We start from the raw sequence: 52,839 nt of genomic DNA on the forward strand, positions 1-52,839 counted from the left end.
GTAAAAATGTAATTCTTAATTTCTTTTGCCATAGATTTGTTCTTTTGGCGTCTCTATAAACAAGATAGGATAGTGACAATTGACTGTGTTTCATGTCTTTGCACATCAGTACTACTGAGTGTGTTTCATGTCTTCATACATTTCAAACATAATCTTATTGTGTTTTTTTAAATATATGCTCACAGCTTAGATGGACAATATGGAAGGACTCCAACTATATTATTTAATGTCCATATGTTATATATTCCTACTGAACGTCATGATTGCTTCATATGCAATAAAACGGAGCAATATACGAAATAGTATGGTCCAACACGAGATTGAGAGTTCAATGGTTTGTTTTGGTGTTTGAAGTTTATATATTTGGTTTCATTAGTTGTTATTTATGGTTTACGATTTCAGTTTCTAGTTTTTTTCTTTGTAATACATATTCTACATCATTTGCACCACCTTTGCTAATTGGTTCATATTCTAATTCATGTCATGAATTTTTTTATTTTTCCTTAAATGGTTTAGAATATTCATGTTTATTATTATCAAAGCTATTATCATACTTTATTGTCTTCAGCCTTTGCAAAGATGGAAATTGGAGAATCTCAACATAGGGGAAGGGGGCAAAACAAACATTATTGGACTATAGAAGAAGATAAGGCCCTAATTGAAACCTTAGTTGAGCTATCCACAGATGCTTTATGGCGGAGTGAGAATGGATTTTGAAATGAATACTTATTTCAGTTGGAGAGAATGATTAAGGCGAAAATTCCACATACTACACTGAAGGCCGCGCCAAACATTGAGTCTCGAGTGAAACTATTAAGGAGACAGACTACAGCTATTGCCGATCTTCTATGCATTAGTGGCTTCGTTTGGAACCACGAAAATAGCACAATTGCGTGTGAGAAAAACTCATATGACGAATATGTCAAGGTAATTATAATTAAATTTCATTAACTAATAAATGCCTTTATTTATTACTTTTGATGTTAACTTTCTTTATTATTGTAATGTAGAATCACAAAGAAGCTGCCGGCCTTTATGGGAAATCTTTTCCCTTTTTCAATGAACTTGCCCCTGTCTTCACAAAAGATCGAGCCCATGGTAATGCAAGGGGTGACTTTGGGGATGATGCAACTCAGTATATGCATGAAAACACTAGTTTTGAGGAGAATACGGAGCCCTCTCAAATTCCAAGCGATGATTTTTTTGCATTTGCGCAAGAACCTGTTGACCCATCATCACCCATGACTTCAGAAAATAATGTCTCGACGACATCTAAACGCCGAAAAAGAAAAGATGTTGCCAATGACCCAACTCTCGAGGTAATTTCTGAAAAAATAGCACAATTTATGGAGGTAGTTGGGCATGGACTAAAGGCGATAGCAGATTGCACGCTTCGGAATGCCGAAATTGTTGCTCTCATGGAAGCGTCCCGCAAAGAGGTTGATGAAAAGAAAAAAGAATTTGAAGAAAGGAAAAAATTACTTAATGAAGTCGTTTTCAACATTGATGGGTTATCGGAGCATGAAGCACTAGTTGTAATACAGTTTTTGCGAAGAGATGAAAATAAACTTGACATGTTTTGGGACTTGCCGGATGATAGGAAGCTACGTTTTTATCGTTTGATTTTAGCGAGGATGTCATTTCAGTCACCTAACATGTAAGCCTCATATGCATACATGTTGTTTTAGGTTTGGTGATTGTGTGGTTGTGGATTTTTGATTATGGACTTTGCTAGTACTTGACTTATGTGGAACTTATTGATAAGTGTCTAAATGTAGATGTTTTCATGCATATATCGTATTCACTTTGCATGTATTTTGTGAGGTTTGATGCCCGTTTTGCGCTTAATCGTCTATTATTTGCTTTGTAGGGCACAAGGAAGCCATGGAGAACAAGAAGATATCATTTGGGCGAAAAGAGAAGAAAACAGGAATTTCATACTACCCCCATACTACCCAGTATGGGGGCCGATGCATCTATGCAGATGGATTGTTTTGGAGTGTCTGCCCAGATTTCCATACTACCCAATATGGGGGCCGTATGCACCCCGTATGGATCGCTGAATCTAGGGTTTTTGGGTGCTATACTGACCCCCATACGACCCAGTATGCCCTCGGGGGTATAAATACCAACTTTTAGGGACGGAAAAAGGGGACTTTTTTGGTTGTCCCCTTTTCTTGGCCGACTTTTGGGAGAGCACTTGGGAGTTTTTGGGCGACCTTGGGGAGGAGAAGAAGGGCAAGGAAGCTAGAAGATCATCCAAGCCCAAGGTCCAAGATTCTCAAGGCAAGAAGGCAACATCATTCAAGGGGAGATCTATCACGATTTGAAGGAAGGAGACCCGCGGCTAGAGGAAGCGTCATTTGGCATTCCTTTGGCGGGGAAAGCGTCATTCGGCACATTCTTCACCTCCTCCTCCACCATTTCATCTAGGGAGTGTCATTTATGCTTTTGTTTCATGTTTTGCTTGTTGTGGGATGATGACACACTAGAGCCCCAAGGCCACCGGGTGTTGGTGAACCTTGGAGGGGGTTTTATCATGTATGTTGGATGATAACTTGTTAATTTCATGCTTGGATAATTTTGAGGTTTAATCCATTGTTTTCATGCTAAGTGCTACACTAAGGAGAAATCCGTAGCTCTTTTATGAGTGATGCATGTAGATGTGACTTGCTCGCATGTATTAGATCATGAATGGATTAGAAGGGGATACTTGTATCATCACGTCGAGAAATCGGGTGTTTGGTAGCCCTCCATGTAGGTTTAATCCGAAGAAGAGTAGGTTTAATCCTAAGTGAGATTTCCTCGTACTCAATGCAATCGTAGGAATGTAGATTTGGAAGAAATTTCTATCTATGTTCGTATGGGATTAGGGTTCAATCGCTGAGAAATTGGGGTTGTTCTAATCTTGGAATCTCATGGTCCATTTTACCCTTGCATCTTTAGATCATCATCCATGTTGTATGATAACCCCTCAAGGGGATCCTCATCCATAGGCCTTTGCATCTCATTGATTTTCTTGCTTGCTTATTGCTTATTCTCTCTAATTTGGTCATAATCTCGTTTTAGCTTTAATTACATTTAGTAGAGTAAAAATCCATCACTTGAGATCTTAGGCTAGATAATAGCTCGAGAAGGAGTAATAGGAGATCTTTAGCCCCATGGAATACGATCCTCGCGTCTTCACGCGAGGTATTACTTGGTAATCCCGTACACTTGCGGGGAAGCAATCACTTATGTTTATTGTTTGTAATCTAGTTGTATTATGACTACTTGGTGATGTATTGTTTTATGACTACTAGGTAATGGAGTGGAATTATGTTATTTTGGACCATGGTAAGTTGTTATTGTGATAATTGTTATTTCATATGTTTATTTTGTTTCTCCATTCACAGATGTACTAGTAAATGAGAAAATATTTACATTTGTAAATGAGAAAATATCCATCATGTCTATTACATATGTATTATTTAATTATAATAAGAATTTCATATGAGCAATAGTTGTGAAAATAAATTTGGTTAAAATGAAATATTACTTTTATCGATTGATAAACAATATTAAACATAATTTCAACAATAATAAATTTGTAAAATAATTAATTCTAATAATTATTTATTCTAAAAATATAAAAAGGAAATTATTTAATATTTATTTTAATGATAAAAAGAAATTATTTAATGATTAACAGAAATTAATTATTTTAAATAATTAATTATAAAAATTATAAATTATAAATATTTATTTATATGTACTTATTATATAAAAAGTTTTCATTACTTATATTGAGGGCATTAAAGTCATTTACATACAATTCTCTATCTTACTTTTTTCATTCCCAATATTTTATTCTTTCAAACCAAACAACTTTTTAATTCCCATTACTATTACCATTATCATTCCATTACCATTCCTATTCCGTGGATCCAAACAGACTCTGAGTTTCATTCCAATAGTACCCGTTCTTTCCATCTAGTGCCCACATAAAGTAAAAAACACATGGGTGGCTAAACGTGGGTAGTTGTTTTAGATCTCCACATCTTTTACATTCATATAATTAGTTGAATTATGTATTTTTTTTATTAATTACAATGCCCTGTACTTTATTCTCTATCAAGTAGTCATCATCGTCTAATTAAATTTCTTGATAACAATATTATTTGCAACAAATTTTAAATATTAGTGTAATGAAAATAGAAAAAAAATGATAAAATAAAAATTAGGTAGAATTATAAAGCCAACTCTTTTTTGTTGTTTCTCCAAAAAAAAAATACACAATGTGGTGCATTTTTAAAATATAATATTTTAAAAAATAAAAAATTTAAATTTAGTAGCAGTATATTAAAACTAAACTAAAAAATGCATAGTGGGTCAAGGTCGAGGAGTTTGCTTCTATAATCAAATGAGGTGTGAACTTTTGAAGTTTGATATACTCCTACTCCAAAAATACAATGATACCAAAACTTAGAATAAACTAAATTATTTTAGCTTTTGCTATTCACCATGACGCCCTTGATAGATGATTATCCTTTAACAATCGTTTTTGGCTGCCACATGAATTCTTTATTTTTAAGTAATTATTTTCTCTTTTGTTTTTTAAGGATTCGCATATCATTTTATCGGATCCATATATTTACATCATATATTTTATTTGTTTTTTTGTCCTATTTATATTAATTTTAATACTCTAATAAAATTATGGTTCATCCATCTTATCAAATAATAATAACAATAATTTTACTCAAATAATAACCATGTTATACTACAAGGTTTAATAGAAAGATAATTAATTATTAATTAGCATTGCAAGAAGGAGAGGATATGGTTTGAACTAAGAAAGAAATACAATCACAAGTTAATGGAGCGAACCATATCTATGTATAGGCTAGCGGCCCAAACCCATATACTATTTAACAATTCAGCCCAGCCCATTAACAACTAAGTGGACGGTAAGCTCACCGCGAGTGACCACCCAATTTAGTCGTAGTACTAGTACTAGCGCTCAACTCTGAAACACTTCATCTCTTCTCCCTGGATCTCACTCTCTAGGGTTTTTCTCCATCTCGTCTCCTTGAAGCTCCATCAATGGGAGCGATCAAGGCCGATCCATCCTCCAAAGCCCCGATCGCCTCCTCTCCCTACTCCTTCTTCCCCTTCCTTAAAGCCCTACGCTTGAAGACCAAGCAGCAGGAGCTCCTCCTCCGTGCCTCCGCGCTATGCCTCATCTACGTCCTCGCCTTCGCCATCCGCCTATTCTCAGTACTCCGCTACGAATCCATGATTCACGAATTCGATCCCTACTTCAATTACCGCACCACCCTCTTCCTCACTCGCAATGGCGCTCTCGAATTCTGGAATTGGTTTGATTCTGAGTCTTGGTACCCTCTCGGTCGGATCATTGGCGGCACACTTTTCCCTGGCCTCATGGTCACCGCCGCCGCGATCTATAAGACCCTGCATTTCCTCCGATTCGCTGTACATATCCGTGAGGTTTGCGTGCTTACTGCCCCCTTCTTCGCTTCCAACACTGCTATCGTTGCGTATTTCTTTGGCAAAGAGGTTTGGGACTCCGGCGCTGGGCTGGTTGCCGCTGCTTTGATCGCCATCTGCCCCGGTTACATCTCCCGCTCCGTCGCTGGGTCGTATGACAATGAGGGAGTCGCAATCTTTGCCCTTTTGTTGACTTTCTATCTGTTTGTGAAAGCTGTGAACACGGGATCGTTGGCCTGGGCGTTGGCATCGGCTTTTGGGTACTTCTATATGGTGTCAGCTTGGGGAGGCTATGTTTTCATTATCAATCTCCTGCCGCTCTATGCTCTGGTGCTTCTGGTGACGGGAAGGTATTCGATGAGACTCTATGTGGCGTATAATTGTATGTATGTGCTTGGGATGTTGCTGGCGATGCAGATCAGATTCGTTGGTTTCCAACATGTGCAGTCCGGGGAGCATATGGCTGCCATGGGCGTGTTTTTCTTGATGCAGGTTCGGTTTCAATCCCTGTTTTGTGCTTCATTGGTTTTGCTGATTTTTTTTTTTTTTAAGAGTATTATTTGCATTGCTGGATTAGACTTGTCAAAAAGGTGTGTTTTTTTAGCCTAAAATGGCGGCTTAAAGGTGCAATGTTTAGAAAGACGTGTTAAAACATTGTAATGTATGGGTGTTGGTCTGATTTGCCTCTCGTGCGGGAAGATCCACCACTGAAGTACCTGGTTTTCATTGCATTTAGATGTTTAAGTTGAACTTGTACTGATAATGTGAATTCTTGTTGTGCTATATGTTGTGGTTCTCATTTAAAACCTGTAAATCTAACATGGAGTCTTTTTTCAGGTGTTTTACTTTTTAGACTGGGTGAAATATTTACTGAATGATCCTAAACAATTTCATGCCTTTCTGAGAATTACTTTAACTTGTGCCATAAGTGTGGGTGCTCTCGCTCTTGGAGTTGGGACGGCATCTGGTTATATCTCTCCATGGACTGGCCGCTTTTATTCCTTGCTTGATCCAACTTATGCTAAGGACCACATACCCATCATTGCATCTGTTTCAGAGCATCAACCAACAGCGTGGTCATCTTTCATGTTTGATTTCCATATTCTCTTGTTTCTATTTCCAGCTGGCCTGTACTTCTGCTTTAAGCGATTGTCAGATGCAACAATATTTCTAGTCATGTATGGTCTTACTAGCATGTATTTTGCTGGTGTGATGGTTCGATTAATTCTTGTTGCTACACCTGCTGTTTGCCTCATCAGCGCTATTGCAATATCTGCGACCATAAAAAATCTCACATCTCTACTACGCACAAAGAGTAAGGCGTTACAGTCAAGTGTCAGTAAAGGAGCAGCTAGTCTGAAGGCATCAGCTAAGGTAAGGAATCACATTTTGCAGCATGTTGTTCGCATCGGTGTGGATTCTTTTAATTCTTTATTCATCTTTGACAATGCAAATTTGGGGTTTCGTTGGACATTGCATAATTGGCATTCAGTGATATTATTTAGGGACCCTTTTTTTATGATGGTCGGTTGCTTTCAATAGCTAATTCTTCTGTGCCTAAACTGGAAATATATATTATCCTAGATCCTGTGGACATTCTGCTGGCTAGCATGTTTGAATTATAATTCTTTATTTAGCTGAGATATTTCAAATGTTACTTTAAGTTTATTAAAAGCTGTAAACATCACTCTTGAAAAGCACTTAATGTTTTGCTTCAAATGCTCTTTTGACCTTTTCACTTAATTGAAGTTTTTGTTAAAAATACTCCAATAAAGTTATTTTATAAGTAGCCCAGCCAAGCGGGCATGTTCTCATTGCCTCATTTGTTTTCATTGTTTAATGGATGTTTGAAGTCCCATAATACTTTAGATAAGTATAAGCTTTGTACATGTAATTATGAGGTGGTTTTGTCAAGTCTATGGTTTATGATCTTTTTTCATTAGAGAAAGCTGGCAATAAATGGGCTGATTAATGCATGGAAGTGATTTTCTAGCTAATATGCCATTCTAGGAGACCATTCTCTTTATTGGCCATACCTGACCAATTTGGGCTGGATTTTCTTACCTTTTATGTTAGGTTGCTCAGGTTGGTGATTTTAGTACAGTATTTACAACGTTGTCCTCTTTATCGTTCAATGATTTAAATAATTTTGTTTATGTGATATCTATGCCTATCATTCTTAATCTGTTATTTATTTGATGAATATTAAGTCTGATTCAGGAAGGTTGTTAATTGGTGCTATTATTTTTTTGGGCGCGTATCATTCATGGGTTTTTATTAAAAGATATGCTTAAAATTTGTCTAATCTATGTGGATCTGACTTTAACCTGCTTTCCTGGCAGGCTTCATTTGACCAGGCTCTGCCCTTCCAAAAAAATGGAGCTATTGCTTTGCTCTTTGGCGCCTTTTATCTACTCAGTAGATATGCCATACATTGTACTTGGGTCACATCTGAGGCTTATTCATCTCCTTCTATAGTCTTAGCTGCACGAGGTGCTCATGGTGGCAGGGTAATTTTTGATGACTACCGTGAAGCATACTTCTGGCTTCGTCAAAATACCCCTCAGGATGCCAAAATCATGTCATGGTGGGACTATGGTTACCAAATTACTGCCATGGGAAATAGAACAGTGATTGTTGACAATAATACTTGGAACAATACACATATTGCCACTGTTGGCCGTGCCATGTCATCATATGAAGATGAGGCTTATGAGATAATGCAGTCACTTGATGTGGATTATGTCCTTGTTGTGTTTGGAGGTGTTACTGGTTATTCTTCTGATGATATCAATAAGTAAGAGTCTAGTTCTAATTTGCATGTGTTTCTTTATGCATTTGCAACCTCCCACATGTATTTTAATTGAATTTGTAAGCTATCATTGAGCCATTTTTTTCTCACACAACCTGTGTGTTCATGCCCCTGCTGATATTTGGTTCATTTTGGCAGATTTCTGTGGATGGTGCGTATTGGCGGTGGAGTTTTCCCAGTGATAAAGGAACCTGATTATCTTGTTAATGGTGAATATCGTGTTGATAAGGGGGCGGCACCAAAAATGTTGAATTGCCTTATGTAAGTATTGATTATTGGTGATTGTTGTGAACTTTGTGATAAAAAATTGCTTAGTACAGTTTTTTTATCCTGTCATCTTTGGCTAGATCAGTACATAGATAGGCAAAATAAATAAATAGAGTACTTGTACGTGCTATTTAGGTGATATTAAGGATGACAGATCTCTCATCTGTAGCATCTACTTGGTAGGTATCTATTTTTTTTCCAAGCTTGGTTTTGTTTTTTTAATAAAAAAATCTTGCCCCGTAGTCCATCATCATCTGTTATTATTTTTTCAATTACTAGACCTGCTGTCTGCTCTGTGATATTGTGAGCTGCTAGTATCTTATTATCACCTTCGTGAACAGGTACAAGCTTTCTTACTATCGCTTTGGTGAGCTGACAACAGAATATGGGAAGCCACCTGGGTAAGTTGGGTGATATTTATTATTTTGGTCATTTATATTTGGCAAATATAACTCAGCAAACTAACAAAGAGAATGCTATAAAGATGTTTCTGTTCTTTTTTATAAATATAACATATTACAGTGGCTTGCTAGTGCTCTCCTTCAGAGCCACCCCTATGGTTTTTACCATAACTGTGTCAGTTGAAGAATAGGTATCATCTAGTGAAAATAATCAATTGATTTTATTTGTTGTTTATCATTGGTGATTCTTTAACAACTTATTCTACTGTTTTATTCTTTTTTTCCTTTATGGTTTTTCCTCCCACCCTGACATGTCTTTTGTGGTTTCTTTTCTGATTGGAATATTAGATGCATTGAGCATGCATTTAAAATTTTTGCTTATCATGTAAATGAAGCAGGCTGACGTTACTCCTTTATCCCACTTTGACCAAGTTTACTTCTTAACAATATTATTTCATCAAAAGTTAAATGAAGCTTGTAGTCATGCTTGACCTTGACAAAATGTGTTTCCTGTTTTCATGTGGTTAGTAAAGATTTATGGAACAAATAATGGTGCCACGGTCCAATTCATTAAATTTTACTTGTATTTGTTGCTGGTTATGATGAATTCCATTCAAATGGAAAACATACCACTTGGAGGTATATTAATAAAGTGGAATATGATTATTGCCTGAATGCAATCAAGACGCCAAACTTCATGCGCAATTATTGTTTTGATTTCAAGTCATAATTGTATTGCAGATATGACCGTGCAAGAGGAGTCGAAATTGGTAATAAAGATGTGAAGCTTGAATACTTGGAGGAGGCCTTTACAACATCAAATTGGATTGTTCGTATCTACAAAGTTAAGCCTCCAAAGAACCGTTGGTGAACAATCGTTTAATAAGAGCCTGCATTTCTGGGGGACAGTATCTGAGAGATGTTGCGAGGCTAATTTGGTGCAAAATGCAATCACTTATATTTGATAAAGAGGAATCTGATAGTAGTTGTGGTCTTAGGTCAGGCTGGTTCAGTAATTAAACTTTAGTTGCTTGAGGACCGATTTTCCAGAGCGGCTGGCATGATCTTTTTGTTTAGAATGCTAGAATGCTATTGCATGGCTTATACCTAAGTTATGCTCTTTCTTGGGGTATGCTTTTAGTGCAAATTAGCGAAATTGTATCACTGTGACAGTTAAATACAAGCATGTTTCCTTCTTTCAAAATTGGCTCTCTATTGAAACTGTTTGATCTTTGGCAGGAAGTGTGCTTGTGGTTCCTGCAGGTGGCTGCGTCAGGTTTGTTACAGATTGCATTTTTAAACCTTGTTAAGATGAATGCTATTTTACAGGACACAAATAGTTTATTTGAATTTTTATATAGGATTTGTAATTTTGTTTTGGAAACTTATAGTTGTAAAATTTAATCTCATGATCTATGATTTTAGGAATATAATATTTAAAATGCCTTTAAAAATGACAATTATATACATAACTTAAAATAGTCGCCTAAGAACCACTCTTTACACTTATTCTCCCAAAGAGTATACCCTTTTTTCCTTATTCCAAATATTCCTCTCCACTGCGTTATGTAGTTGGCCATGGAATCCCTGCACATCTTATGGTGATTTAAAATGGCTGTTGATCTTGGAATGCAAATTACTTGCTAAGCTGAAAGCATTTGCCAAATTTGTCATTGTTTATACAGAGGTGTGAAGGTAATGCAGCTCCCAACTTTTTGATCCTTATAATTAGCTATATTGTTAGATACTGTAGATGTACTTGTGTAGTTGTTTTTCTTTTTCTTCTTTTATCTTCTAAACTCTTCCTTGTTTCTGAGAACTTCAGTCAATCCCATAATAGCCATTCCTATAACAAACCAAGTAATACCTGCCAATAGAATCTGTAGCTCAAAGCTGTTGACAACTTCCAAAGCCAAGTTACCACCAACATGTTCCTTTAGACCTGCATGTTTTGCTATTTCTCCCTGCTCAAATCCTACTTTGACCTCTGCCAATGCTGCCATGATGGTTGGAACAATTAGATTCACTGGACTTCTTCGTCTTTCCGGGATTGCAACTACTCTTTCCTGTTCATTTTCCTGCACTTTGTTTAGTGAGGGGTTCAGAGATTTTACTGTGTTTGAAACTTGTTGGTGATGGTGGAAGCACTAGAGTTGGGGTCCAGTATTCTTCATCATGTCTGAAATTCATTGTTGGAGCTTCTCCTGCTTTTTGCTTTGCTGCAAACTCTCTTAATTTCTCAGTGTTTGGCTGTGAGGTTTTTATTGAACTGATTGTCAGACTTAGAGAGGCATTGTTATTTGCGGGTGTCGCTGTTGTGGAGGGTGAATGCCAATACCGAAAGTTCAAGATTGATCTGATCCCTTGTGCAGCTGAATCTCTGGATTTTCTCTGACTTTCTGCAAACTGAATAAAAGATAAGGGAAAAAGAATTATATTTCTAGATTCAATTTGAGGAAAATGATAACAAAATTCAGTTAGTCCTTATATTAAAACATGGATATGAATTTGAATGGTCCGCTAAGAACTCAATGTGCACCGGAGATTTCAGTAAAATGAAATACCAAAATACACACACACACAAAAGGTTGATATTAAAATCCAACTGATATAAATTTTCAAGTGGATAAACATACACACATCATACATGATCAATATCAAAATCCAACAGATGTAAGCTAGCGGGCAAAAGGAGGTCTATTATGCCAAACATGCCATGTAGATGCAATCTGAATATACTGCTTAGAATTCAACATGATTGTCTTGCAGATTCAATAGTGATATCGCAATTTAATAATTATAAGTTAGATGACTTAGATGGTAATACCACATGAATGACATCAAAATCAAGCATATATAAGTTAGTTGGTAGTAATGTATAAATAAAATTTGAAAACTCTGCTCAGAATTGGACACCATTTCCTTGCAGGTTCAGTGCATGACAACAAAATCCAACAGACATAAGTTAGCAGGTAGACAGAAGTCTTTTATGCCAAACATTAAATGGAATCAAAATGCTCAAAATTATACTTAATTTCGTGGAGATTGCTACCTGAGACTCTTTTGAAGCTTTTTCATTCATTTCATTGAACCTCTTCTGAAACTTTTTCATATCCACAAAGATATTGGAGACAGAAGCTCCTACCGAATTACCAGCTGTCAGCCTTACTGGCCCTCTTGGCTGCTTAGACATGAGAAACTCAAGCACTGCAAGGTCTGATCTTTCAACCATCCTAGTGAACCACAGAATAAAATATGGAAGAAAAATCATATGAGCTACTTTGGCTAATAAGCTCACTCAACAAACTACATGTTTGTACTGAACAAACGACATATGTTTGTTTCCCATGTTGTATGAAAATGAAATATCAGTATACATGAGTATTTTCGGGGTACAATTTTATTGGCAATCTGTTCTTACAAAGTGGTAAAAATTAATCCAAATTTTCAATTTTTTTTCTCGGTTTTACTATTTTCTTTTTCAATTTTCTAACAAACTTTTATTATACCAATTTGTTCCCAACTAATAATTTTATTTCAATTTTACGCCACATCCATACAATGCTAAGTAATCAAGCAATCATATAATTATTCCTTTCTAATTTATTTATTTATTTATTTTTGTTGGTAGTTGATCTACAAAAATGAAAATAACCAAATTTCACAAAGTTTAGGGGCATAAATAAACTATCTTGTAATCTTAAAAGAAAATGGGCTCATCCATAAGGATTGTACAAATTTTCATTGAGACTACACCTTAGGCTTTCTACAATTACAAGAATGCCATTGGCTCTAGAATTATCACTTATAACAATTCTTTTAATTTTTGTTTTACATACTACCCCTTACTAATATTATATTTACAAAAAGAGCCATATAGTTTTCTAAGCAATTTTTAAAGATTAAATGGGCACCAATTTTCATTTACTTTTACCTTCACAGTATATAAAATCACTTTAATTATAAAAATTAAAAATTAATATAATTATATCTGTCCTTATATTCTTCTACAGATAAACCCAAATATTTACAATATTGCTAAAGCCCTTATATTACTCACGAATGTTTTAAATTAACATATTTAGGTAAAGCAAAAATTATTCCAACATATAAATATTATAATTGTTTAAATGATCATTAAAAAATAATAATAGTTATAGTTTATTAAAATAATATTTGATACAAGTTAATCAATTAATTATTTTGTTTAATTTAACATCTAACACAAACACATATCTTTGAAAAAAAAACATATTTTTTGGCTTTAGCATTTTTAGCCCCATAATTTTCATATTTGATTTTATTAAGAATAGTATTGTTATAAACTTTTATTTTTTTTTTAATTATGTATATATATATATATATATATATATATCAAACCAAAAATGATTTTTTTAACAAAAAACCAAAAACTATTTTGAAAAAAAATAGCAAACAGATAGAAAACTTCTGAAACAAACACCAAAGGATTGAAAGCTAGGGTTTGAGAGAATTCTTATCATTTTTTTTAATAAAAACCAAAATTGATTTTGAAAAAATAGCAAACAACTAGAAAACTTCTAAAACAAACTCCTACGGATTGAAAGCTAGGGTTTGAGAGAATTCTTACTAAAAATGTAGTAAAAAAACCAAAAATGATTTTGATAAAATAGCAAACAACTAGAAAAGTTCTGAAACAAACTCCAACGGATTGAAAGCTAGGGTTTGAGAGAATTCTTACGAGATGCAATCCACTGGGCACGTCTGGATAGCTTCGAGAATCTTCTCCTCTGGATCACCCCACTGCGAGACCACTCGAGCTCGCCCGTAAGCAGCTTCAATGGCGAACGTTTTCCTTGCAGACAGCGCACACTTCAAGCATCCAACGCACTTCACTTCATCGACAAACACCGCTCGCTCTTCACTCTCCGATCCAAACCACGAAGAGTACATCGGACTGCCGGTGAACCCTCGGAACTCCAGCAGCTTCGATTGCTCCTGCAGCACGATCAAACCTTTGAAAATTGAAACCCTAATCACTACTTGTTTTCTATAATTTTCTCTTTGCGGCATTTGATCGAACAGGTGGTGTGCACGGATTGACCTGATCGTAAGCGAAGCGAGAGATGGGATCGGAGAGGAGGGAGTAGATCTCGTTGAGCACGATGGCCATGTCGTGGCCGGCGGGGCCAGCAATGTCCGGATGGCACCGCTTCTGTAGAGATCTATAGGCGCGCTTTATCTGGGATTGATCGGCGGTGGAATCAATGCCGAGAAGATCGTAGAGGTCGTACCCGGCGGTGGATGCGAAGGAAGAAGGAGAGGAGGGTTTGGAGGCGCATCGAATGGAAGACGAGGTGGTGTGGCGGGGTGGGCATGGCCGCCTCTTCGTGAGGGAATGCAGCTTGTTCCCGGGCTTAAGGGAGGAAGGTGGGGCGATGTTGACGAGGAGTGAAGAGGAGGAAGACATTGTTAGGGTTTCAGTGGTTGAGATCGAGAGAGAGAGAGAGAGAGATGAAGAAGATGGAGGATGGAATCCGGATATTTGTCAGGTCAGGGAGATATTTTTCGCTTTGATTTTTGCATGGCAAAGAGAAAAAGTACTGAAAATATCTTCCTTTTTAGATTTTTTTAAATTTTTTTTTATTTGACGGTTTTGACCTCAATACAAAAGATATTAGTGAATTGAGTTTAAATCATGCTGAATGTAATGATGGTAATAAATTTTTGATTGTGAATGTTGACTTGTAACATATGTTGTATTTTTTGAAAAAATTATAATTTTTAAATTTTATAGTTTTACGAGGTTGATTGAATTTTATAGAAATCGCTAAGGAAATGCCTCTAAATCATTTGAAATTATATATATATATATATATATATAATACTAAAATATATGGGCAACATATGTTGATAAATTAAAAATAATTATAGAAGTTTAAAAATTATCATTTTTAATAGTGAATTGATACTTTATTAGTTCGAGTGTCATTAGACTCATCACCTTGCGTAATTGTTTATTTTTAATTCTTAGTCTTCATATTTTTTTATAATTGTTTTCACTTTAACTCTAATTTTTATTATTTTAATTCAAAAAATATTATTTTATTTATTGAACTGATGCTATACAAGTCATGGTATGAGAATCTAATACTTTTAGAAGTATATAAAATTTTTAAATTATAATAAAATATTAGTTATTCCATCCAGGCATACATAATGAATTTTTTTATCCTCAACCATATCAACTCCCTTTTTCTTCTTTTGGTTCTCATCCACATCTTCTCTCATGGACATCCTTCCGTGTTGTTTACAAACGTCCGCCCATCGCTTTGTATTGTCTGTTCTACACTATTCATTTCTCTGCTCCTTCTTTGTGTTTTGCTTCTCTCTCTTTTATTTTAATTTTTTAAATTTTTTCTTTTTTTAATGGACGTTTGTAATTAATGTTTTACCTAATGTATTTATATTCCCAACTTTATTCAAACCAATACTTTTTTGTTTTTTATTTTTAATCACCAGTAGAATTTAAACCTGAAATACCAAAATTATATATATTTATATACATATATATGTATGTATATAAATATATATAAATTTTAAACCTTTCTTTTGAACAGGGAGAAGAATGAAACATCAAAGTGATGTAGGTGAGATCAAATTTTCAAAAGAGAACCTTGGATTTTATTTATCAAAATATTTTTATTTTTAAAATTAGAAAAGGACCATAAACTCAATTTTATTTGAAGGCGTGTCAAGGTTAACTATCAATTTCTCTAAAACATATTTGTATTCCACCAAAACTAATCGATCGCTAGAGGTTAAGATGGCATAAATGATAGGTTGTACAACTGCTCTCCTTTCCCCTGCCAATATCAAGAACATGGCCTAGACGTTAGGACTAGGAAAAGCTTGATCTTGACGATTAGGATGTGTTTGTTCTTTGGAAAGCTAGTTTCTTCTCACCAGGGCTAAACTAACTTTGTTTAACTTAGTCATATCTGGTGTTACCCACATATTGGATGTCCCATTTCAAACATCCACTTTGGGTTGTCAAATAAATTGATTAGATTAGAGGAGATTTCCTCTAGTCTAAACTAGACATTGAGAAGCCAAGATGTTGATTAGTTAACTGGAAGCATCTCTGTAAGTCACGAGACCAAGGTGATTGGGGCATCTTGGATTTGGAGCAGTTCAATCTCGCTCTCTTGGGGAAGTGGTGATGGAAACTAATGACAGATGATTATTGGTGTGGGTTCAAAGTCATCTGTAACAACTATAGAGACTACAACGTTGCCAGGTGTGTGCCCTTCAAGCCTCATAGGAGGAAGTCTTACTTTTGGAATGGAGCCCTCAACTATTGGCTCGCTTTTCAGGGTGTGCATTGATTGCACAATACGTGATAGGGCCACCAATTTTTTTTTTTTTTGCTTGACTAGTAGTTTTGAGGGACGTGTACCCATGAATATCAACCCACAGACTTTTAGGACCTCCCATCAACAGTGGAGAGCAGTAAAAGATCTTGCCCATTTGATGAACACAACCACCTTTTAACCTGGATCTGAAGGCACCATAATATGCAGACAGACTCAGCAATTACAACAGTGGTGAAGGAGACTCCAAAAGATGGTGCCTCACTTCTAATAGCAGATTCTCCGTCAAATAATTCTACAATTTCTTAAATGATCGAGGTTTGAGATGCTAGATATCTTGCCTTTTTTGGAGAAGTGCATGCCCACGTAGCATGGAAAAAAATTCTTACACTCGATAACTTAGCTAGGAGAAGATGTAACAAACTCCCACGAGTCTGTGACTATAACATGTATTATTTGTCATTTGGCATATGAAATGACATATCACATGTTTTTTGCATTGTCCCTTAATTATGCATGCTCGGGCCCATTTTGGTCATAAATGTGGCTATTTTGAACCAAAACCGTGGAACCGAACCAGAACTAAACTGGAAAAAATTGAACAAGAACCATCAAAACTGTAACCGTCCTAAAACCTGAACCTTCATACAAGGTTCAGTTCCGGTTTCAGAGTTTGAAAACCGTTCAACCAGCAGTTTAAATTGGAGGTTTAACTAAATTACTTATTGGTTAGACAACTTAGACACTTAGACTTGTTTGTGATCTGGCTAGGGTTCCATCCTTCCAGGTTATGTGAGGTATTTGCTTTATCTTCTACTCATGATGAAGAAGAGGAGCCTCCACTACCTCCATCCTCCTCGAAATTCACACAATAGGGTAACAAAATTTTAGAAAGGAGGAAGAGACCTAGAACATCCGGCTCCTATGCGGAGCTCGAAGTTTATTTAACAACAGTTTTTGAGTTTAGTGATGATACATGTCCAAATTTTTCAATTCTGGAATGGTAGAGTAGGCACACAAAGACTTTTCCTACTTTAGCCAAGATTGCTAAAGAACTCCTTGCAGTTCCCGCCTCAACTGTCGCAGTTGAACAAACATTTAATAATTGAGGTAACACTTTTAGATGAAAAACGATCAAGGTTAGGTCCAAAATCATTAGAAGCGCAAATTTGCCTTGATGATTGTGAAAGAGCTAGACTACGAAGTCAAGAGGACATTATACACTAATCATCATCAGGCGAGTGGGTAAATGATGGCTCTAGTTCAACAATAGAGACTTCTAGTTCAAACTCCTCTGAGTATGAAGCAAGCAATTAGCTATTATGAAAATATGAGAAATGTGTATAATAAAAATAAAAGAACTACGTGGGCTTTGATTCCTCTAGAGGATATATAGGCAACTTAATATAATTAAGTTCAAGCCTTTTTTTTTTTTATTTCTTCTCCTATTGTACTTTTATTGCAAAATATTTTTATGAATTTATACTTATATATTTTTTATAAAATATTGTATTAAATTAATTCTTGTATTTTTTTAATTTGTTCAATTTTAATTTGAAATATTGGATTATTTAGTTTAAAAAAAGACTAAAAAAAAAAGAACGAAACCGTATGAACCATTAAATGGGAGCCTTTAAACCGAACCAGAACCGAACCGCCAAGAACCTTATTTAGGCAGTTCGGTACCGATTCAAGGTTTCTTTGAACCAGAACTGGTGGTTCCTGAACCATGACCACGTCTTTTTGGTCAACTTCTCTAGCTACTTGCCTTGCCCTACGTATTAAATGAGTTGTAGCGTGATTGGAGAATGTCTATTAGGCCCCTCTATGCGGGAAATGGATCGGAGGACCTCCTAACTAGGGCCATTACATGAAATATTTAGCTTGAAAGAAACAAGCACATTTTTAATTCTAAGGCTTTCCTTGTGCATTCGATTATTGTCAAGATTGATCATATGCTCTTATTTTGGTCATCCGCAATTCTAGAGTGAAAGAGATCCAAGCTTGAAAATTCCATTGCTCTTATTCATTGCAGTTTTGATTTCATGGAATCTCGCTTTTAGACAGCCAATACGAGCCATATATACTGGCAATGAGGTTTCAGTCCAAGACATAGTATAGCACTACACCATGAAAATATCCACATTGGATGTTGTTCTCCAGGGTGTTGTGGGATTGTTGTTTCTTTTATTCCGATGTTAGTGTTTTATTTTTGTGTTTTGTGTTGATCCACCTCTAATGGATCAATTTTATCATCCAATCTTTTTGTTGTTCTCCTCCTCTTTTTTGTATTCGTATTCTCAATGCAAGTGGTTTATCCATCTTAATAATAATAAAAAAAAATCTACTCCGTGTGTTCCATTCCCCATCCCCTCTTTTTTTAAAAATAATGTATTTCATTTTTGTCTTATTATTAATGTGTTTCATCTTAAAAAATTTATATTTGAAGAAAAATATTTGTGAAAATTTATTGTTTGGCTACTTGATATTTTACAAATTGATTTATATAGCATTCCACAAAAATATATTATTTGGCTAATTAGTTTTTTATACAAATTAGTATATATACTGTAAAAAAATTATAGTTAAAAAATTATTTACAAAATTTATTTTTTAGTAATTTAGTTTTTTTATAAATTAGTATAATATATATATATATATATATAAGAAAGACATTGATCAAAATCTATTGTTTGTCTCATTTACTTCTTTTTCTTGCTCCTTAAAAAATATTTTGCCCCCTTTAAAAATTTTCTAGCACAGTCCTGGTCTCGACCATTAGAATAGAGATTCTTGGCAAAATTTTGGATAAATGAGTCACTAAAAGAATTCTTAAACTAAACACTATTATAGAGGGGAAAAGATATTATATTAAAAAATTTTTTTATTTGAGAGTGTTATTAAATTTTATGCATCAATTACATTACTTTAATGTTGTCAATCAATGATGCCTAATTGGAGGCAATATATAGACATATTATTATGTTATATAATGAATATATAAAGTTTTGTAATTATCTGAGATGAGATCTATCATTTCTATGGTAGAAGAGAAAATTTAAATAGTATTTTTTGTGTGTTGTATGAAAAGCTTGGATCTTTGTTTTTTTAATGTGTTTTGTTATATAAAAGCATATAATATTTTAAATGTAGTTTAAAATTGTTTTTTGTCCAACACAGTAAAGAGGTACGCATATAAGTATGGATGAATAGTAAAGAGGTACGCATATAAGTATGGATGAATAGTGTCATGGATGGTTTAATCTTACTTCACCTTTAATTATGAAATGCATAAACCACAACTTTTATTAAAAAAATAAAGATAATGAATAAAAAAATATATATACCCAATTGTGACATTGTGGACCAACAAAATAGATGTAGAAGAAACTTGTGACCTCAAGGCACAATTGTGTGGATCATTCGCCATCATTTCATTAAAGAAAGTGTTTTTGAGCCGTCTCTCTAATTTCCAAAGGTGTTGTTTTACCTTTATAAGTCAATATGTTATCTTTAGCATCTAACCTAACTTAAAAAGGGAAAAATCTCTTTGACTAGGTTTTGGTAAAACTCGATTACTATGAAGCAGGGGCAAGATCATGTATGAGGATTTTGATATTTGACCCAAATCTGACCTAAAAAATAAAATTACAATTAATACCATTATATTATTATATATACTTAGATATATAAAATATTTTAGAGTTTTTCTATTATTTTGAATAGAAAATTTTAATTTCTATGTTCATATTGTTTTGTTTGCCTTGAAACAAGAAGCGCAAATTTTATTAATATGATGATTTTATAATATAGTAATGTTATCTGATGCTCAAATTTTCTTTTAGCAGTATTATTGTAATTTTATAATGATGTTGTTTGTTTGGTGTTATAATTTTATAATATTATTATTTTGTTTTATTGAGAAAATATTATGTATTTGTTTTAAATTATTTTTTTATAATAGATTATGTTTTTTATCATATACAATATGGGGTCGGGATCTCTATGGGACTCTTTGTCGGATTTGGGGTGTAGGGTGGGTTTTGAAAACTCAGTAGATATCTAGGTGGGGGTCAGTATTGGGGTGGGGGAGCAAGATGGGGCTAGGGTAAGTAAAACTCTCATGACTCGACGCCCCCAATGCCAGCCCTTGTTACCAAAGTGATTCTATTTTCAAAAAATCAAATGACAATTGAGGAAGAGTAGTTCATAAATTCCAATCTTTTGAAAGATCACCCAAGTTGTGGTTGGTAGTTTTTATGGCCCTCACATACTAAATTGTCTAAAATTAAGATTTTATTATCTCAAGCAAATCGGATAAGGTCCCTAAAACATACCCCACCTACCAATCATCTAAGGCTACCATCATTAAGGTAACAATAAAATGAACTTCATCTCCATCTTTATTTTTTTTTTAAATAATTTTATTGAATATTAAATAATAACTAAAATTTGAGATCATATTATTCATTCACATTTATCTATTTTAAATGTAATAAATATATTTAATAATAATAATAATAATAATAATAATAAGTTTTTAGTCCCAACTATTTGAGTTAACTATATGAATCCTTCTTTTTCCATGTTGTAAAAAATTAGATAAAATAAACTCATATAAATCAACATTATAACAATATATATATATATATATATTTATTTATTTATTTTTTTAACAGGTGTGGTAAATATAATATTTTGCTAGACTATTAATGTTAATGGCACAAAAAATATATGTACTTCTTCATTCAAAACATCACTCCCATGCATTTTTAGCATGCTCATTTATTTATATAAAAAAATATAATTACATATAATGGAAGCTTTAACTAAACTAATGTGTTTATTTAGAAATAAATAAAACAGACTTAATTTAATTAAAGTTTGCGACGATATTTAAATCAAAGTTTGATTTTATAATCTAAAAGCAACTCAAACCATGCTAATCCTCCATATCCATTCATTTGTCTCGAGATCTGTTTTCCAAGATATTTACATCTATTTAATCTCACCGCTCATACTGCACCAATCATCGACCTTTCTCGTTTCGCGTGTGCTCAATCTCATCTCGACCGTTGGATAAACCAATCATGGGCACGTGTGAACTCGTCTCATCCAACGGCCAATAGAAGCCATCGATATAACCCGAACCGAACCGAACCGAACATCGCTAATAAACCGCGGGTTAAAAGCCCTCCGCCATTGAACCGATTTCACACCGCCAACCGGCAAAGCTCTCTTCTTGTCTCTCTCTTTCTCTAACCCATCTCTCTCTCTCTCTCGCTCTCTCGAGTTCGTCGGCCTCTGATTCCGCGATTGGGGCGCCGGCGGCTGCGCCGACGGATCGATCCTGGTACCGTAGGCATCGGTTAGCCGAGATCCTTCGCCGCCGCTCGACGGAGAGGAGACGGTCGGGTATCACCGCCGTCGAGGTTCGAAGGGCGGTTCTAGGGTTTGATGTCGATTGCCTTTGTTTAATTGTTGGTTTTGGATTGGAATTTTTTGGTGTGCGGGCTTGGATTAGGGTTTCTTGCATCGTGGGAGGATGCCGCCGGGGCGCAGGAAAAGTGGGCAACGAGCGAAGGTGGCGGGTGAGTTGAGCCTGGGCGATCTTGTGCTGGCCAAGGTGAAGGGGTTTCCGGCATGGCCTGCTAAGGTGCGTCCTTCTTTATTGGATTCCGGTTTTGAAGTTGTTTGTGGGCGTGTTCCTTTTCGCTTGATTCGATAGTAGTGGGCATCTAGGGTTGGGGATTTAGGTTTCATTTTTTGGTGATTAGTTTTCTGAAATATAGGTGATGATGCTTAGGATTTATTGCTGATCTTTCTGTGGTTTTTTTATTTTTTATTTTTTATTATATTAATAAGTACTCTTCTCCTACTGTTTTTGTTTTTGTGTTTGGACGCGCTATCTATTTATCTATCTCTCACCAGAACAATGTTGGGATTTTCCTTGACAGATTAGCAGACCAGAAGATTGGAAGAGGTCGCCTGATCCAAAGAAATATTTTGTTCAATTCTTTGGGACTTCCGAAATGTAAGTTATGGTGCCTGTGATGCTGTATGCCTTGTCTGCAGTCTATTTTATCGTCCGGTGGAATTCTGACTCTTAAAATCATGACCTAGTTATCGCTAGTTTTGTGTCACCTACTTTTACTCTTGATTTGATGAGTTTAGAAATTACATGCATTTGTGTTTGTGTATTCTAATTGTGTTAAATGTGCTAACGCCTGCAAGTATGATATCTAATAGTGTTGCTGATGAAGTTATGACACTTTTGGCTCATGTTCGAGCATTTATCTTTTGTTTGTTCTTTTATTGAAGCACTTAAAGAACTTAATTTTATTTGATTGTTAGTAAAATGTTAGGGTTCAACCTGAGTTTGAGTTTCTCTGATAATGCAGGAAAAATATTTAGATTTCTTGGAATCATTTTGAATTCTACTCAGGTTATGTGGTTTGATATGTCTTATTATTTTATGATGTAAAAGCAGTAATGTGGTAATTTTGAATTGCTTACTTTGAAGCTATTTTATATAGAACACATTTTATACTATTTTACACTGTTGGAAATTTTGAATATTGAAATTTTTAGTGTTATATCTGCAATCAAACAATGATGTACTTTGTAAATAACATGTTTGCACATATAGTTTTGTGACTATAATTCTAGCTAGATATCGTTATTATTCTGACAATATTACTGTCTTTGCTTACATGTGGCATAAATTAAATCTACCGATTTTTAAACACTTGCTGAACTTTTTTGTAACCTTACTAGGTTCTATTTAAGGTCCTTTGCAAGACACTCTAATCTTCTGATGGTTTTGTTTTTGTCATGAGACTAATATGCACACAATCGCAGCACCTGGAAACTTAGACAGGGTATGTTTGATGAATGGTCAAATGAGAATGGTGGAAGATCATTTTGTCTCAAAATCTTTGGCTTTAAGAATTAGACTAGTTAATATAAGTCTTGGTAGATAGAGATATCTTGGGAAGTATGTGGAAGAGCTGGGACGAATAAGGTGATTGAGTGGAATTGGTTAGCATATATGACTGTAGTTAGAGGACAAGATAGTGTACACTCATGCATCAGTCAACAAATACATGAAAATAAAGAGTGCATGAAAGAAGGTCTTCTCTGATCTTTCTGTTAGTTGGTTTGTGGGTGGGCTGTGCTTCTGGGATGACCGGGTCTTGATCCTAGGAGCTAATGCCTTGGGGTTCTTTTAAAAATTTGCATGAAGAATTTTAATAAGTCAATATTAATTGATCAGTTAAATGATGCAGGGAAGCTATGTTGATGATATTGTTGTTGTTGTTGTTGTTGGTTCATTGTTATTATTATTATTATTATTCTTAGAGCTTCTCTTTAGTGGAGTTATAAGGTCAATTTTCAAAAATTGGATTAAAAATAAAATTTTATGGTGTGCGATTAATTTAAATTTTACCTTCGTTAAATTAATAGCGAAACTTGTCTTGCAAAGTAAAATTATATGTGTACTTAGACATTAGACATTGGTGGAATGCTATAGTAAATGTCTTTTTTTATTATATATTTTTTTTGGCTATTTCCCCTCATTTCAGAAGAGCGTCTCTGGTGTTCAAACATGAACATTTCGCAGCTTGGTTATCTAAATTTAGGAATAAAGCAGACTTGGTCTATGTAGATTACCTTGGTCATACACTGAGTGAAAGTTACTAAAATGTGTTTTACTGGATGCTTTAATTCCTCTAAAAAAGCTTAACAAGTTGGTGTCATACTGTTGGCTGTTGACCATAATTGCCAAAAATGCTACATTAGAAGTCACCCTCAATGCTTCTTTGTAGTGGGTGTATGATTATGTTGAATTCTGATCTAGGGTTGATCTTATTGTGAACACTTTGGCCTTTATTTTGTATTATAGAGTGGAGGAAGACATATTTTTTGTAATGATATATACGATTGTGGAGGCTAAACTCTTTTCCTTGTATATGCTCTTGGCTACATGTATTTATGGGACTTGATGAGTTATCTATGCCATCTAAAAGCATAATCTGCCAATATCAAATGAAAACCAATTTTAGCATTGATATTTAAATTGCTGATTCTCTGTTACTCAGATTCCTAATATTAGCCTAATATAATTTTCTAGCATAGGGTGATTCATTTTGAGTTTTCCTTTTCATTACTCTTATAACTGTGCCGTCTTTGTTGAAGAGTAATATTTGATGAAAGTACATGATTCAGAATGATAATTTTTTCTGGTTGCATTTGTGTTTGAATGCTAACAAACTTTAGTGTTTGAATGCTAACAAACTTTAAATTTTAATTCTAGATTTATCTATGGATTTGGGATGAGGTAGCTTTTGTGATTCACAAGTTAAATTAGTCATTGAAGCAATTTATTGGCACATTTGGGGTATGGTTTCTGTTTTTATTATGAAAGGAAGGATTTCATACTTGTGCTTTTCATTGACAATTAGCAGCAGGGATATCCTTGACATGGCTTTAACTTAGTCCTGCAGGCCGAAAGTTTGACATAATTGTTTCATAGTTGTTATGATTTTAGAGTTTTCAGTTGAGATTTTACAGTTATTAATACAGTAATATATGTTTGTATACACACAGATGCAGACACTTTCAGCCTAAATTCGAAATATTTTCATGGTTAAATAGTTCACAAAGCTGAGGTGTCTGATGATGAGGTATAGGGTGTTTTGTTAGCTCTTTTGCCTTCATGCTTAGTTTGTGGATTTCATTTGAATTGCCTTTTTGTGCAGATGCTTTTGATCTTAACAACTTTTTTTTTAAAAAATAATTTTTAATTTTATGTGAATTCAGCATGATAACTCATGCTTTTCTTTACTACTATCTCTTAGCTTTATGTTTTTGCAAAAATAACAGATGTGTTTTGGTGGTGACAGTTAAGCACATGACACAACTAAAACATCTCTATGCCATTTACAATAGTTTGCATTCATAAAGTTTTATTTTAAATATCATTTTAGGCACCAGGTTGCATCCATATTTCATTTGGTGTCTTGATTGGTCTATATCTGCCCAGGGCTAGTCTTTTGCCAAAGTTGCTAATGTCACATGCCTTTCTTTATCATTTCTTTGCAGTGCTTTTGTTGCACCAGGTGATGTTCAGGTGTTTACCAATGAATCCAAGAGTAAGTTAATAGCTCGATGTCAGGGTAAGACTGTCAAATATTTTGCTAGTGCTGTGGAGGAGATAAGCAAAGCCTTTGAAGAACTCCAAAAGAAAGGCATGAGTGATCCTGCAGAGGATTCTGAGGGGACTGCTGTTGGAATTGTGTCTTCCTTAACAGTTGGTGTTGAAGATATCGAACATACAGAGCACCATGAAAAAGCTCATTTAGATGACCAGGAAGAATCGTGTGATGATAAAAGAATAGATAACATAGAATTCTTGAGCAAAGATCCACATAACTTGGAGAATCGCCCATCCAACCAGCAGGAGACGATAAGTGCTACGACAAAATCCTGTGGAGGTGGAAAGGAGTTTTCAAGTATTTCTTATAAAAAAAGGAAGAAGGCACTAAATAGTGGTACATGTATGCCAAATGAGGAAAAAAAATTGCCCAAGTTGACCTCTGTCTCCTCTTCAGTAAAGGAGGAAAATCCCACAAGTCCTTATTGTGGTCTAGATGATCAAAATTCTATGGATGTATGCCCTGAAAAAAAAGTTGAGAAGCTTCTTCCAAAACGCTCTGCTGCTAGCGGAAGTCAATCTCTTTGTAATACTGAAGGAGGCCATGTGGATCTGATTGACAATGAGCCTTTAGCTTTAATCTTTGATTGTAAAAATGCGGGTAATGGGCAGAAGGCAGTTGAGGATAATGGCCATGTAAGATCAAAGGCAATTCTTGAATCAAAGGGTGAAGCAGTCAAGGTTCTGAAAGCACACAATAATCACAAATTACAGAAACAGTTGAAGGAATATTCTACTGAGGGAGGGAAACAGTCTGATGCTTCATTTGATGGTGTTAAAAAATCTCCAGTTACTGTTTCAAGAGCAGATGCAGATGTTGCTAAAAATAAAATTGGGCAGAAAAAATCCAAGAAGAACTTGTCTAGAAAAGACTTCTCTAAGGATGCTTCGAAGGTTAATACACATAATGAAGATGGGCCTGTCCCTGATGGATCGTCATCCTCTGGAGAAAAAAATGTGAAGCAGTCACAGGTCCTAAAGAATAAAAGGCGTAAAAATAGTGCGACTGATGCCCCACGATCAGCTAAGAGATTAAAACACATGGAAGCTGAGGGTGGTAAGGCTGGTAAGTTAGTAAGGAGTGGTGCAGCACAGTCTTCCTCTGAAAGCAGAGCGGATAAGGAGGTTCTAAGAACTAAGAAATCCATGGGCTCTTCAAAAAGGCAAAATGCCTTGCCATCTCGAAAAGGAATTCCTAATGTTGGGAATGGTAAATCAGGTGAACCTTCGCTTCCTCCATCAAAGCGAAGCCGGATGGTGGAGGCTACGTCTAAGGTTTCTGCGAAAAGTTCTGTAGGAGCTGAAAGGAACTATGATGGAGAGGAAGATGGCCTTGTTTCCAATCATGATACGTCCCCTGTTACTTGTATCCGATCAAGGCGAAGAGTAGTTCGTCTTGATGATGATGAAGAAGAAGGTGAAGAACAGAGAACACCAATCCATCAAGAGTCCAAAATTTTGGTCATATCAGATTCAAATGTCACAACCACTGCCAAGATTTTAAGTTTACAACCAGGAAGCAGCAAAGGTTCTCCATTAAATGCAGGCCAGTCTACTTTTGAGAATCCAAGCTCAACCAACAACGAGAAACCATCTGGTGTCAAGACATCACCTGCTGAAGTTGGGATAGATTCTTCATCTGACCTTGGAAAAGTAAAGGTGATAAAAGAAGAAAAAGCTGCTGGTTTGCAGATATCCCCCTGTCCTAGTAAGCCAGAATGTAAACCCTCATCTAAGGTTAGTTGGCCAACTATTATATCTCCCAAATCTGCTGTGAGTCCTGTTGGTAAAGCCAAGTTAAATGAGGATAAGCCTGTCAAATCTGAGCTTAAAGCTTCAAGTACCGCAGGAAAGAAAGTTCAGCCATCTTTATTAAAATCCTCATGTCATCCTTCTGAGAGTTCAAACTCTTCTCAAAATCAAACAATGTTATTGAAGAAGGGGCTGTCTTCATCATTGGAGAAAACTAAGGCCATGCTAAAGTCCAGTACAAAAATGACTATGGCAACTGAAAGCAGGTCCCTTGCTGATTTTTCAGCTCAGCCTAATTTTGATAATTTTTTTAGAAATATATTCTATTTTTGCTGGCTCCTTTGTTTTGTGTTTAGGACATTTTCGCCATAATTGACATAATCATATCTGACTTGTGAAATTGCAGGTTGGAGACTGCTAAAGCAGAAGCTATAACATTATTTGATGATGCAAAGTTTTCAGATTCTGCTACGTCAATGAAACATCTTATAGCTGCTGCTCAAGCAAAGAGGAAGCAAGCACACCTGCAAGGTTTACACTTCGACAATGTTCTTTCCAAGGTAGTTTCCACTCCTGTGATTTGTGGAAGAAGCCCAGGCCTTGTTTTTGCAGTTGATACATTGGCGTCAGGAAATTCTGTCCAAACTGAAACACAAGATATATATGCTTCTGTGCCTTTTAATTCTCCACCCAAGACTGTTTGTCAAACATCATTGACAAATCATGGTGAGGAATCTGAGGATAGATCTAGTCCTGAAGAGAGGCCACGTGGGGAATCTTTGAATGGTGATACTGAAGCTGCGGTTGCTCGTGATGCTTTAGAGGGAATGCTTGAAACCTTATCAAGGACAAAGGAAAGTATAGGGCGTGCTACCCGCCTTGCCATTGAATGTGCCAAATATGGTCTCGCTAGTGAGGTTGGTTGATTACATGAACTATTTTTTAAACCTATGTTTTTTCTGTCATTTTTTGTTTTATATGGACATATGCTGTTGAGGTTCTCGCTTTGCCTGTTAAGTGTGGTTCCTTTTTGTTGTGTGTGTTTTCAATTTTCTTTTCATCTGATGTGTTAACCCTCTCATTTCTTTTTTTTATGGTTCACAAACAGTTGGTTCTTTCTTTCGGATGAAGTATGCCTTTGGGAGTACTCAACGTACCTTTTAGGATTATTTTTGTCAATTATTTTATGTTATATATTTATATATATATGTCATTCATATTTGTGTTTGAGATTTTTTATGATGCATGTGAAAACTATATATGTGATTTGTCTGAATCTGTTATAAACAGTCGGAGTGGGATAACAATGGATATTGGTTATGGCAGGTTGTTGAACTTCTTATTCGGAAGTTGGAGAATGAACCTAGCTTTCATCGTAGGGTTGATCTCTTCTTTCTTGTGGACTCTATTACCCAGTGTTCTCATAGCCAAAAAGGTATGTATCTATGAGAAAAGACCTCCGGCTGTTTCTATAAATATACAATTTTTTTGCATTTAACATGGTTTGAGTCAGCCTTAACTTTAATAAGGACCTTTAAGGCTATTAGAACTATTTGTGCTTTAGGTATCCCATATGCCCTGTAATTGTTTTAGCCACAATATGTTGTTCCCTGTTTAGTAAAACTTGTATGTGTGTTTGTTGTTCTCCTGCAAAACTACATTGTCATTAATATTTTTTTTGTTTAATATTATTTTTTTGAGAATCGTTTACCCTTTATATGTTGGGGAATAAGTACTATTCCTCCAACCAAACAATTTGGTATGAGGATTATTTTTTTTTTAAATTATTTTTTAAATATGTATACTTAATAATTAATTTTAGAAAATTTTTGAATATTAATACATATTATTATTGTTTGGAAAAGTGAAATTTTAATTTAAAAGTATTTAGTTTTTATTAGTATTAATTAAGTCAAACTTCGGTCAGCTTATATAAAAATTTTCCCTCCAACTCAAAATTTTAAAAATATCCCCTTAACCCCACACCCTTGTCCTGTAACCAAACACTCTCTTAGATCTCTTCACTGTGTTTTGGCTGTTGTGTCATTTTACTCCTATGTGCTGAAACAAAAGTCCTATTGCAGCTATGTGATGTAATATGATTTTATTGCAAGCAACCAATGAATTCTAAGTTCTATCCCTTGGCACTTTTAAAAATAATTAGGCATCGCCAGTGCATCATATATTCCAACTGTACAAGCTGCGTTACCTCGTCTTTTGGGTGCTGCTGCCCCGTCTGGAGCTGGTGCCCGTGAAAACCGTCGCCAGTGTCTCAAGGTATGGTGTTCCTATAATCCTTTCGTCAGATCTAATAGGTAGCATCTAAAGAAACTGCCTTCACAGGTTCTGAGGTTATGGCTTGAGAGAAAAATCATGCCTGAATCACTTCTGCGCCAATACATGGATGATATCGAGGCTCCAAATGATGATGCTAATGCCGGCCTTTCTTTGAGACGGCTTGCTCGAACCGAGCGTTCTGTTGATGATCCAATAAGAGAAATGGAGGGAATGTTTGTTGATGAGTATGGAAGGTAAAAAGTTTGATAAGATCAGTTTATGTTGTATCATGCATATTCTTATATTATTATTGTGCTTTAATGCTGTCATGGTTTAAGAAATTAGAGGACCATCTCAACAAGCAGCCCCTAAGTTTGTTATGCTATGGTTGCTCTCCCATTCAGTATACTTAGTCTTCCTTAATATTGTGCTTTAGATAACTGTTCACATCATTATTAACAAAGCTCATGCAGCTGTCTTACGGACATGTGTCCTCTTATGCCATTTATTCTTATACTATTTAAAGTCTTAATGAATATATTCTAGTGAGCTTCCTAGTTTTCTTTAAAGGCTTAATTTACGCAACTCAATGTTATATAGTATTGATTCTACTTGTGGTTCTATTTCGTCTTTTATCATCTGTCACTTTGCAGTCTCTCTGACGTATATCTTTTTTTGCCTTCCCAGCAATGCAACATTCCAGCTGCCAGGTTTATTAGGTGCTCATGTTTTTGAAGACGAAGATGATATCCCTAACAGCCTATACAAGGTCTCCATGAATGACCTGCCGGCTGAATCTGGTATTGCTTCAGAAGAAACAGATACTTGTGCCTTCACTCCCAGTGACAGAAATCATCACATATTAGAGGATGTGGATGGTGAATTGGAAATGGAAGATGTGTCTGCATCATCAAAAGATGAGAAGGGCGTCTCAGGAAACGAGCCCCTCAGCTTGGATCAATGGCATCAGACTGAAAGATCTTCAGAATCAATACAAAATATGCTCCCACCTTTACCTGTTGATCCACCTTTGCCTCTGGATTCTCCTCCACCGCCACCTCCATTACCTCCTTCACCGCCACCATCTCCGCCTCCTCCACCCCCACCATTGTCACCATCCCCACCACCACCTCCACCGACACTACCGCCTCCCCCATCTGTTCCTCCTCCACCTGGACCTTCATCACCACCAGTATCTCTGTTATATCATCCTAAACCCCAAGAATATTGCAGGACTCCAACCGTAGGTCTTTGGGCTTGTAGTTTGTGTTTATTTATTAAAGATGCTTCAAATGACCTCTTTATCTCTTATTTATACAGGCCAGCCAAACAGTTCAGATGACTGGAAATCTTGCTGTTCCTGGGCATTGTGCAGCTGCTCCAAATAGTGATGTGCTCTTGCAACAACAACCTATCTATGGAGCAACTGGAGCAATCAATTCGCAGCCTATGGCTGGTTTTACCTCTATGCCTTTTGATTACGGACATAATGATATGTACCTTGCCCCCCAAGCTTCTCATCCCAACCCCCAGTTTCAACCAGGCAATGGATCATTCCACCAGAGACCTTGTCCCTCGCTCCCTCCTGTGCAAGCACCTCCGAACCAACCTCATCCAAGCAGTCAAACTCCAGCAAATCACTTTTCATATGTAAATCCCATGGTTCAACAAAATGGTCCACAACCATACAATCCTTACACGCCATCACTTAATAATGGCAGGAGGCATTACAATATAGATGAGCAAATGAGGATGCATTCTAGTGATTTTAGTCCTGATAATCAGCATGGTGCATGGGTTCCCAGTGTAAGAGGGCCATCATGTTCTGGTGCTCCTTATGCTCATGACGGTATGTTTGTTCACCTTTGTTAATATGAAAGCATCGAATGTCTTGAGAGGAGCACACTCTTCTTGAAAGAAACCTATTTGGACATTTTGTTCCAATCTCACCAATGCATGACTGCCTTTTTTTTTGTTATATCTAAGAAATGACTGCACTATAGTTCTAATGGACCACCATGTTGAGGAAATTTTGTCAAAGATAAACTACAAAAGCTTTCCAGTTATTTGATACTTGAAAAACAAGTGATGTTCCATTTGTCCCTATTCACTTCCTGATTTTTATGCCCTTAAAAAAGACTTATTTATTTTTTTTATTCCTGCTCAATTTTCTTTTCTCTTATATATTAAATTATTGTTCATCTACTTGGTCGTCCCAAATGTATGTTACTAATTAAAAATCTTAGGTTGCTACTGAATGTGTTGCTGACCATTCTTTTGCTTCTCAGGATTTTATAGGTCTAATATGGAAAGGCCTCCACCTAATTCTGCTGGCTATCAGATTCCTTTGCACACCCCTGTCCCACCGTCTGGACCTTCTGTTCCAGGTGATCTTTTCAAGATGGTGGTTAGCAGCTTATGGCTTGCCATTCTGTATGTCAAATCATGATTATTCTTTTATATCTTGTTTAGGTTATGTTCTTCCCCAGAGGTTACCATCGAGGCCTGATGTTCCTGCCGTTAATTGCTGGAGACCAGCTTGAAGTTACACTGCATTTTCTTTGTCTCAGGAGGTATACATAATTGATACATAAATGTTTATTATATTTTCTTTTACTGGTGAATATTACCTCTGTTCTGGAAAGCATGTTATTGAATGATCTGCAGTTATGGGAACTGTTTTTCTCTTGTCTAGCTGTCTCTTGGAAGAATCTGTAGTTTAAGAGACTTGCATTCTTTGTTCTCAGGAGTTGGCCTTGCTATTCTAAATGACTTCGAAAATTGCAGTTTCCATGAGAGTAGTGATGAGGTTTGGCTCGAGCAGTTGGCGGGACTTTGTACATTGTATTTTTTTGTCTTGGCGACTGGATCCAGCATGCTAATCACTGCTAAATGTAAGAACATGTTATTACAGAATGAAAAAAATTGTGCCAATGAAATTGTACTTATCTGGCTTAAATGCATATCAGTTCGGTTTCATTAATTTAATGGTTATATGTTCAGAAGTACTTTCTTGTGATAGCATAGTTCTGTTCCCAGCTGATATTGTGAATTTCTGCTTTTTTATTCTAATGAATGAAACAACCAGTATAGACATACATATGGGGGCTTGATGTTTTCATTTTTATTGAATGTTGAATATGGGTTAAGATTGGTTGAACTGTGGCATGCAATCTGTTTTCTGATTTGTGTTATGCACTTGTTGGTGCTCAATATTACAAGTGCGGATACAGTTCTGCCTCTTGTTTTATTGCTATGATCATTTTCAGGTTATGATTTGGAACTAAGTTCCTTTTGATCTACTATGGTGCATGTATGTCTAATCATTGTGTCTGATGCGTGTTTTGTTATGCTTGTGCTTGCATTCATTTTCCCATTTATATTTAGTATTGACACCATGTTAGCCATTTTCAGTTTGTATTACGATAGACAATTCACATTTTTAAATGGCATTTTCATCTTTGATAACTCTATTTGGAGTATATCTTTCATTAATCTGCGCATATGCACTTATGTACTGTTGATATACCTGCTTGTCTGTTCGGATGGTGATTTTCATTGAAATCTTGAGTCTGTTTACAATTCCAAGGCCTTGTTCACTGCTTTTGTTGTATTGGGGGTATATAGTTTGCAGGCATCCTACTGCCACTATTTTCGAAAAGCTTGTTGAAGTAGGTTGCACCAAACTAGAAACGAATTTGTGTGGTTGCCTTTGATTACTTTGTTTGAGTAGAAGTTTGGAATCTTGTTACTTAGGTTAGAAACATCTAGTTTACACTTTTTTTATAACTTCTCCTCTGGAAGTGCCATTATTGGTTTCAAATGAGTTGATTGCTTGGATATCAATTCGATATTTATATTTGCTGTTTATCTGTAACTCATGGGTTTCTTAATTCATTTTTTTTTTAATATAAAACCTACCATTTCCTATTTCAAGTCCTGGTTTCTTTAATCCGAAAATTATTGTATCTCATAATTTTTATCATCTAATCTGAAATGGTGTTATTGTGATAGCCTTTAAAGCATTATTTATTAAAAATAAATATAATTTAAAATTGAAAAAAAGTTGGTTAAAATGAAGAAGAGAACTATCCGAGATTCCGAATAGAGAAAAATGAAGGTAAATAAATAAGAAACTGACAATAGGAAACAAGACTAGGCATACAAAATAGAAAACTGGTAATTAAACATGCACTCATTTGATTATCGATCCACACAAAGGTGCCTGTCATTGACAATGGTGGTGGTAGTATTGTTTTGTTTTGTTTTGTTTTTTTTTTTATGTGAAAAAATGTTCTGAATCAGCAGGGAAATATTGATGCATCCTTAGTATATTGTGTGACCTAAGAGTGCAATGATGTGTTGAAACATATGCTTTTTGTTCTGCCTCAGTTTTATTCTAGGATGAAGTTACTCAATGGCATCAAGGAAACTCAGATGCATTTAGTTTAGAAGGTAAAGTAGGATATGCATAGAAAGAATTTATAATTCGGTGCTATGTTCTGTGTATCCGAAGTTTTCTGAGTTCATCTTTACAGTACCTGGAATTTGGCGTTTTGATTACCAAATATTGGAGTTGTCAAATGGATGCCTCATGTGTTGATTTGTTCTCCATCTGAAACTGTCCTGGCTGGAAAATTTTATTCCATTTTGTACCAAGATCTGCCAAATAGAATACGAGCGATACACGTAATGAAGCAGAAGACTAGCTGCTGTTTGTTTGAAGATAATAAATTAACAGGTTGATACATCATACTTCAGTAAGAAATATCTATTTTAAATTACTTAAACCATGCCAGATATTCTAGCTCTTGAGAGCAATTGAATGGTTCACCATTGCTTCATTTAAATTTGTTGCTAATGAGCTCTCTAACTAATAAAACCAGGTCATGGAACATTAACAAAGTGCAAAATTGCTATAGTAAATGTTGGATAACTATTTGAAGAATTCATAGGGTTTAATACTAAGAACAAATGATGTGAGTGGACCTAGGCACACATGAGCGCATTTTTGTGGCCTCATCTTACTATGAAGTTATTCTTAGGATTGTTGTGCAAAATTATGACACTTATCAGATTTGGAGCATTTAATCAACTTAGATCATTGATGGCCCACTTATGACCTAAGGAATTTGTTCTTGTCAGCTAAAATTTCCTGTTGATTTATTTATTTTTTCCAATTCCTTTTCTTTTTATTCTGTTAGTAGTTCAACAAATTGTTCTTCATTTAAAATAGTTTAAGTGCACCTTTGGTTTCTTAACTATACACCTCTATTCATTTTGGTTCTGAGCCCTGGAAAGGTTCAATTTGTTCCTTAAACTAAGAGTTTATGATTAGTGTAAAAAAAGAGCAGCTTTAGTTCCTTTTAAAAAAATATTAATCTATTCTAGGACCAAAAAGAGCATTTGTTATTTTTAGGGACCAAAATGAATATGCAGGTATACTTTAAAGCTTAGAAGTGTGCTTATACCTCTAAAATACTTTTTCCATATGTTCCTTAGTGTATAAGGAGCTCAACAAAACAATTTATTTTCAATCAAGCAGAATTTAAGATTAATTCATTCAATCTAGTAAAGAGGCACGGTGCTTGCAAGACACATGAAGAGAATTTCTTTATACATAATGTATTGGATATTTGTATATTTCTCTTTAGTCTTTTTGTTTGGATCACCTGTACATTGATTATAGTAGTATGTTATGGTTAATGCAATTGTTTGGCCTCTCAAAAGCCTTGCTGACAAGCACATAATTCTAGGCTGGAAAACAGGAATTTTTGTTTGTGTAATGCTAAAGCCCTAATGTACGATATGATCTGTCTAAATGCTTCAAATATTTTAACTGATACTCATGGTATAGCTAAACCAAATGTACATCTTTAGATTTTCTCAATTAGATTTCTGGGCTTTTTAGCATACTAATAATTATTAATCTTGAGATCAAGCTCCAATTTTGTAGGATATAAAAGTATTATCGAATATGAGACTGGAGTTCTACTAGTAATTTCTAACTCTTTGAAAGTGGTAGTCGTAGTGCAATCTTTTTGGCCTAGCAGATAGTATTGCAAATTTTCTTCCTCACTTATAAGTTTTTGATGTATTATTTGTGTGCTTCTAAGATAATAAACCTTATCAGTGTAGTTTCCTTAGCAAATATTTTGGACATTGACTAAGCCATCTCACACAAAATCTACAGAGCATTTGAATTCCTTGCTTGTGTATTTAATAGTTTATTACTGAAGCATTTTTATGATGTTACAGAGTAACACCTGACTTGGGTACTATTATGAAAACCTGCAAGCTAGTATTTCGAGAGTTCTCCAGTATACAACTATAAACCAACTTGGTTCCTCCTGGAAATACTGGAACTTAGAGAAGTTTAGCATATGAAATAATATGTCTGTTGGAAGTTATTGACTTCTCTGAAATGAATAAGCAGTTACATTAAGAGGAAGATGTTGTTGGCTTGTGTCAAATCTTTAAGCATTTTCCTTAAGATGTAAAACTCACGGTGTATCAGGGGCTTCTTAGTTACAGAAGAAGTTCTTGCATGCAAACAAATGAATTTGCACTTTCAACTGTCCATTCTTCTATGCTTCTAACTGTTCATATGTGTCAGAAACCTTACCTTTGCATTGGTTATTGCATCTGCTGAGCATGTAAATTCAATCATGGCATTCAATGTAATGTAATCGAAACTGATGTAGGATGTGTTGTGCCATCAGCGAGGAGGATGATTTTCTAGTTTCACTTTTATGTTTAAAAGTATATGTTTTTTCCCCATGGGATCTTCTCATTTTATTTTATTTTATTATTATTATTTTTTAATATTCTGTTTATAAACTACTTTTTGTGTTCATTGTCATATAATTACAATGTCCTTCAATCGTAGCTCAATTTATATTTTTGACATTTGTCTATCAGGACCTTGAACTGAGAAAGGTGGTTGGCAGTTAGATGTTTTCATTTGGTTAAATTTATATTGACTTCATTTACTATTCCTTGAACCAGATACCTAATCAATTGCATAACTACAGGAATGGAAGCATAACCTGATTGATGGTATATTCATTGCAGTTAAGCATTAATATATTGATGTTTCTTGACAAATTGACAAATTTTCTCGATTGAATCTGTCGGTCCTTTTTATTTCATATTTTAAAAACAGAAACTGTATATGCTCTAATATTTTATTTATCATTTTCCTCCACCTAGCCAATCCCAAACAGTTGAGAATAATAGCTGCTTCTTCTTGTTGTCGTCTTTGTTGTTGTTGTTGTTGTTGTTGTTGTAGTAGTAGTATTATCCTCCGCTTCTTATGGTATAATGTGAACAATATTGATCAATTTTATGACCAGGAGATAGAGTTTGCACTATCGTAGTATATTTTAAACCAATCATGATTTTGAGTTTGCCCATGATTAAAGCTGACTGATAAGAGCTCTTTTATTGCCTTGCCCACTTCGATTTGTGTAAATTCTTAATTTGATTTGTTCATTTTCTAGGATGAATCTTGTTGATATGAAGCTCTTGGATTACAAAGATTTTAATGTTTTCTTTATCAGATCACACGGCAAAGCTGGTAAATGGATTTAAGCAACTACTGGTCTGGATGCATACACATTTTTATTTATTTAGTTGAATCCTGAAGGGATACTCCACTTGGAAAGCTTTTTATCTTTGATGTCATATGCTTCCCCATTGAATACCTTACAAAGTTGATTTAATTGATACCAAATATTATGCTGTGGACTTTCTTATTGCGCCTCTGATCAAAATAGTATTTAATGCTGCTGAAGGAAAAGAGAATGTCAGCTGATGCAGTGGAGAAGTTTATTTCGGGCTTTAAAACAGATATTCAGACTAATTTACTGCATCTAATGGTAGGTAGTTTCTTATTTGTCTTTATTCCTTGCATTTATTTCTTTCATTTTTTAAAAATTTTCAAGATTTCTTTGAAGTCGATGCCCAGGTTTAGCACCGAGTCTTATCTCTGCTTTTTGATATGCTGGGGATAATTAATTGCATATCTGATGTGGGTTAGTTGTTGTGAAGTGGAAACATGTTCAGTAATATGATGTGGATCAGTTTGCCAATGGTTTGGTCTTTTACAAGTATTGAAGACTAGAATGTACAATTTGAGCTGCAGACATGAGTTGAAGCTGAAACTCGTTGGATTATAAGTTTTGTGCACAGGGATAGTATCGTGTGAGCGCACAATACTATTTTGTGCATGGATCTTTATGGTAAAAATAATCTGCATTTTAAAATTCTTGGTGATGCCATTAGCGAATTCAACACACACTTATCACTCGGATGTCAATTACAGTAAGCACAGCATTTAGGTTGCTGGAATTCTGGGGTATCTGAAGGGTTTAGGTTTCGACTTTTCTGACATTCTATGTATATTGTAAAAATATGGATTAGTCACATGTTTAAACTTTTATCTTTTTGACTTGTGAGGGAATGGAATATTAACTTTCAAAGGTTTAATGGGAATCTCATATGCTTAATGGGAAAGTGATGGCTTTTTAAGGCAAGGGTCTATTGATTAGGAAGGGATTGACAAGGATATATTACCTGATGTATGTTACATTTTGAAGGTTAAGGAGTTTGTGAAAGAAAAGTTAAAGGAAAAAAGAGAAGGGGCCCATTGATTAGAAAAGCTTCTGGAAGATGAGTTTTAGAGGTATTTTGTGGTTCGAAGTTATATAGCTTTTGTTTGAAAAACCTCCCACATAAAGAAAAACCAGAGTTTAGCTTCTCCATACGCTACAGTTCTTAATTAAAGAGGTCTTTTACTTGGCCGCTCAACCAAAAAAAAAAGAAAAAGAAAAATACTTGCCACTCACTTATGGCTGTCGTAATAATCAAGCCATAAAACATGCTTTTTATGTGAGATTAAAAATTTAATTTATTTTTAATACATGGTTAAAACATACTGAGTGTATGCGGTAGTTATTCATGTTATTAAAAAAATAATAATATATGAAAAATAATAATATATGAAGAAAATTATAAGTAAAATAAGATTTGAAGGGTACATACACATCAATCATGAGATGGTCAATGCAATGGAATACCTGACTCAAAAATTCACAATTAAAACATAACAGTGTAGATATTTAAGTCATATGTATACATACACAGATAATTATTAATTAAAGAAGTTTATTTACAATCATTAAATATATAGATTTATTATCACTGTTTATAATTACTGTAAATCACTGTATAATATTATTTAAAACTGTTTAATATTATTTATAAATAAATTGTAATTATGGCGGCTACTGAAATATATGATATATATATATATATAAATATATTATTTTATTAATATACCCTGTCATCTTTGTTACTTATTATTATCCAAATGCTATGCTGTCGTGGAGCTTCAAAAGGCCCGGGAAACCGGATAAGAGAGAAAAAAGATAGAAGTGAGAGCACAGCGAAGCTTCATCGAAGAACTCCAATGGCGAGCCTCCAACTCGCAGATCCAAACCGCATCCTCTTCCACTCCTCCTCCATCCACCCTCGGAACTCCTCCTTCAAGCTTCCCACTGCCCTTCCTCTCCTCCCCCGCGCCTCCCTTGACTCCTCTTCCCCCTCCTCCAAGACCCGCCGCCGCTTCATTGCCGACACCGCTGCCATTCCCCTCGTTCTTTCGTTCCCCTCTCCCTCTCGCTCCGATGAACCGTCGCTTTCCGAATGGGAGCGCGTTTACCTCCCCATCGACCCCGGCGTTGTCCTCCTCGACATTTCCTTCGTCCCCGATGACCCCAACCATGGTGTGCTCTCTCTGAACTCCTTTCAATCGAATTTTTATGTATTCTTGATGTTCGATTGCTGATATTTTTTAGGTTTTTTGCTGGGCACGAGGCAGACTATCCTGGAGACGAAGGATGGAGGTAATACTTGGTCCCCGAGATCCATTCCTTCTGCTGAAGAAGAGGATTTCAACTATAGGTTCAACTCGATAAGCTTTAATGGTAAAGAAGGGTGGATTGTTGGGAAACCTGCCATCTTGTTATACACTTCCAATGCTGGAGAAAGCTGGGAGAGAATTCCTTTGAGTGCTCAACTTCCTGGAGATATGGTAAAAAATCTTACTTTGTTGTCATCCTTGTCCAAACCAGTTTGGTGAAGCCTTCTTAAGTGATAAGTGAATGATTTTCATTGACAGCCCGATTTTTGGCTTACTTGTTTATTAGTGAGGCATATGGATTCATTTAAGGCGCATTTAATTTGAGTTTTAGAACAATATATGAACTGAATTGATGGATTACTAAACCAAATGGAATTAAATTGAAGGTAACAATTTAGTTCATGTGGTTTATTTTTTGCTTAAGACGGTGTTAGTTTTGTTGGAAAAGACATAGCTTGTTCTTTTTTGTAACTAAATTTGGAAAATTATGATAGATGAATTGCTTTTAATTTGAAGGTTGGAGTTTGTTTGTGTGATACCTTGGGGCCCTGAGTCCTAGTAATGAATTTGGAGCTTTGAGTATTTGATTTTGAAGTGATTGTTGGATGATGCTTGTTGTATTCCATAGGTTTACATAAAAGCAACTGGGGGAAAGAGTGCAGAGATGGTGACTGATCAAGGAGCAATATATGTGACATCAAACCGGGGATACAATTGGAAAGCTGCTGTTCAAGAGACTGTATCAGCCACACTCAATAGGTATTTTTAATCTTGACAATCACTGAATGCCAAGTTTCAAATTTTCCCCTAGCTTTTCTTGGATGTTTGTTCTTGTTACTTCTTTGCTACACTGTAAAACTATCAAACTGAATTTCTAAGCTTTTTATGACATGTTAGAGTCTAATCACCTTTGCACATCTTGGTAGATGTCTGAACCTCAAACTGATTTTATCTAGAATTGGGCATTTAAATCATATTCAAGATGATTTTTAACTTCCTATATGAACCAATAGATTTTTCCATTCCGTATGGAACTCTTATATTTGGTTTCATAGTGCTTTTCTCTTTGATATTAAGGTAAAGAGGCTCCCTTATACTTTTAAAATAACCCTGGTAGTTGCTTTAAGTTCTATTTTTTCGAATTATTATGTTTTTCCTTTTAAGATAATTTTGTCTTTTTTATTATCTTCTGTTTCTTTTGCAGAACAGTTTCAAGTGGGATTAGTGGAGCTAGCTACTATACAGGAACTTTCAACACAGTTAATCGTTCTCCAGATGGCCGATATGTAGCTGTCTCAAGTCGTGGGAACTTTTACCTGACTTGGGAGCCTGGGCAGGTTATGTTTGAATTATAAAATAAGCATCCAATGTGAATGCCAGTATTTACAAAATATCATGAACATGCAGCCATACTGGCAGCCACATAATAGAGCAATTGCAAGGCGAATTCAAAATATGGGATGGAGGGCTGATGGTGGCCTCTGGCTTCTTGTTCGTGGTGGTGGACTTTTTCTCAGCAAAGGCACAGGGGTAATTATATCAGCATGTTTGTTTAAATTTTGATGGAGAATTTAAGAAACATGTTTACTAAATCTTCACCTTTTTCTTTAATGATGATACTTGGGATTTTTTTCCAGGTGATGTTCTCTATATTTCCATAGCATGCTTGGCATTTACATTTCCCTGAAACCGTAAAAACTTCTTGTATTTTCGTTTCTTAGTTTAGAATGCCAATATTTTAGCTTGAGATTATCCTTCAACAAAGCCAGGCAATTAAGGAGCCTTTATTTTTGTATCACAATTATGCATTTCTTCATCTTTTGTCTTATGGTTATGTGATTCGTTTTCAAAGTGTTTTAGTTTGAGCATTGTTCATATGTCGGGCATTTTTGTGCATCTGCCTACACTTCTCTTTTCCTCAATGTTGTTATTGTTTATTTAGCTAAAATGCGGTTACTTTTGTATCTCTACTATGTTCTTCTACGTATTAAGAGGAAATTATTCATTGCAGATCACAGAGGATTTTGAAGAAGTTCCTGTTCAAAGCCGTGGGTTCGGTATTCTTGATGTTGGATATCGCTCACCAGTAAGTTGTAAAAACTGTGATATCAAATAGTTTATAGGATTCAGAGTTCTCGCTGTGTTATAATCAAGTTAAACATGAGCAGTATCATTACATTCAATGCTTGGATTGAAATTTGACTCTTGAATTAATTGGTCTTTATAGAAGGCACCTTCAGAGAAGTATGGTGTTTAACCCTTTTCTTCCCTTTTTCACTGAATTCTTAATAACAGGATGAAGCATGGGCTGCTGGAGGGAGTGGTATTTTGCTGAGAACGATGAATGGTGGCAAGTCATGGACTCGTGATAAAGCTGCAGACAATATAGCTGCAAATCTCTATGCAGTAAAGTATGTGCTTCTCCACCTAGTCATTTCCATCTCTTTCATGTTTCAATTCAGTTATCACTTTGCTGACTATAAATAATTTTATTTAGAAGATTGCAACCTGTGAAGTAGTAGAGTTTATTCGCACATTTTGTATCTGTCATCTTTGAAAGAACTCAACCAACTGCACACAATGTTTTAATCCAGGTTCATCAATGATAACAAAGGTTTTGTACTCGGGAATGATGGTGTTTTGCTTCGCTATGTTGGTTGACAATTGGACAAAGTTCATCAATCACGGAAATCTTTCTACTTTGAAGAGAGACTATACTATTGCCTATAATGCTACAAGAGGGCCTTCTAAGGAATTGCATTAGTTCTCGTGCCTGTATATGTATCCATTCACAGTCTGTACATTTTTGTAATTTTTATGATGCAACATCGTTATCAATTTCAATCCAAGTTGTTCGGAGATTATAATTCTTATTTGCTGATTGATTTTATTTTTATTATCAGATTTCAGTTTTCTCAAATGGTTCGATTTTTTAGGATTTGCCGGCAGCTGAGCTGGTTTATTTTTATAATTTATGATGCTGAAGCTTTGAGACATAGACAGGTATGAATGAAGCTTTGAGTTCTTTTCTTTTTCTGTAATTTATTTTTAATATTTTTGTCAAAATACAGTGAACTTTGAAAGCTTATGAAATTTGTCCAAATGGTTTTGATGGAACTTATAAGATAAATTCTACTTTCAATTGACTCATTCATTGATTCAGCCTTGTTGCCTTCATTAACACACACCCATGTATATGTCTGTGACCAATGAAAACTTGTGTAATTTTGTTTAATGTTTTTTTTACTTATTTAAGCCCTTTAGAAATTTATTAAAAATTTGAGGACGTTGAACTAGGACCAGTTTGAAATGCTGCAAACATTGATGCAGTCTGTTCTACAAAGTAAAACTAATATAAAATATGGAACAAGGCATTGAACAAGAAGGTGATTATGTCCATGAATGGTAAATAAACAAATTAAAAAAATAGGGAAATGTTCATGATGAAAGTCCAAGTGCTTTCCCTGTATCTTCCATGAATAAAAAATGGTGGTCTCATATGATTAAATGCATGCACATCTTTGCAGCTCCTGTGAAAAATATGTCACTTAATTAACAAGTCCTCCTAAGTTTCTCATTTGTCAACTGATTTTCCTAGGAGCAATTTTCAACCTTTAAGGTCAGATACGACAAAAGTGCCCTTTAAAATTTTTCATCAGATACTTTTGTTTTCACCTATTTGTATTGTTTTTACTATTTTTTTCTAAAACAATTTAAACAATTAGTGACTTATGTTTTAGATAAAATCAGAACCAAATACCAATGGCTTTCGTCCATATATATATATATATATATACAAACATTTACTTGGAGATATCTACTATTAAGTCATTAAATATAGTTTAGATGATACGTTAAAAAAAACATAAATAATAAGTAAAAAAACAAATTTTTTTTAAATAATACAGAGAAAAAATGGATATGTATGTAAATTCATTTAATTATTATCTGGGTTCCGAGGGTATAGTTTTGAGAGTGAGAGTAGTAGTTGTGTCCAGATGATTCAACACTGACTGATATATGCGTGGATCTCATCTCTACTTGTTTTGTCGAGATATGTGCATGCCCTGCCTTGACAATAAAAAAAACATTTAATTGTGTCTATAAATATGTTTCTGATCAAGAAGACACACATATACATGATGGAAAGCAAGAACATAATGGATTCCCTGAGCGAGGCCTATGAAGCTCTGGTCACTGCAACCATGGCTGTCATTGAAGCTCACCGGGAATGCTCCGGCCCCCGGAATGAAGCACTGGAGGAGTTCAAGAGGCTGTGGGAGCTCTTCTCGGTTGCTTGCGATGAGGCTGATGGTGTTGTGGAGTCTGCAAAGCTGAGGGTTGAGTTTGAGCGTGTGGCTAATGAGGACCATGATGACTGCATTGCTCTTACGTCTCTTAGCTTGGCTGGCCTTGAAGATGTCATTGCTCATCTCAAGCGTGCTTAGTTAGTTTGTTATGCTTTTTTGTTCATGCTTGTGTGTGTGTGTGTGTTTTCTTGTTTTTCTTGCTTTTGAAATAAGGTTTTAAAGGTTAGATTTGTTTGGATCAATAAGTTATTTAATGGTTTTTCCATGTTTTTTTAAAGTTTACTGTTGTTTTGTTGGTTCTCATGTGGGTCTGTAATGAACTCTGTAGTCCTATATTGACTATTAGATGGACTGCTTGTGTGCATATAAGTGGTGGACATCCTTCACTACTAAGTTGGTTTTTTGGTTACACGCTCTCATCGCTATTTTTGTGTATAACAATAGTGCTTTCATTTAGAGTCAGCGCTTTTCTCACCACTTGTGTGCATAACATGATTCTTAAATCTCTAGACTTGATTAAGTAGAGTGCATCTTTCTACTTATTTCTTTGATAATACTTTTTGTTTTTGTTATAAAAAAAAATCTTTAATTTGGACTGTTATGACTTTTGTTGTAATTCCATGTTTAAATTTTTGTATGTTTGACTTAATATTAATTACTTTTAAACATGCTTAATTAGAGGAGTATAGTGTAGGATTACCAATAGAGTTAGTTATAGAGCTTTGATCAACCAAGATTTAGAATTTGAATTTTTGTACTGTAAGGAAAGCATCCACTGGGCTCTCCCTTGTGACTTGCTCCCAAAACGAATGGCTCAAATATCCAAAAAACCAAATGTGGAGATAATATTGTTTTTTCTTCAAAATATTAGAATGGAATTTTTTTAAAAAAAATTAACGTTGTAGTTTTCCAATTTGTAAAAAAATAACAGAAGATTTTTTTTTATTTTTAAATTATGTGATTTTTTCAGTCAATAAAAAAAATGCAAACGATGTAAATCTTTTTTATTTGGCAAAGATAAAATTATTAATTTAAATAAAAATTTGTCAGTGATTTAAAAACATGATTTGGTTTGGTTTTTGTGATTTTAATTTTTTTTAGTGAAATTTTGAGATATATATATATATTTATTTATTTATTTATGTGATATGGCCATCTTTCAAATGAAATGACGATTTTGCCATTGTCAAATAAAGAAAAACTAATATTATAAATAAGTTTTTTTTTATTAGAATTGAATAAGTTGTTTTGAGTTTAATGCTAATCAAAATTAAATACTTTATTATTTAAATTATATTTGTCAGACTATTTGTAATGTTTTTTTTTTTGATAAAAGTGGATAAACCACTGATTTATTCAAAAGGGAAAAAGTCAAAAACAACAATAGACGACTAAGACAAACAAGTAAAAGAAAAGAACAGAGGAGAGAGAAAAGAGGATGATGCAACATCAGCGGTGTAACAGAACAATACAACAAGAAAAAAGCAACAACAGAAAAGAACACAAACAAAGATTTACAACCTGGAGCTGAGGAGACGAAGTCCACCAAGAGATAACAGAGGTCAGCTTAGCCGGGTCCAGAGGGATCAGCCATGGGGTTGAGGAGTGGCGGTGAGTTGCTGGCGAGGTCCGCAGATTTGACGTTTAGGAAGTCGAGGGAGCTTTTGACAGTCACAATGGACTCGTTGGAAACTTGCTGTGTCGAATCTTTAGCTGCTCGAGCGAATTTGGATAACTAATTAATTTGATTTAAATTGTTAAATTAGTTATTTGGCTAATACTCAACAATTAACTAAAATTAGAATTTAATTAAATTTAGAATAGCAAAATCAAATACATTATCCAAATTCTTAATTATTTTATCCTTTTCCAGAATTAGAGATTGAGTCGGACTGAGTATTCTTTTTGAATTATATATATATATATATATATATATATAAGCAGGCGTCTCATATTCAATCTTTCTTCATTGTTTTCCAAGATCAAAGTGTTGTATTTTCAATTTTTACATAATAAGTGAGTAATTTGAGGTAAATTTTATTACAATACTATACTTGGATTCCAGTTATTAAATTAAGTTATTGACTATTTTTATTAAATTATTATAAATTATTATTTATTTATTTGACAAATACCACAAACGCTCTTAGTTAAGTGGGCATGTATATGGACAAGAATTGAATGTTCAACCTATGCATCATCACCTTGTTCACTCAACTTATTATTTTGTTCATGATGCAATTATTCAAATCTCGAAATATTTTAGTTAACAATTTGCTTGAGGGGAAAAAATTAATTTTTTATTTTCGCAGCAAAATAATATAGTAAATAGGATCTCGTTTGAATCTGCCCTTTAACTCACCAATTTTACATAGATTTATTATTGATAAAAATTAGTCAATAATGTTTAAAATTTTAAAAATTTATTAAATAGACAAAAGAATTGGACGGTGCGAATCTGAAAGTACATAAATCAACATCACCATTCACAGATTTATATTAATGATTTCTCATGGTCTTCTTTATTAATTTATTTTATTATTATAATATTGTAAAGAGGAAAAAATAAATAAATTTATACATGTTTGACCAGAATTAAATCATAAAATTGTTTCTGTCTTTGGATTTAATTTAATTACATAAAAAAAATAAAGTGCATATCAGTAATTATTTAATTATCTAGGAAAGTTCAGATCCATCTTTTGTAGTTCACTTTGTTCTCAAACCAAATTAGAATATATATATATATATATAACAGTGAAGCAAACTTGATCATTGAATACATTGAAAACTTGTTTTCACTTTTGAACTCACCGAAAGAAGAAAACAGGGATGTCAAGGATGAGGTTGAGTGATTCAGACCACAGTGCCTATTTCCTTGAAGCTGTTCAGAAACACATGCAAAAACATGAAGGCCATAGATACAAAAAAGCATACAGGAAATTTATGGAACGTATGCTGGATTTGAAAAACAAGCGTCCAAATGATCCTTTTGATCCTGTTCTGGAAGACATAAGACACATGCTCTCTCCTCACCAATATCTCATCCAAGAATTCGATGCCTTCTTGCCTCCTTGTTGCAGAATTGAACCTGTCATCCAAGATAATTTGAAGATCAAAGTTCTTGAAGATGGCCTTAACTTTATGCAGTTGATCAAAGAAAGAGTTTCTGAGAATGAGTACAAGAGTTTTGTTCATTTGTTGTCTGACCCGAATTCCGGCGCCAATGAGAGTATTTTGGAGATTGAAAAGCTTTTGTCTCAGAATCCTGATTTGGTTGGCAAATTTGAGGATTTCAAACCTGTATCAAAGAGAGTGAGCAAGAGAAGAAGAATTGTGCATCACGAAAAGAGCAAGGTTAATAAAAATGGCTATGGGGAAATGTTGGAGAAGATGCATGATTTGGATGTGGAGGTGAGGAAGTATAAAACACTTGTTGAGTATGAAATGCTGAAGTTTCTGAAAGTGGTGTATGCAAAGGATGAAATTGGAAGGTTGTTGATTCATGTTGAGGATCATTTTGAGGTGATATCCATTAGTTGTTTGAAGAATTTTTTTGGTGGAAATGAAGATGATATTGAAAAATTACTGAAAGAGAATGGTTTAGAAACCTATGTTAAAGTGCTTGCTCATTACCTAAAAATCTTTAAGGAGATGGTCTTATCAAAACAGAAAGCTTCTGAGGCTTGGCCTCAACTAGAGTTTATTTAAGTAGAATATGTGTAGATTTCTATTTAATTTAAGTAGCCACATGCACATTGTGTTCATGTTTTCCTTCATTTTGAGATTTTCTTGAAGTTTATTTTTGAGCCATGTGTATGATATTTATCAGATTTAATTGAATTCTATCAATTTAATGACAAAATTTAATAATAATGTGAATGAACAGTGGCTTTAAATAATAATAAAAAAAATTTCTGCAGAATAATGTTGGAATGTGTTATGACTTATGAGGAAAGTTCAAAAGACTACAATGAAATTTCAGTGTCTTGTTTTTCAGTGTGTTTTCAGTGGGGGCTAATTTATTAAAAAAAAGCGAAGGAAACTGAAGAGACAGGGAATTACAAAGAAACAAGTAACAAGAAACTAAAAAACAAATCCCGAATCAATGAAGCTTCTCATTAACCAGTGTGGCAAATCTCTTCCAAACAAGAAGAGATTGAGGGCTGGGTCGTTGAAACCAAATATAGCTAGAGAGGTAGCAGGAAGCATCCAAGACCCCAGGATACAATGGATGACAGGAGATCCGAGCATGTTTAAGAGGGACTTGATTAATTCAATCTGAGATCTGAAGCGCCAAGTGATGACCGGATCGGGGTTGGTAATGACAGTCAGAGGTGCAGACGCATCAACAAATATGTTCTTGATGGAATGGTGCGAGTCCAACGCCACTTGCAGTGCCACTCTTAGAGCAAAGAGATTTTCTAGTTATATGTCATTTAAAGCTTGAGAGTAGCAACCTGCAAGAGAGACAATAGACTGAGCATTGGAGATAAAGAATCCAACTGAACTCACCATTGTGCACTGGTTGGTGCTGGCATGGACAAAGAGGAAGAGCTCATCAGAATGGATGAAATTGTTCAAAATTAGCTTCATGCCCAGCAAACTCTTTTGGCAGTCCAAGTGATCCTGCACATGAGTAATAGATTTACACACTAAAGTGGGGGGATTCAGATTGGCATTGCGGAAAATGATATCACAACGGGTGAGCTAGGATGTGAATAGAGTAACTACCATCAGTTAACCAAGAGCCGGATGTAAAGCCATTAGGAAATTGAATGTGTGTGTTTTCTCGTAGGTTGAGATAGGACCAGATCAGGTGAGCTTTAGTACAGGAGCCAAAAAGGTGATCAATAGTCTATGGAAGAAGGTTGCAAAGAGAACACGGGCTGTTAGGCCCCAGATTCCGAAGATATAGGAAGTTAGAAGTAGATAACCTACCATGAAAAGGGTCCACAAGAAATGTTTCGCACGGGGGGCTATAGAAAGCTTCCATAACAAATGCCAACTAGGCCACTTATCAATAAAAGAAAACTTGTGATTCAAATGATGATAGACAAAAAGGAGATTTTGGAATGTATGGATAAGGGGCTCCAAATCCACTGGTTACTAGAATCGTAGACAATGGAATTAGAATGCAGAACCTGCATATTAAAATTAGATCCAAAAATAGAGCATAAATGGGCGACATCCCATCTATCACAAATGATAAAGTCAGAAATAGAAAGGTGATCAATATCCACATTCACATTAATAAATGTTGGTTTGAGAGCAATGGGAAGATCAAAACACCAAGGGTCCCAAGTAAATGAAGTGCAATTAGGATTGACAGAACAAATCCGGCAAAAAGGTTTAATTTGATCGGCGGCATTAAACAGGCTCCAAAAGAACCAAGAACATTTTGCGGGAGCAGAATTCATCAAAAAATTGATTTGCCCGTATTTCAATCTCATAATATCAACCCAAATGGCATTGTCATTGTTTAAGAGTTTGAAAACATGCTTAGCCTTAAGAGAATATTTAGCAAGAGATAAGTTTCTAATACCAATGCCCCCCTCAGGTTTACCTTCGTTGATAGTACTCCAATTCACATTATGGATGCCCTTTCCATTTCTATCCCAACTCCAGAAGAATTTCCGAACAGCTTTGGTTATCTCAGAAAGGATGGAATCAGGAATAGGATAAACAGAAAGGGTATATATGGGCATAGCGAGAAGAAAAGAATTGATTAGAATGGTTTTGGCTGTTGGTGAAAGATGGAATTGGCTCCAGCTATTGCAAGTACGACGAATTCGATCAGCCATGTTCTTGAAAGCTGAAACAGCGATTCTATTAGGGGAAATTAAAATCCTGAGATAAGTAAAAGGGAAAGAGGTTGAAGTAATATTCAAAATGGAGCAGATATGCTTGGAAATATGCTCGTTACACCAGGTTGGAAAAAAGATTTGAGATTTAGAATGGTTAGGAAACTGCCCCGAAATGCTAGAGTAAATATTCAAACAGAGATTGATGTTACGGGTTGTAGATCTAGAAGCACGAGTGATAAGAATAAGGTCATCGGCAAACATGAGGTGATTAAAGTTGTGAATTAAGTTTGAGGTAAAACCAGGGATCATGTTAATAGCGAGACCAAAATTAAGAAGATTAGAGAGGATCTGAGACACTAATATGAACAAATAGGAGGAAATGGGGTCGCCTTGGCGAACCCCACGTGACGAAGAAAACCAGGAGGAGGGGGTACCATTTACCAAAACAGAGAAAGAGGAAGATCGGAGGCAAGTGGAAATCCAAGATATCCAGAGGGAGGGGAAGTTCATTATGGCCAGAACAACAAGAATTGCACTCCAGTTTACCGTGTCGTAAGCTTTTTCAATATCGAGTTTTATTAACATCCTCAGAGGATTTTTGGTATCAGTTTCCATCGTATGCACAATCTTTTGCACCGCTATAATGTTATCAAAAGAACACCGATCAAACACAAAGTTGGCTTGTTCACGGCCGATCAAAAGATGGAGAACAAGCCGCAGCCGATTAGCTAAGATTTTAGAAATAATTTTGAAATTAACATTGCACAGAGAAATCGGTCTGAAATCAGAGACGAGTTTAGGTTTTTCTTTTTTGGGAATAAGAGTAACGAAAGTTTTTCCCCAAGAAGAAGGGATAAAAGAGTTGTCAAAGAAAAACCGAATAGCTAAGTAAAGATGATCACCGATAAAAGGCCAAAATTTTCGATAAAACTCAGCTGTGAACCCGTCGGGACCAGAAGCCTTACCAGTAGGGAGGTCGAGAATGGTACGATAAAATTCTTCTTTTGTTACCTCCCGAACGAGCAGAGCTGCATCAGAATTCGAGAGACGGGGTAGATTACTAGGAAGAGCTTCGAGAGGATTCGCGAGGGGATTATTTGGGGAAGTCCAGAGATCTTTATAAAATGTGAGAAAAGCTCGTTCAATACTTGCATAATCACGGCAAAGGATTCCTTGAGCATTAACAACCTGCGAGATACAATTGGTTTGAGCACAAATACAAGTGACAACATGAAAAAGGTTCGTATTCTTATCTCCATCTTTGATCCAAGTAAGACGGGCATGCTGTGCCCACATGTTATTACATTGGCGCTGCAAAACTAATAAGTTACTATATATATCCGTAAGGTTAGACTGTGAAATAGAGTTAAAATCAGAATTCTCAAGGGTATTAATCTCAGCTTCGGTGCGAATTAACTCAGAATCAACTTTGTTAACTTTGGACCGGCGCCAAGATCGGAGATTGGAACAAGTACGGGATTGAAGATGCGACAGTGCATGCATGGGGTTCCCATGGGGGAGCACATCCAGGCAGCCCGAACAGCAGTGTGACAACCGATAAAATCAAACCAGCTGTTATCAAACCGAAAAACACGTTTGTTAAGGAAATGAATCTGGGAAGAATGGAGAAAGAGTGGAGAGTGATCAGAAAAAGAACGAGAAAGGTGTTTTAAATTATTGGACTTAAAATAACTAGACCAAGCGAGGTTAATCAGACACCGATCTAGTCTGGCTCACCGCCTGGCTAACCCCGACTGATTGTTACACCAAGTAAAATGAGGACCAAAGTAGTTGAGATCAATCAAGTTATTGCTTTCAACAAAATCAAGAAAAAACCGAGATTTCCGATCATAATAAGAAAAGGATCCCCCCTGTGCTCAGTCCTGTGAAGAACAATGTTAAAATCTCCCACGATAAGCCAGGGGATAAGTACAGCAGTAATTTTAGAAAGTTCGTTCCAAAGGTAACACTGGTTTCGAAAACGGGTCGAGTTATAAACCATAGAAATGAGAAAATTTTGAGAGGAATCAAAGGAAATAACAATATGGACAGCGTGTCTGGACATAACAACTGGAGTAACTGTGCCGATGGACTTATGCCATAAAACGATGATGCCGCCGGAGAAACCGTCAGAGAGAAGAGCGGCCCAGTCCCAACATTTAGGAACTTTCCTGCAAAAACAGTCAAGTCGATCTTCATTAGCTCTAGTCTCAACAAGGCAAACCACAACGGGTTTGTGAGTGCGGATGAGACGAAGGACGCGGGACGAAGTATCGCCCGAAGAGATGCCCTAGAGTTCCAACATATTATTTTAGTCATAATCATTAAAAACTTAATAAGGGTAAGGAAGAGAGAATAAATCCGGAAGGAGCAGCATGCAAAGAGGACAGGAAGGGAAACAAGCTCAGGAGGAGGGGCCACTGAGCTCAACTCTCCCATTCTTCGGAGAGATATCAGAAATGTTTGATCCTTTTTGAACAAGGGCTTCATGTCTAGCCTCAGCTTGATATTGGACAAGGGTCATAGAGTCCTCTGGTCCATCATCATCATCTTCCTCTTCAGACATATCTTTCATCATCTTCATCAGAGTAATCGTCATCCTGGCTAGCATCCTCCTCCATGTCTTCCCCCCTAGAGCATTTGAAATTTTATCTACCAAAGTAGAGTGAGAGTTATGATAATTGATAGGAGGGAAAGGAGGTGGTGGAAAAATCGAGGAACGAATGTCGGAGGGTGGAGATTTTGAACAGCTAGAATTAATGCTTTTTCCTTTAGTGGGGGACAAGTAAGGCGATGTGATTTGATTTTTTTGGGGGCTAGGCGACTCGAGTTACTTGGGAAGGTAAATCAATGCTTTGGGATTTGGAGGGTTCAATATGAATGTTGGGGATAGAGAAAGTAGTAGGTGAGCTATTGGGAATTAAAGCCGGTAACTGTTCATCTACAGCGTGTGTAGAGAGCGTGTCTTAGAATGGGGTGTGCCGCCCATTGACAGCGAACCCTTTCCGCCACGTATGCTTCGAAAGTTGGAGCCTTGGGACCTGTTAGCTCCAGAACCCGGGTCGGCTGCATCACTCGGGGTCACGCGGCTGGCACGTGTGCCACCTCCGCGATCGTGAGCGCTACCACGCCGGCGGGTAACCAGGAGCCAGGGGCTGTAGTCGGTATCGGTGGAGGAATGGGACAAAATTTCAGGGAACCCTGGCAGAGAACGATCCGGGACAGGATC

General features: G+C 35.5%; 4 protein-coding genes across 6 annotated transcripts; 3 read left to right on the forward strand and 1 right to left on the reverse strand.

The window, feature by feature from the left end:
• Positions 1–5,005: 5,005 nt before the first annotated feature.
• Positions 5,006–10,174, forward strand: LOC120272097 (dolichyl-diphosphooligosaccharide--protein glycosyltransferase subunit STT3B). Its single transcript, XM_039278839.1, has 6 exons — positions 5,006–5,982; positions 6,328–6,864; positions 7,833–8,287; positions 8,441–8,563; positions 8,911–8,970; positions 9,712–10,174. Exons 1-6 carry the CDS (start codon positions 5,086–5,088, stop codon positions 9,839–9,841), a joined length of 2,202 nt encoding a protein of 733 aa, XP_039134773.1. The 5' UTR covers positions 5,006–5,085; the 3' UTR covers positions 9,842–10,174.
• Positions 10,175–10,732: 558 nt separating this feature from the next.
• Positions 10,733–14,519, reverse strand: LOC120271810 (chaperone protein dnaJ C76, chloroplastic-like). The gene is given in 5 exon segments (XM_039278480.1): positions 10,733–11,031; positions 11,033–11,376; positions 12,023–12,203; positions 13,691–13,947; positions 14,054–14,519. Coding segments are annotated over 5 exon segments (1,422 nt in total). The 5' UTR covers positions 14,420–14,519; the 3' UTR covers positions 10,733–10,757.
• A 7,005-nt stretch (positions 14,520–21,524) lies between these two features.
• Positions 21,525–37,132, forward strand: LOC120272105 (ENHANCER OF AG-4 protein 2-like). 3 transcript variants are annotated; one of them, XR_005540153.1, is made up of 13 exons: positions 21,525–21,978; positions 22,280–22,356; positions 25,428–27,557; positions 27,698–28,208; positions 28,618–28,726; positions 29,456–29,568; positions 29,635–29,822; positions 30,256–30,811; positions 30,889–31,417; positions 31,857–31,955; positions 32,041–32,141; positions 32,316–32,462; positions 37,071–37,132. XR_005540153.1 is itself a non-coding variant. In XM_039278849.1 (12 exons), the coding sequence occupies exons 1-11, from the start codon at positions 21,868–21,870 to the stop codon at positions 32,109–32,111; spliced, it is 4,494 nt and encodes a 1,497-aa protein (XP_039134783.1). In that variant the 5' UTR covers positions 21,525–21,867; the 3' UTR covers positions 32,112–32,141; positions 32,316–32,573. The 3 variants fall into 3 exon arrangements, 2 of the variants coding, with proteins under 2 accessions (XP_039134783.1, XP_039134784.1); XM_039278849.1 differs by lacking the exon at positions 37,071–37,132 and having other exon boundaries at positions 32,316–32,573; XM_039278850.1 differs by lacking the exon at positions 37,071–37,132 and having other exon boundaries at positions 32,356–32,573.
• A 1,830-nt stretch (positions 37,133–38,962) lies between these two features.
• On the forward strand, positions 38,963–42,366 carry LOC120272106 (photosystem II stability/assembly factor HCF136, chloroplastic). The gene is made up of 8 exons (XM_039278851.1): positions 38,963–39,356; positions 39,429–39,664; positions 40,122–40,252; positions 40,698–40,830; positions 40,901–41,023; positions 41,505–41,579; positions 41,789–41,904; positions 42,088–42,366. Exons 1-8 carry the CDS (start codon positions 39,041–39,043, stop codon positions 42,152–42,154), a joined length of 1,197 nt encoding a protein of 398 aa, XP_039134785.1. The 5' UTR covers positions 38,963–39,040; the 3' UTR covers positions 42,155–42,366.
• Positions 42,367–52,839: the final 10,473 nt, after the last annotated feature.

Source organism: Dioscorea cayenensis, chromosome 11 (genome assembly GCF_009730915.1).
Source record: "Dioscorea cayenensis subsp. rotundata cultivar TDr96_F1 chromosome 11, TDr96_F1_v2_PseudoChromosome.rev07_lg8_w22 25.fasta, whole genome shotgun sequence".
NCBI classification, from domain to species: domain Eukaryota; kingdom Viridiplantae; phylum Streptophyta; class Magnoliopsida; order Dioscoreales; family Dioscoreaceae; genus Dioscorea; species Dioscorea cayenensis.

Coding starts and splice junctions, on each gene's coding strand:
- LOC120272097 (XM_039278839.1), top strand. CDS start 5,086: ATGGGAGCGATCAAGGCCGATCCATCCTCCAAAGCCCCGATCGCCTCC. Junction 6,865..7,832: donor GTCTGAAGGCATCAGCTAAG/GTAAGGAATCAC, acceptor CTTTCCTGGCAG/GCTTCATTTGACCAGGCTCT. Junction 8,564..8,910: donor AAAATGTTGAATTGCCTTAT/GTAAGTATTGAT, acceptor CTTCGTGAACAG/GTACAAGCTTTCTTACTATC.
- LOC120272105 (XM_039278849.1), top strand. CDS start 21,868: ATGCCGCCGGGGCGCAGGAAAAGTGGGCAACGAGCGAAGGTGGCGGGT. Junction 29,569..29,634: donor ACCGTCGCCAGTGTCTCAAG/GTATGGTGTTCC, acceptor CTGCCTTCACAG/GTTCTGAGGTTATGGCTTGA. Junction 30,812..30,888: donor AATATTGCAGGACTCCAACC/GTAGGTCTTTGG, acceptor TTATTTATACAG/GCCAGCCAAACAGTTCAGAT.
- LOC120272106 (XM_039278851.1), top strand. CDS start 39,041: ATGGCGAGCCTCCAACTCGCAGATCCAAACCGCATCCTCTTCCACTCC. Junction 39,357..39,428: donor CCCCGATGACCCCAACCATG/GTGTGCTCTCTC, acceptor GATATTTTTTAG/GTTTTTTGCTGGGCACGAGG. Junction 40,253..40,697: donor GTATCAGCCACACTCAATAG/GTATTTTTAATC, acceptor TTTCTTTTGCAG/AACAGTTTCAAGTGGGATTA.